The 64093-nt window shown below is 61.6% G+C and overlaps 7 protein-coding genes and 1 long non-coding RNA gene across 19 annotated transcripts in view; 3 read left to right on the top strand and 5 right to left on the bottom strand.

Annotated features, from left to right (window-relative positions):
- The first annotated feature begins 901 nt into the window (after positions 1-901).
- On the top strand, positions 902-1075 carry LOC116438819. Its single transcript, XR_004237935.1, has 2 exons — positions 902-940; positions 973-1075. It is a non-coding gene; the product is annotated as an uncharacterized LOC116438819 (long non-coding RNA).
- Positions 1076-6927: 5852 nt separating this feature from the next.
- PRR19 (proline rich 19) lies at positions 6928-9364 on the bottom strand. 2 transcript variants are annotated; one of them, XM_032097827.1, is made up of 4 exons: positions 8735-9364; positions 7641-8236; positions 7276-7562; positions 6928-7178 (listed from the first exon to the last, which is right to left on the bottom strand). In XM_032097827.1, the coding sequence occupies exons 2-4, from the start codon at positions 8209-8211 to the stop codon at positions 7020-7022; spliced, it is 1017 nt and encodes a 338-aa protein (XP_031953718.1). In that variant the 5' UTR covers positions 8212-8236; positions 8735-9364; the 3' UTR covers positions 6928-7019. The 2 variants fall into 2 exon arrangements, with proteins under 2 accessions (XP_031953718.1, XP_031953717.1); XM_032097826.1 differs by having other exon boundaries at positions 6991-7178; positions 7276-8236.
- An 84-nt stretch (positions 9365-9448) lies between these two features.
- On the bottom strand, positions 9449-12495 carry CD79A (CD79a molecule). Of its 3 annotated transcripts, none has more exons than XM_032097829.1 (6): positions 12395-12454; positions 11597-12106; positions 10465-10881; positions 10277-10395; positions 9807-9872; positions 9449-9708 (listed from the first exon to the last, which is right to left on the bottom strand). In XM_032097829.1, the coding sequence occupies exons 2-6, from the start codon at positions 11679-11681 to the stop codon at positions 9595-9597; spliced, it is 801 nt and encodes a 266-aa protein (XP_031953720.1). In that variant the 5' UTR covers positions 11682-12106; positions 12395-12454; the 3' UTR covers positions 9449-9594. The 3 variants fall into 3 exon arrangements, with proteins under 3 accessions (XP_031953720.1, XP_031953719.1, XP_031953722.1); XM_032097828.1 differs by having other exon boundaries at positions 9807-9875; positions 12395-12451; XM_032097831.1 differs by lacking the exon at positions 11597-12106 and having other exon boundaries at positions 9807-9875; positions 12395-12495.
- Positions 12350-24924, top strand: ARHGEF1 (Rho guanine nucleotide exchange factor 1). Of its 6 annotated transcripts, none has more exons than XM_032097820.1 (33): positions 12350-12434; positions 12804-12855; positions 13291-13374; positions 13452-13565; positions 13844-13942; positions 14033-14075; positions 14293-14398; positions 14474-14614; positions 15137-15166; positions 15276-15378; positions 15461-15542; positions 15653-15691; positions 15998-16171; positions 16246-16342; positions 16871-16882; positions 17119-17250; positions 17564-17748; positions 18168-18314; positions 18407-18489; positions 18744-18869; positions 19269-19383; positions 19470-19570; positions 20052-20129; positions 20464-20539; positions 20637-20804; positions 21239-21326; positions 21514-21621; positions 22046-22104; positions 22689-22835; positions 23392-23554; positions 23923-24080; positions 24340-24401; positions 24498-24924. In XM_032097820.1, exons 2-31 carry the CDS (start codon positions 12829-12831, stop codon positions 24041-24043), a joined length of 3048 nt encoding a protein of 1015 aa, XP_031953711.1. In that variant the 5' UTR covers positions 12350-12434; positions 12804-12828; the 3' UTR covers positions 24044-24080; positions 24340-24401; positions 24498-24924. The 6 variants fall into 6 exon arrangements, with proteins under 6 accessions (XP_031953711.1, XP_031953712.1, XP_031953713.1 ...); XM_032097821.1 differs by having other exon boundaries at positions 16118-16171; XM_032097822.1 differs by lacking the exon at positions 17119-17250.
- Positions 24925-25442: 518 nt separating this feature from the next.
- On the bottom strand, positions 25443-27923 carry ERFL (ETS repressor factor like). Its single transcript, XM_032097818.1, has 5 exons — positions 27901-27923; positions 27286-27543; positions 26557-26746; positions 26153-26279; positions 25443-25825 (listed from the first exon to the last, which is right to left on the bottom strand). Exons 1-5 carry the CDS (start codon positions 27921-27923, stop codon positions 25443-25445), a joined length of 981 nt encoding a protein of 326 aa, XP_031953709.1.
- A 16648-nt stretch (positions 27924-44571) lies between these two features.
- On the top strand, positions 44572-47554 carry RABAC1 (Rab acceptor 1). The gene is made up of 6 exons (XM_032097837.1): positions 44572-44619; positions 45063-45163; positions 45955-46152; positions 46570-46667; positions 47136-47237; positions 47414-47554. Exons 2-6 carry the CDS (start codon positions 45090-45092, stop codon positions 47500-47502), a joined length of 561 nt encoding a protein of 186 aa, XP_031953728.1. The 5' UTR covers positions 44572-44619; positions 45063-45089; the 3' UTR covers positions 47503-47554.
- A 1141-nt stretch (positions 47555-48695) lies between these two features.
- Positions 48696-64093, bottom strand: part of ATP1A3 (ATPase Na+/K+ transporting subunit alpha 3) — a 15927-nt gene continuing 529 nt past the window's right edge. The window contains exons 2-23 of one of the 3 annotated variants that reach the window (XM_032097833.1): positions 59832-59915; positions 58794-58853; positions 58177-58380; positions 57251-57364; positions 56770-56904; positions 56412-56529; positions 55760-56028; positions 55162-55360; positions 54866-54975; positions 54455-54589; positions 54016-54208; positions 53385-53560; positions 53086-53222; positions 52672-52822; positions 52295-52463; positions 52068-52222; positions 51502-51625; positions 51153-51298; positions 50048-50178; positions 49452-49553; positions 49067-49158; positions 48696-48734 (exon numbers count right to left, since the gene is read on the bottom strand). In XM_032097833.1, coding sequence (XP_031953724.1) covers positions 48706-48734; positions 49067-49158; positions 49452-49553; positions 50048-50178; positions 51153-51298; positions 51502-51625; positions 52068-52222; positions 52295-52463; positions 52672-52822; positions 53086-53222; positions 53385-53560; positions 54016-54208; positions 54455-54589; positions 54866-54975; positions 55162-55360; positions 55760-56028; positions 56412-56529; positions 56770-56904; positions 57251-57364; positions 58177-58380; positions 58794-58853; positions 59832-59915 — 3033 coding nt within the window. In that variant the 3' untranslated portion in view covers positions 48696-48705. Of the gene's footprint in view, positions 48735-49066; positions 49159-49451; positions 49554-50047; positions 50179-51152; positions 51299-51501; positions 51626-51937; positions 51959-52067; positions 52223-52294; positions 52464-52671; positions 52823-53085; positions 53223-53384; positions 53561-54015; positions 54209-54454; positions 54590-54865; positions 54976-55161; positions 55361-55759; positions 56029-56411; positions 56530-56769; positions 56905-57250; positions 57365-58176; positions 58381-58793; positions 58854-59831; positions 59955-64093 lie in introns of those variants that run through there. The other 2 variants (XM_032097832.1, XM_032097834.1) reach the window with 2 other exon arrangements.
- On the bottom strand, positions 61521-64017 carry LOC116438826 (vegetative cell wall protein gp1-like). 2 transcript variants are annotated; one of them, XM_032097836.1, is made up of 4 exons: positions 63093-64017; positions 62718-63000; positions 62280-62477; positions 61521-62144 (listed from the first exon to the last, which is right to left on the bottom strand). In XM_032097836.1, exons 1-4 carry the CDS (start codon positions 63264-63266, stop codon positions 61660-61662), a joined length of 1140 nt encoding a protein of 379 aa, XP_031953727.1. In that variant the 5' UTR covers positions 63267-64017; the 3' UTR covers positions 61521-61659. The 2 variants fall into 2 exon arrangements, with proteins under 2 accessions (XP_031953727.1, XP_031953726.1); XM_032097835.1 differs by having other exon boundaries at positions 61521-62477; positions 62718-64017.

Genomic DNA, 64093 nt, shown 5'->3' on the forward strand with positions numbered 1-64093 from the left:
TACACTGTATTTTTTCTTACAGAAGTGTGGATTCTATTTGTTAATTGACCAGTAAGATTAACACACCATTCTAGTTTTCTTTTTCTTAACCCATCCTGGTCTAATTCTAACAGTCGTAAGCCTCACACGAGTGTTACATCTCTATTACACAGATTTGCACATACAGTTCCTATCAGCTCTGTTTATGTGAACACTCCATCTAAAAAATGTGAACAGTGTAATTCTATCTAGATTTTGTCTAAAGTAAAGAATTCTGTGAAAAGGTAACACTGCTGCAGCAAGAGCTGTGTTTAAGATCTCTGCTACAGCTTTTTCATGTTTAAGGCACTTAGCATCTATTTCTACTAAAAGTTAAAAATCTGTATTTCTATTTCATTTTGGTGTGGCTTCATGGATGTCAGCTTGTCCAAAGGTTTTAATTCAAACCTAGTGCTTTGGCTTCCCTCTGGGCCTGAGGCCAGAGGAGCCTTCACTCTAACAAGAAGGTTAGAAACAAAGTTAGAAAAGTAAAAGTTAGAAAGTAAAAAACAAATTTAGAAAGGCACAAAGTTAGAAATGTAGAGTGTTAGAAGCAAACAAAGTTAGAAAGGTAAAAATGGGGAGAAAAACAAAGGTATAAAGTTTCAAAGTTACAAACAAAGGCAGAAAGGGACAAATCTAGAAAGTTAGAAACAAACAAAGGTAGAAAGTTAGAAAGGTAGCAACAAAAATGGTAGGAATGTAGAAAGATAGAAACAAGCAGTAGAAAGTTAGAAATGTAGAAAGTCAGAAAAGTAGAAACAAAGATAGAAAGTCAGAGATGTAGAAAGTTAGAAACTACCAAAGGTAAAAATGAACAAAGGTAAAAAGAGAGAAAACTTACAAAGGTGGTACAAAGTCATAAAAGTAGAAACGAAAAAGGCAGAAAGGCAGAAGGTCAGAATGGTAGAAATGAACAAATGTAAAAAGGTAGAAATGCAGAAATGAACAAAGGTAGAAATGTAGAAAGTTAGAAATGAAGAAAGATGGAAAGATAGAAAGTTCAAATGGTAGAAACAAACAAACGTATCAAGTCAGAAATTGAGAAAGGTAGAAAGCAACAAAGGTAGAAAAATAGAAAGGTAGAAATGAACAAAGGGAGGAAGTTGGAGAGGCAGAAAGTGCAGAGGCTGGCAGCAGCCATTCCAGCCTTAACGAGAGCCCTGAGTGGGAGAGCAACTTGTTCCATTGATCTTCACTTTGCTAAGCGCCTTCTGCTCTCTTGGGAAAGATGCAGAGCAGGCAAATGGCTACAGGTAGAAGCACCAGGTGTGACTGTTCTTCCTTCACCTCCCAGAAAGCTGGGGGGTTTCATGTCTGTGGCCTAGAAGGGGCAGAAAGTCTGCCCTGACCAGTCTGTGGGCATGGATCTGTTTTGTCTTTCCCTGTGCCCATTGCCAAAACTCTTCTTAAAACTTTCCCAAGATAGAAACACAGAAATACTGGGGCTTGTGTAATAAAGAGGGATCCTGCCTGAAGAAACAGTGGTCTCTGTTTTTTTTCCAAGCTGCTACAGAAACAAACAAAGGTAGAAAGGTAAAAATGAACAAAGGAAGGAAGGTGAAAAAGGCAGTTCAAAATCTGTTTATGGCCCCATGAAAAAGAAAGTTGCTTTGAGCTGAAAACCTAAGGAGGCTTTAGGCCCCTCCCTGCAGGCACAAATTCCCTCTCTCTGCTTCTTCTTTTTCTGGGGCTGCATTTTGGAGCAGCCCAAGCTCAGGGACCAATCAGGGAATAAAGAGGATTTTTTCCCTTCACCTCTGCTTCCCCAGTCTCCGGTGGCCAGGGACATTTAACAGCCCCCATTTAAAGAGCTCTGACCTGCAGACAGCAGGAAAAAGCTGCGTTTTCCTCTGATGATCCTCAGATGTGTTTTCAGTCCCTGCTGGGTGGCTCCCTAATTCCAGCCGTGTAACAAAAGGCCCATTTTAAACCAAATATTCCTATTTCAGGCAGACATGGGGGGATTTTTGCTGAGTTTGAAGAACCCAATGGGACCCCACGGAAACTTCTGGAGCCATACAGAGCCCAATGGGACTGCACTGAACCCCACAGCGCCCCATAGAACCTTCTGGAGCCCCATAGAACCCAATGGGATCCCATAGAACCTTCTGGATCCCGTAGAATCCAATGGAACCCCACAGAACCTTGTAGAGCCCCATAGAACCCAATGGGATCCCACAGAACTTTTCAGAACCTCACAGAGGTCCATAGAACCCCATAGAACCTTCTGGAACCCCACAGCGCCCCATAGAGCCTTATAGACTCCCATAGAACCCAATGGGACCCCATAGAACCCCATAGAGCCCCACAGAACCTTCTGGACACCCACAGAGCCCCACAGAACCCAATGGAACCCCGTAGAACCCCACAGAGCCCCACAGCGCCCCATAGAACCTTCTGGAACCCCACAGAACCCAGTGGAACCCCATAGAATCTTCCAGAGCCCCATAGAACCCAATGGGACGCCATAGAACCCCACAGAACCCCATAGAGCCCCACAGAGTCTTCTAGGACCCCGTAGAGCCCCATAGAACTCCATACAACCTCAAAGAACCTTACAGAACCCCACAGAGCCCCCCAGTCCCTTCTGGAGCCCCACAGAGCCCCATAGATCCCCATAGAATCTTCCAGAGCTCCATAGAACTCAATGGAGCCCCATAGAACCCAATGGGACCCCACAGAACCTTCTGGAGCCCCACAGAACCTTCTGGAGCCCCATAGAACCCAGTGGAACCCCACAGAACCTTCTAAAGCCCCATAGGACCCCACAGAGCACCATAGACCCCCACAGAGCCGCACAGAACCTTCTAGAGCTCCATAGAATCCCATAGAGCCCCACAGAACATTCTAGGACCCCACAGAGTCCCACAGAACCTTCTGGAGCCCCATAGAGCCCCATAGAACCCCACAGAACCTTCTTAGAGCCCCACAGAACCCAATGGGACCCCGTAGAACCTTCTAGAGCCCCACAGAACCCCACAGAACCTTCTTAGAGCCCCACAGAACCCAATGGGACCCCGTAGAACCTTCTGGGGTGGTCGCAGCCAGGGAGACTCTGGGACGCTCGGGGACAGCGGCACCTCCGCGTGCGCTGCCTTCGTATCCTTCCCTTCGCTGCCCAGCCGTAGCGAGGCTGCGGCTGCGCGTGCTAAAGAGCAAAGCCCTGCGAGAACTCCTGCAAGAACGCAGCGCCCGTACCCGCTTCGGGAGGAGAGCCTGCGAAGCGTTCGCGCCCGCCTGCTCCGAGCCCCGTGCCGGACCAGCCGCTGCCGCCAAGTCCAACCTGCCGCTAAGCGTCGGCTCTGCGCCCCGGCTGCTTGTCTTCCCTTTTGTCGCGGCCGCGAAGCCCAGGCTCGCCCGCGACCTGCCGCCGGCTCATTTCTGGCTGCCTCCCCCCGCCGAGGTGGGAGCACGCCCCAGCTAGCCACACTGCTAGCCCGGGACCAAGCCCCGTGCGGCCTTGGCTGCTCACGTGGCGTGGGAGTTGTAGGGACAGTTTGCTGTCGTTTTCAGCTTGCTGGATTCAGCTTTGCCCGCTGTGGCAGCAGACGGGGGCCGGCTCCTGGGGACACGTCCTGCCCCAGCTGCCCCCGCTCGCCCCGGCCGCTAAGCCATGCCCTTCCCCTCCGCCACCGTTCGGCAAATGTCCTGAAGCTGCCGAGTTGCTGCTGTCGCGGCTCTGCTCCCCTAGCTGCGAGAACTCCACCCGCGTAATGTCTTTTACCTCAGCCCCAGCCCTGCCAGGAAATTCCACCCCCGTGCTCCATGAGAAGCAGAATAAGAGGGGGGCGGCGAGAGGCAGGCTGTAGGACTCAGACTGTTCCCACAGAGCTGCGAGAACATCATAGAAGAAGAAGCAAACCTGACTAGCCCAGCAAACACCGTTCCTGTGGACACACCACCAGCCAAGATGAACAGGGTGCCGTCAAAAGACCAGACCACCACTGCTTGGAAATGAAGACGATGCAAAACAGCACCGATGTCCACCGTAGAAACTGACATACCATCCTGTCACCAAAACTGCAAAAAAACTTGGAAGGGATAAGTCAGGACACCTGTGGTGTCTCTCCAGATCTTACCCTGTTTTCTGTCCTATTTCTTGCTTCCAAAAAGGGGGAATCAGAATGGGATGTATCGAGTTTATTCTGATTTATATTGAATTTCGTAATTTCCTTTTGCTATGTACTTTAGTAATGTTATGTTTTTGTTTCCCTGGAGAAGCTTACCCCAAACACCAGACACCCAAGATGTCCAGCAGTCTTCTGCTCCTGTCCCTGGTGGTCTCCTGGATGCTAATACCAGCCTCGGCATGGATTGCCCCGAGACATACCGAAAAATAGTCAGTCGATCCATGCCTCCCTCCAGGAGATCAAAGAAGGACTGAGAAGAATCCAACAGGAGTCAGAATACTGGACAAAAGAGCTATTTTTGAACTTTGGGTTGTCAGGGTGGGGGGTTTCTATTGTTAAATCCATTACTTAGTTTATGTTCATTTTCTTTCTCATAAATTTTGTATTAAGTTACTTCAAAAACTTTCTTGTTGCTAACACCACCCAGTCTCTTTTAAAAACAAAAAAAGGGGGAGATGTTGCAGTGCAGGTGGCTGCAGCTACTCTTTCTCCTGAGGAGAACTCAGACAACCAGCTGTGGTGGTCAGCAACCCAAGTTTAGCATGTAACTTTCAGTCATGGTGAGAGTCCACGATTCCTTTGTTTTGCCCTTTGCATGTTTTCCCCTGATTGGTGAATATTTTGTCTTCTTGTTTTATGTATGAAGTTATGTACATTCATTTTCCTTCTTTAATCCGCATTAGTTCTAGAAAGCTCTTTGTCCTCGACGCCCCATTGGATCCTTCCCTGAGTCCCGCCTATGTGTTGTTCCCTTCCTGTCAACCCCGCCTGCTTGTGGGATCCCGTTGGCTGAGATCCCTTTCCCCACCTATTCTGTACCCAGTATAAGATCCCTGGACCCTCCCATGAATTGCCCTCTTCGTCCCTGTGTTTTCACAGGAATAAACCTGCGTGGAACACATACGGAGAGCCCCCTTTCTTTCTTCTTTGCCTTCGCCTGCGTGCCTGCTAAACAGCAACAGAAGGTACAGCCCCCTTTGGGTGAGGAGCTCTACCCCGTTTTCATTGTGTGGTGGGCACTGAGCGCCGCCTGCCAGAGGGGTTTCAGCGTTGACCCCCGGGCTTCTTTGTGTCAGTAAAACCCCCTTCCGCCAGCTCCCAGTGGCTGCAAACCCCTCCAGGTATCTATTTGGGGGCCCCCCGAGGTTTTTCCACGAGCGCAGAGGATGCATTTAGGTGTCTTAAGGCACGCAAATGCACCTCCCGTGCTCAAAGAAATGCCACGTAAATTTGTCTCTCGCTAACCCGGGTGCCCATTGTAATAACAGCCACAGCCTTAGGCTCGGGATGAAGCCGGAGGCTCGGGGACCCGGGCGCACTTAGGAGAGGCCGAGCCGCTGACTTGTTGGGATTTGGCCTGTGTGCCAGTAAACTCGCACAATGATTCTGGTTTTCTTTATCGTAGCTGACTAAGAAGCTAACCGGTGATCGCGGGGCCTTCCGAGACAGCCAAGGAAGATTCATTTCACGTCCAACACGGATTCGTGTCGCCGGTTATCCGAAAGGTAAGCTGGGGGCCGCGACCCGTGCATGGGGTGATAGCGGGGTGGAAATTCCTCAGAGAGAATTCAAAATTAGCAGGGGGGAAAGGGATGTCCTCTAAGGGGCCTCTTAGCACAGCTAAAGGGAGTGGCTCTACTTTTGATTGCAGCCGTAGGGTGTGCGGTGCAGAGCAGCTCCAGTCTGTCCTGTATCGTCTAGCGTGTTGTGTTGTCCAGCGTGGATGGATTTGGGGCTCACTGAGGGGTTTCAGGGGGTGTTTGGGGGAGCTGAAAGAAGAGCAAGACCCCAGGGTTTGATTGAACAGCGTTTATTGGGGGGTAGGGGGCGAGGGCCGCCCTTAAAAAGGGGCGGTCCCCCCATCACAGCCCCCTCCTCATCTCAAAGCCCCCCCTGCAGGGGCACCTGCAGCCCGAGTGGAGGAGGGGCGAGGGGCGGCCGTCGCTGGGCCCCCCCCAGGTTCCCCGCCCGACCCCTCCCCAGTCCGGGCGGCGGCGCTTCGGGGCCTGGTGGCAGCAGTGGGGGGGGTCTGGACGCGGCAGGTAGCGACGGAAAGCGCTGTGGCCGGGGGGCTCGCGGCGGGCAGCGTGGCCACGGAGCAGGTCGTGACGGAGTGGGTCGCGCTGGGCTATGTCACGACAGAGCCGATGGCAGCAGCATCGTGACGGTTCCGAGTTCTGGGGGGCTTCAGGGGGCTCCGGGCTCCAGGGTCGGGGGTCCCGTGGGGGTCTGGAGGATTCCCTGGGTGGTCGGGGGGGGGCTGGGCGGTGCCAGGTGGACTCTGGGCTCCAGAGTTGGGGGGTCTGGGGGAATCTGGGTGGGTCTAGGGGGGCCCAGGGGGGGTGTGGGGAATCCCAGAGGGGTCTAGGGGCATCTGGGGGTTCCCAGTGGGGTCTTGGGGAGTCCCACAGGGGTCTCGGGGCATCTAGAAGGGCCCTAGGGGGCTCCAGATTCCAGAGTTGGGGAGTCCGGGGAGGTCTGGGGTGGTCCAGGGCAGCCCGGGGCGGGTCCGGGCTCCATGGTCTGGGGTCCCACAGGGGTCTCGGTGGGTTTGGGGGCTCCCAGAGGGGTCTGGGGGGGTCCGGGGGGGCCCTGCGGGGCTCTGGGCTCCAGATTTGGGGGGCCTGGGAAGGTTTGGGTGGGATCAGGGGAGCTCGGGCGGGGTCTGGGGAATCCCAAGGGGCTCTTGGGGCATCCCACGGGGGTCTGGAGGGATCCGGGGGGACCCAGGAGGTCTCACTTCTCCAGATTTTGGGGGTCCGAGGGGGTCGGGGGGCGCGGGGGGGCCCGCTGGGGTCTCTGGATTGAGGGGGTCCCCATGGTGGGGGGTCTGGGCTGAAGGCAGGGGGGGCGATGGGGGTCCAGCCTTCATCCGGCTCCTCCTCCTCCTCCTCCCGGCAGGGATGTGGGGACCGCCAGAAGGGGGGGGGGTCCTGGCAGGAGCCCCCCGCCATTGCCCCAGGTCTGGGTGAGCCGCCCGGGGGTCTCATCCTCCTCATCCTCAGCCGAGCTCCACGAAAAAGGGGTCTGGGGGTGAGGGGGGAGGGGGGGTCAATAAATCCCCCAGGACACTCCCAAAACTTGGGTGGGATCCCCCTGCCTCAGCCCCAAATTCCAGACTCACCTCCCGCTCTCTGGGGGCTCCAAAAATGGGGCTGGGGGTGCGGGGGGCCGGTGGGGGCTGTGGGAAGAGAGGGGGCAATTTAGGGTGAATGGGCCAATTTTGGGGTACTTTGGGGACAACTTTAGGACACTTTTGTATTATTTTTGGGGCACTCACCGTATCGACAGCACAAAGTGGGCTGGGGGTCCCAGCAGGGGGGTCCCCCACCTCCCAACCCCCCAGACTGACCACTCGTCCTGGGAGTCCCGGCCTCGCCTCTTGCCGGGGGGCCCGGGGGGTCTCCTGACCTGCTGAAGACACCACACCTGAGAGGGGGAGGGGGTGTCTCCGGTGCCTCTCCCCCTTCCTTGGTGTGGGAGCAGTACCTGGGGGCTGGGCCGCGGTCCGGTGGGCCAGGAAGACCCCCAGGTCTGGGAGTCCCTGTCGGTGCCTCCTGAGCGTGGCCACGAGGCTCCGGTGCCGCTCGCTCACCAGCTCCCGCCCCAAAAACACCCCGAAGCTCCCCAGCAGCGAGGCCAGACTCGCCACCAGCTCCTTCAGCGCCTCGGCCGGGACCCCCCCGACCATGCCCTCCTCAATTTGGGGGTCTGGGGGTGGGCAATCCCCACCAGGGCAGGGGGTCAGCAGGCGCCGGACGTCGAGAGATTTGACCTCGCGGTTGAAGAGGCCACGGTGGCACAGCCGGTTCTGAGTGATCACCACGGGCTTGGGGGGGCCCAGGGGGCTCCCCAAAGCGAGACCCCCCCACGGGGGAGGCTGCAGCCAGGGCGGGGGAGCGCCGGGACCCCGCCGGGACCCCCCCAAGGGGATCTTTGGGCCGAATTTGGCGGCGTTGCGTTCCCGTTTGGTCCGGAGGCGTTTGGATTTGGAGCGGGCGGGGACGAGGTGCTGATTTCGTTGCGGGGGGGCCCCCAGGACCCCCCGGTGGTGGCTCATGACGGCGGTGGCGTCTGGGAAAGTGCTGGAAAAGGGAGGTTTTTGAGGACTTTTCCCCCTCAGGTGCCCCCCAGGATCCCCATTCACCACATGGAACCTCTTGGTACTCACAGGACCCCCTAATTCACCCCCCCGGGACTTCATAATTGCTCCCCAGAGACCCCCAATTCCACCTCAGGACCCTCTAGTTCCCCCCTCCAGGACACCCGTTTCCCTCATGACCCTCCTGGAACCCATTTCACTCCCAGAACCCCCCAGTTCCACCTCAGATTTCCCCCCCCCAGAGCCTCCCATTCACCCCCAGGACCCCCCCCAGCTCTCCCCCATTTTCTTCTCAGAACCTCCCAATATCCCCAGGCCCCCCCTCAAGGGCCCTCAGGCCCCACTCCAACCCCTATCTTCCCCTCAGATCTCCCCCCAGGGCCCCCCCCATTCCTTTCTAGCACCCACATTCCCCCTCAGGATGCCCCCAGGACTCCCGGTTCCTCCCGATTTTCCCCAGTTTCTGCCCCAGTTCCCGCACTGGGCCCGAGGCCACGCCACCCTCACGCGCCGGTGGGCGGGGCCAGTGCCCGCTCGCGCCGGCGGCCGTTGGGCGCCAGGCAGCGCTCGCGTTCTCCCGCGCGTCGCTCCGATTGGCCCGCGGGGCCCCAGGGCTCGGGCGCTGATTGGCCGAAGGCACGGGGGCGGGAAAAGGGAGGGGCGGGGCCGTCGCTAAGAGGGAGGAGGGGGCGGGCGTGAGGGAAGGATGGAGGCAAACCGGGAATAATGGGTGGAAATGAGGGAAAGTGGGGGGAAAGAGGAAAATTCAGGCAGAAAAATGGAGGCAGAAAGCGGGAAAGTGGGCTACAGCGAGGGAAATCTGGGGTAATGGGGGAGAATCGTGGGGAAATGGGGATGGTGGGGTGAAATGGGAGGAGAATAGACAAAATGGGGAAAATGGGGATAAAGAGGGAAAATAGGGATAGCGAGGGCAAATGGGTGGAAATGGGGGTAATAGGGGAAAGTTGGGGGATGGTAGAAGAAAATGGGACATAGTGGGCTAGAACTGGGAATAATGAGGGAGAAATGAGGGGAAATAGGAGAAATTGTGAAGAAAGAAGAGCTAATGAGGGATAACGGGAAAAAATGGGAGAAATGGGGGGGAAATGGGATAAAATGGGGGAAATTGGGGATAAGGGGGAAAATGGAGACCCCATTCTCATTACTTAGTCATGACTTATTAAAGAATCATTGATGATTTATTAGCGATTCATCAGCTTTACTGGGAGGGGAGGAGGCAGCACGGCCTTCAGTTACCAAAGCAAAGCCTTTGGGGGGTGGGGGGCATGCAGGGGTTTGGGGAGGGGTCCTGTGGGATCCCACCCTGTTTTAGGGGGTCTTTTAAGGCTTCTCCAGGAGGCCGTCAGTGGTGGGGGGGGTCCCCACGTCCTGGTAGGTGGGTTGGACCCCCCGGGAAATGTCCTCGTACATGGAGCACTCATCCAGGTTCAGCCCCTGTGCAGGGGGAAATCAGGGTGAGTGGTTTAAGTTTGGGGGTGATGGACCCCCCAGCCCCTTTTTTGGGGGGGCTCAGGGACTCTCCCCCCGGTCACCTCATAAAGATTTTCCTCCTCGCAGGATATTTTCTTGGGCTGGAGGAGCCGCTCGTTGGCCCAGCGCTTCTGGGAGGGGGGGAAAGAAGGGGTATGGGGGGAGTTTGGGGGACCCCCGGGGGGATTGGGGTGCTGGTGGGGGGGGGGAATTGGGGGTCTCTGGGAGGGAATTAGGGGTGGCAGGGGGGAATTGGGGGTGCCGGAGGGAGATTGGAGGTGGTATAGAGGGAACTGGGGGGTCTCCAGGGGAAAAATTAAGGGTGGCAGGGGGTATTCAGGGGTACCGGGAAGGGGATTTATGGGTACGGCAGGGGGTATTTAGGGGTACCAGAACGGGATTTATGGGTACCCCTGAATACCCAGGAGGAATTAGGGTTGTCAGGGCTGAAATAAGGGACACCAAGAACCAAAACCAGGGACACCAGGACCAGAATGAAGGGCGGGGGTCCCCCTTCTCGCCCCCTCCTCACCCTGAAGAGCAGCAGCAGCCCCGGCCCCGCGGCGCAGAGCAGCAGCAGCACCCCCTGCGCCGTCAGGATCCTGTTCTTGGTGGCCTCCCCCAGGTCCAGGAACGGCACTGGCACCGGCTCTGCCAGAGCGGGTGAGTCAGTCAGACCCCCAGAAACCCCCCAAATCCCTCCAAGAGACCCCCACTCACCACGGACCCGCACAAAAGTCCCACAGGAGCGTGCGGCCACCTTGCCGAACTCCACCCGGCAGAAGTAGAGCCCGCTGTGGTTGTGCTCCAGGTGCCGGAAGCTCAGCGTGGACAGATTGTTGTGACCAAGCACCTCGAGACCCTCGCCCGAGGCCGACACCTCCTGGGGCCAGCTGCAGCTCCAGCTGTCGCCGCGGTAGCGCCGGGGACACACCTGCAGCCAGGTGACCTTGGCGGCCGCCGGCGCCTCGAAGCGGCACTCGAGGGTCAGGGGGTCCCCGAGGGCTCCGGAGCGGGAGGGGGGCCCGGGCCACACGTGGACCTCTGGCCAGGGGCCACAGGAGGGGCCAGAGCGAGGGGTGGTGTTCACAGCCAGGGAGGAAATCGGGAAATTGGTGTCGTTGTGGCACTTGGAACCTGTGACAACGAGGGGGTCATCGAGGGGCACTGACCCTGCTGGGGGGACACTGCAGACCACGGACCCCCATGGGCGGGGGTCTCACACAGGCACCCTGCAGGTGACACCAGGGGGTCCCCACAGCCCCCCTCTGGCCCTCCCCCGCCTCCCCCCCCGAGTTTCAGTTCCCACTGGGGACAGGAAGCTCCGGGGACAGTCCTGGGGGGTCCCAGGGGACACTCTGGCACAGGTGGCTGGGGGGAAGCAGTCGATGGTTTTGGGGTCCCCCAGAGACCCCTGCCGGGTTCGGGGATCCCCATGGGCATGGGTAACGGGCACTGGGGACCCGCTGTTAGAGGCGTGAGGGGTGGGCACTGGTGGGACCCCCAAGATCCCCAGACCCAAGCCCTGGGACCCTGGAAGTGCTGAAGCACCCCAACCCAAATCCCGAGACCCCGGAAATGAGATCCTCAGGACTCCTGAGACCCCAGAAATGAGACTCTGAAACCCCCAGATCCAAACCCTGAGATCCCTGAGACCGCTAAGACCTCCTGAGCCAAGCCCTCAGACCCTGGAACTCCTGAAACCCCCAGACCCAAACACAGAGACCCTCTGAGACCCCCAGGACCCAAACCACGGCACTCCAGAACCCATAAAACCCCCCAGATCCAAACTCAAACCCTGAGACTCCTGAAACCCCCCAGACCCAACTCCCCCCCCCCCCCCCAGTGATACCTGGGAGGAGGAGGAGGAGGATGAGGAGGGGGCTCGGGACCCCCTGTTTTGGGGCAGCCCCCCAGGTTTGGGGAGCGGCCTCCATCAGCTGCGTCCGCACAGGCCTTGAAGGAGATTTGCCCCAGTGCCCCGAGGGGAGGGAAATGGGGGGCCCCGCCCCATAGGCTTCCCAAAAAATCCCCTGGGACCTCAGAGGGGGGGATTAGGGGGGCAGGCGGGGGGCTTGGGGAATTGAGGGTCTCAGTGTTGGGGTGTTGGGATTTGGGTTTGGGGTCTCAGCGGTCTGGGGGTCTGAGTAACGGGATGTCACGGTTTGGGTTTTGGGGTTCCTGCGGTCTCAGCCATGGGGTCTCAGGGTTTGGGTCGGGTGGTCTCAGGGCTCCTGGTGTCTCACGGTTTGGATCCGGGGGTCTCAGGGGTCTGGGGTGTCAAGGCTCGGGTCTGGGGGTTTCCTGGTGGTCTCAGGGGTCCCGGAACCGTGGGCATTTCCGGCATTGGAGTGGGGGGGGTCTGTTGGGGGGGTCCGTGGGTCACACCCCGTGGGGGGCTCCGTGTGTCACCCGTGGGGGTCCAGTGGGTCACACCCCGCGCGCCCCATCCCCGCGGGGGGGTCCCTGTGTCCCGGGGGGGCCGCGGCCCCACCCCACTTCCTGCAGGAAGCTCCGGCCGCTCCGGCACCGCCGGGGCCGCGCTTTGTGTCCGCCCGGGAAACGCCTTTTTCCGCCCTCCCCCGCGCCCCGAAACACCCCGAAACACCCCAAAACACCACCCTAAACCCGCCCCCCCCCCGGACCCTACCCCCACCATTTCCTGGATCGTTTCTCCAGCGCGGAAACAGGTACGTGAGGGGGGAGGGGGGGGGCCGCTGGGTCATCCCCAAACTCCCCCTCAACCCCCCTAAAGCGTCCCCAAAGTTCCCCTTCACCCCCCCCCGGGGTCGCCCCCCGAATTCCCACGTGTGTCCCGCACCCCAAAGGGGTTTCCGGGGGGGGGGGGGGGGGGTCCGCCCTGGCCCCCTCGCCCCGCCCCCTTCTGAATGGGGCCCTTTGTGCTGCACCGGAGCCGCTTTGAGCGCGGCGCCGCCTCCTCCCCACCCGCGACCCCTCCCCAAAACCGCTCGGGCGGGGGGGCGGAGAAACCCCCCTAACCCCTGAGACACCCTCACCCCCCCCGCAAACCCTGAGACCCCCCTCAAACCCCCTCACAGGACGAGCCCCCCCCCCCCGAGCAGGATGGAGCCGGAGGAGGCTTTTAATGGGGTGAGCGGTCCCCCCCACCCCCGGCGGGTCCAGAGACCTCCCCCGAGATCCCGCGGTCACGAGGGGGTCCCGGGGGTCGCTGGGCCTTGGGGACCCCGCGGTTTGGGGGGGCTCAGGGGTCTTGGGGTTTTAGAATCTCGGGGGTCCCAAGATCGCAGGAGTCTGGGGGGGGTCGGGGTCCCAAGATGTCTTTTCGGGGGGTCCCGGGGTCCTGGAGGTTTCTGGCATCCTGGAGTCTCCGTCTTGGGGTCACAGGATCTGGGGGAGTCCCGGCTTTGGGGGAGTCCTGGTGGTCTCAGGGGGTGTTGGGGTGCCTGGGACTCTGGCGGTCAAGGGGGTCTCAGGGTCGGGGCTCCTGGGTGTATCCCGGGGGGCCTGGGGGACCCCACCAGCGCGCCCCAGAGCTCCCAAATCCCCCCTTCGCCCCGCCCCAAGCCCCCCTGCGCGGGTGCCCGCGGCCCTTCGGCCGCTGCCATCATCGGCGCCGAGGACGAGGACTTTGAGAACGACATTGAGCCCGTGAGTGTGGGGAGGGGTCCCTGGGGGAATCCCCCGGGTTTGCCCCCCCAAATCCTGACCCCGTGCCCCCTCCCCAGACCCCCGAGGAGCAGAACAGCCAATTCCAGAGCCTGGAGCTGCTGCGGCAGCATCCGCTCTCCCTCATGGCCTTCCTGCAGCACGTCGTGCTCCAGTTCGACTCCTGCCCCGTGGTGAGATGGGGAAGGGGCTCCCAGACCCGCCAGAGACCCCCCCAGTATCGGGGGAGGGGGGGCGGTCCTGAGGGTGAAATTTCCCCGGGGGGGCACCCGAGGGTGGGAGGCTGAACCCTTGGAGTAACATCTTGTCTCTGTTCCCCGCTCCCCGCTGGCAGGGGCTGGAGCTGAGGTAAAATAGGGGAGGGAGGAAGGTTTGGGGGGGCTTGGGATTTCTTTGCGGGGGTTTGGGGTTTTTTTGGGGAGGTCACCCCATTTCCCCCCCCCCCCCCCAGCTTTGCTACTTGCACGTGGACATGCTGCGGAGGATGAACCCCAAGGAGGGCAGGAAGCAATTCCTGGAATTCTGCCACTTGTTCCTGGACAAGGCGGGGGTGAGAGACCCCCCCCCCCCAGACTCCCCGAGACCCCTCCCCACCCCTGGAATGGCCACGCCTGTCCTGACGACTCCCCCCCTCTGACAGCTCCTGCGGGTGCCCATCCCACACCACGTCCAGTTTGAACTGGGTGAGTGACACTGCAACTCCCAACCCCCCCCACGACCCCTTCCTCTTTTTGTGGGGTCCCAACCCCTCCAGCCCCAACCCTGCCGGAAACTCTGCCGGAAACGCGGTCGGGGCCGGAACCTCTCCGAGCTCCCAGAGCCAGGGAGGCTTTGGGGATCCCAAAAGTGGGGGGGTTACAAAGTGGGGAGGGGTCTCTACTGCCCCCACCCCCCTCCCAGAACGGACCCGCCCGGAGCTGCTGTCGGAGGAGACCCAGCGGCGATTCCTGCAGGACATCCAGAATTTCCAGGAGCCGGAAATTTCCCGGCAGCTGGAAGACTTCAGGTCTCAAGTGGGGGATTTTGGGGTTAATTTGGGGGGGGGGGTTCTGGGGTCCCAACGCCTCGTGATCCCCCCCAGATCGAAGCGGCTGATGGGGATGACGCCGGGGGAGCAGGAGCTGTCGGAGCTGGAGGGGAGCCGCGCCCGGGATCCCTCGGGATGCGAATCCAGGGAGAAGCAGCTGGCGGAGCAGCTCCTGGCACGGCTCGAGGAGATGCAGTGAGTGGGGAGGGGGCTTCACCCGCGGGGTAACCCCCCGGGATCCATGGGGTGACCCCCCCCGGACGCCGCGTGGATCCCTGAATCCTCTCCCGGGCTGCTGAGATTTCGCTGGAATCCGTGGGAGCGCCTTTCCAAAAACTCGTCAATTCTCACTTAAACGCGAGTCCGGAAATTCACGGAACGCCCCTAAGTCTGGGGGAACGCCCCTAAATCCTTGGGACCACCCCCGGTTCATGGCGCTACTCGTAAATTTGTATAATCCCGCCCCGAACCCTTGTGTTCCTCATAACATCCTTGTAGTGCCGCCCAAATCCTCGTGGAACCCCCCCCCCAAATCCATGGAACCACCCCCTAAAACTGCATAACTCCTCCCCAGATCCCTATAAACTCCCCAAATCCATGGATTTGGAGCAGCCTCAGGTGGAATTTGGGGGGTCTGATAAGATTTAGGGGGGGTCTCAGGTGGAATTTGGGGGGTCCCAGATGGAACTTGGGGCTCATCCTCTTCTCCCTCCGCAGCCTCACCATCTCTTCCGATGAGGAAAAAAGGTGAGGGGGGGGCTGGGAACACTTGAGGGGTCTCGAGTAGGTTTTAGGGGACCCCCAGGCCCCCCAATCCTCTCAGATCCTCCCCAATGCCCCCCCCCCCCGCCCCCAGCTCCCTCATCTTCGGCGCCATCGTCACCTACATGAAATTCCTGGGGGTGAGGACCAAGGCGGGCGATGCCAAAAAATCCAAATCCAACTTTTTCCGTAAAAAGGTGAGACCGCCCCCACCCCCCAATTCCCCCAAACACCCACAGACCCCTATTGACCACCCCCCCCCCCCCCTTTTTCCTGCAGATTTCTGGGAAGGAGCCCCAGGGAAAGGCCCGGAAGGGGTTCAGCCTCCCCGGGGCAGCGCTTTGGGGTCGTGATGCTCATGGTGAGTGGGGGGCGTGGGAGACCCCTCCCCACCTCCTGCAGGACCCCCCCCCGGGTCCCTTTTTGCTCTCCCTCCTCTCAGCTGCCTCCTCTCCACATTTTGTTTTGTAGGTGCCGAGTTCAGGCAAAGCAAAGGCCCCGAGAGTGAAGGTACCCCCGGAATCCCACCCCATTAATCCCCCCCACCCTGGGGGGCTCAGCTTTCCCCATTCCATTAATCCCCCACCCCATTTATCCGTTAATCCCTGGTCCTTGAGCCCTCCTACCCCACTGAGGATTCCCCCCCGTTGCCCCCCTTCATTAACCCCTCAGTGTCCCCCCACCCCATTAAGCTCCCGCCCAATCCCCCGTCTTAACACAGAGGTCCCCAATGTTCAGGGGGGGTTTCACAACTCCCCAGACATTTTGGGGGGAGCCCTGGGGGACTTCCCCTGACCTCCCCCTCCCCCCCCTCAGCCGAGAAGCCCCCCCACCCCGAACGGAGGGGCCCGAGGGGGGCCGAGCGTATTGAGGGGGGGTCTTCCCGCCCCCCCCGCGGTGGGGGGGGCACCGCCGGGACACCTGACCCCCCCACAGGCCTGGCTGTCACTGTGACCCCCCCGGGCGGGGACAGCGCCGAGGCTGAGCCAGGTGAGGGGGGGGTCTGTTTTGGGGGGTGGGAGTCTCATCCTGCCCCCACCTCACCCTAAACCCCCCTCATCCAGGGACAGACCCCCCGGGACCCTCGGAATTGGGGGACCCCCCACCGGAGCCCCACCCTGGGGAGCAGCACCCAGCAGAGGAGGGGGCTGAGAGTGAGAGGTAGGTGAGACCCGCCCCCCCTCCCCCATTTCGGGTGTGTGCCCCCCAACCCAAATTGTCCTCCCCAAATACCCCCCCAGAGGTAACCCCCTCCCCAAATTATCCCCCCACCCAAATTAACTCCTCCTAATTGACCCCCACAAATTTTTCCCCCCAATTAACTCCCTCCAAATTAACCCCCCCAAATTACCACCCACAAACTAATTCCCCCAGATTAACCCTTCTGCCAAAATTTGACCCCGTTTCTAAATTAAAGTCATCCCCAAATTATCCCCCTTCCTAAATTAACTCCCCGCTAATTAGTCCCCCCAAATTAACACCTCCCCCAAGATGGAACCCCTCATCCAAATGAACTCCCCCCCCCCAATTAACTTCCCCCTCAAATTAACCCCCCCGAGGCTGTTGGGAGCTGAGACCCCCCCCCCACCTGCTGCCCCCTCCCCCCCCCGAATTAACCCCACCCCAAACTACCCCTCCCCTGATGCTTTTGGGAGCCGGGACCCCCCCCCAAATCAATTCTCTCCCCAGACGCCGCCTCAGGTTGGTGACCCCCCCCTTGCATGACCCCGGGGGGGCTCGGCATTGCCCCCCCCCCCAAGTTAACCAGCTAAGTACTTCCCTCACCCCGCATGGACCCCCCCACCCCAAAAATCACTCACCCTCTCCTCCCCATCTCTCTCGCACGCCTCCCCCTTTTCTGTGTCCGTCCTTGTCTCGTCCATGTCCCCCCTCCCCCCCCGGTTTTTTTTGTGGCTTTTTTGGGGCCCCCCCCTCAGGATTCCCGGGAAATTGGGGCGCTCCGAGAGCCTCCGGGTGCCCGAGCGACGCCGCTCCCAAAAAATGGGGGGGGGTCGCCAGCACCCCCCCCGCTCCCGCAGCAACGCCGACCTGCAGGGACCCCCCCCCACGTAGGTTGGGATTTGAGGGGAAAAAAGCCCAGGATTGGGGTTAGAACCCCCCAGGATTGGCGTTAAAACTGCCCCAGTTTGAAATTCGGGGTGGGGCCACCCCCAGGATCGGTGTGTGAGACCCCCAGATTTTGGGGGGACTTCCACTGCAGGGGTTTTTAGTGGGGAGGGGTCACTCCAGGACAACCCAGTGGCATTTGGATTTGGTGGGAGGGTCTCCTCAGGACCCCTCCCATGGGATTTTTACCGGGAGGGGGCGCACTTAGGGCCCCCCCCCTAATTCCTCGATCCCTTCCCCTCTCTCCTGCCCCAGCCTGGAGCCGGGGGGGCCCGGCGGGGGCGACCCCCCGCCCTTTCTGCCTCGGCAGCCTGAGGAGGCTCTGCCGCGCCTGGAGCCGGAGCTGGAGCAGGAGCCGCCGGCCTGGCGGGAGCTCGCGGCCCCCGACGCCCTCCTCAGGCTGCCCCAGCGTGAGGTGCGGCGCCAGGAGGTCATCAACGGTGAGTGGGACCCCAAAAACCACCCCAAAAAACCGCTTGTCACCCCCAAAAACCCCCCAGGACCCCCCCCCAAAACCTCTTAAACCCACCAGCACCCCAAAACATCACCAAATCCCCCTCCTCGTTATCCCAGATGAGGTGCAGAGACAGGAAGGTCATCAACAGTGAGGGGAACCCCAAAACTGACCCCAAAAATCATTTCAGCACCCCCAGAAACCACCCGAGGAACCCCCAAATCCCCCCTAGAGCTGCTCCTGATAGAGCTGTGGGAGCTCTTAGAGCTTCCCCAATCTCCCCCAAAACGCCCCAAAATCCCTCTGAGACCCCCCCCAAAATCCCTCAGTAATCCTCCAAAGACCCTCTAGACCCTCCCCAAATCTCTCAGGACCCCCCAAAAACTGCCAAACCCGCTGTTCCAGAGCTGTTCCTGACGGAACACGCGCACGTGCGGATGCTGCGGGTGCTGCTGGAGCTCTTCTACCAGCCCATGCTCCGCGAGGGGTTTTTCGACGAGCAGGAGCTCTCCAACATCTTCCCGAGCCTCGAGGACCTTGTGGAGGTTCATAGTGAGTCGGGGGGGGGGTCCCGTGGCGCTCCCCAGGGGGGATTTTGGGGCTTTTTTTTGGAGGGGGTGCGACCCCCCCTTGTCCTGTCCCAGCTTTGTTCCTCGACAGCCTCAAGAAGCTGCGGGAGGAGAGTGGCTTCATCATCGCCGAGATTGGGGACGTGCTGCTGGCCAGGGTGGGGTTTTGGGGTTTTTTGGGGGGGTTTTGGGGCGTCGGGGTGGGAGTGGGGTTGCTCGGGGGAGCCTCTCTGAGTCTGGGGGTCCATGGGAGCACAGGGGGCTCGTGTTTGAGTCTGGGGTCCCACACACGTTCTCGGGGTCCCCCAGTGATTTTGGGGAGGTCTCACCCGAGCCTCGGGGGTCTCACCGATAGTTCTGGGGTGTCCCCGAGGTTCGGGGGGCCCCCTCTGCCCCCCCCCCCCCCCCCCAGTTTGAGGGCACCGAGGGCAGCTGGTTCCAGAAGATCTCGGCGCGGTTCTGCAGCCGCCAGAGCTTCGCCCTGGAGCAGCTCAAGGCCAAGCAGAGGAAGGACACCAGGTTCAACCTGTTCATCCAGGTACCCCGAAACCCCCCCGGGACGCCCCAAAAACACCCCACAGCCACCCCAAAATGTCGGGGGGGGGGGGGTTTGAGGGTCAGCGCGAGGACACGAGGTTTGATCAGTTCACCCATGTACCCCAAAAACGTCCCCCAGGACTCTGAAATATACCCCTGGGGACCCCAAAAATACACCCCGAGTGTCCCAAAAAATCTGCAGTGGGTCTGGGGTTTTTAGCGGTGATTTGGGGGGGGGAGGTCAGAGGGGGTTTGGGGTGATCAGCTCGAGGACACAAGGTTTGGTAAGTTCATCCAGATACCCCAAAAACACGCCCTGGGGCTCCCAAAAACACCCTCTGGGGGTCCCCAAAAACCCCGGGTACCCAAAACCCTCCCCAAATCTCTCTGGGCCTCCCAGGAGGCCGAGAGCCGCCCGCGGTGCCGGCGGCTGCAGCTCAAGGACATCATTCCCACGGAGATGCAGCGGCTCACCAAGTACCCCCTGCTCCTGCTCAGCATCACCAAATGCACGGGTGAGTGGTCCCAAAACCCTCCAGAACCCCAAAAAGCACCCGAACCCCAAAAAAACCCCCATTCTGAGTCCCCAAATCCCTCCTAGAAGTTGCAGCTGAGCGGGCCAAGGTGGAGCAGGCGGCCGAGTGCTGCCGCCAGATCCTCAACCACGTCAACCAGGAGGTCCGGGACATGGAGAACCTCATGGTAGGACCCCCAAAATCCGCCACAAAACCCCTGGGAACCCCCCAAAATGCCCCAAATCCGTGGCGGGATCACCCACCTGCAATGCCCCTCCTTCACCTGCTGAGGATGCCAGCGCCTCACACATCCTCAGACCCGCTCCGGGACTCCCAGAATCTTCCCTGGGACCCCCCACATTCCCTCTGAACCCCCCCTCGCTTTTCCAAGAACCCCTTGGGACCCTCCAAGGTCCCCCAGAGCCCCCACAGGACTCCCCCAGATCCTTCCTGGGACCCCTCGTTCAGCGGTGTCTGCAATGCCCCCTCTTCACCTGCAGAGGGCGCCATAACCCTCCCAAATTCCCACCGGGACCTCCCAAATTCCCACCGGGACCTCCCAAATTCCCACCGGGACTCCCCAAATTCCCACCGGGACCTCCCAAATTCCCACCGGGACTCCCCAAATTCCCCCTGGGACTCCCCAAATTCGCCCTGTACCCCTGCAGAAGCTCAAGGATTACCAGCGGCGCCTCGACCTCTCCAACCTGAAGCAGAGCACGGACCCCCTGCTGAGCGAGTTCAAGGTGAACGGGGGGTCCCAGGACCCCCAAATTCATCCCAAACCCCCCCGTTTTCCCACTCTGACAACCCCAAACCCCCCAGATCCCCATAAATCCTATCCCAAACCCCCTAACTCCCCCAAAATCCTCCTAAATCCCATTCCAATTCCCCTCCCTGATCCCTCCAGACCCTTCTGAGCTGCCCCCCAAAGCTCCCCAAGCCCCCCCCAGTTCCCCGCAGACCACCAACACCGGTCACCCCCAGACCTCCCCCAACTCCCTCAAATCACCCCCAAACAACCCGAAATCCCCTCCAAACCCCCCAAAACCTCCCCAAAAAACCCCCAAATCCCCCCAGAACACCGACATCACCAAGCGCACCCTGGTGCACGAGGGGCCCCTGACCTGGCGCGTCACCCGCGACAAGGCCGTGGGTGAGCACACTTCGAGGGGGGTGGAATCCCCAAAATTCGGGGGGAGGGGTTCCTGCGACCCCTCTACCGACCCCCCTGAATTTCGGGGGCCCTGCAGAGGTGCAGGTGCTGCTGCTGGACGATCTGCTGGTGCTGCTGCAGCGGCAGGAGGAGCGGCTGGTGCTGCGCTGCCACAGCCGCGCGCTCACCCCCGCGCCCGACGGGAAGCAGATGCTGAGCCCGGTGATCCGCCTGCGCTCGGCCATGACCCGCGAGGTGGCCACAGGTGCGGGACGGCGACTCCTGGGCGGGGCTCGCCCCGAGTTCTGGAGCGCTCGCCTCAGTTTGAGGGAGTTCGGCTCGGTTTGGGGGAGCCTGGCTCGGTTTGGGCTTGCTGGCGGCACTCTGGGCTTGTTTTGGGGCCCGCGGGGTTTTGGACTGTGTAGGGGTTCTTTTTGGGGCACCTGGAGGTTCTTTTGGGGGGCCTGGGGGTTGTTTTCGGGGTGCAGGGGTTGCTTTTGGCATTTAGGGGTTGATTTTGGGGGCACTCAGGGCTGATTTTGGGACGCTTGGGGCTCGTTTGAGGCTGATTTTAGGAGCTGTGGGCTCACTCTGAGCTGCTCAAGGCTCAGTTTTGGGGGTCCTGGGCTTTTTTTGGGGGGATCCCGGCACAGGGGTACCCCAATCCCCCATGACCTCCCAAATTTTGCTCCCCCCTAGACCACAAGGCCTTTTACGTCATCATCAGCTGGGAAAACGGCGCCCAGATTTACGAGCTGGTGGCCCAGAGCGTCTCCGAGAGGAAAAAGTGAGGGAGAGGCGGCTTTTGGGGGGGGTCATGGGGGGGCTTGGGGGGTTCTGAGGGGAGGGTTGGGGGTCCCTGGTGGGATTTTGAGGGTCTTGGAAGGGTGATTGGGGGCCTTGGGGGTCCTGCGGTTTTTTGTGGGGGTCCTGGGGGGAATTTGGGGGGTCCTGATCCCCCCGACCCCCCCCAGCTGGTGCAGCATCATCAGTGACACTGCGGGGTCCCTCAAACTGCCGGGGTCCCACCGGGCCAAGGCGGCGCGGGCCGGGGGGGGACATGGCCCCCAGGGCCACCTGGAGTGAGTAAAAACCCCAAAAACACCCCAAAACTGCACCCAGAGACCCCAAATCCCTGAAGAACTGACCCAGAAACCCCAAAACCCCCACAGGGCCACCTGGGATGAGTAACAGCCCCCAAAAACTGCAAAAATCCACAGAGACCCCAAAATCCACCCAAACATCCCCCAGGCCATCTGGAGAGAGTGAAACCCCAAAAAAAACCCCCAAAAAACACACCCAGCCACCCCCAAAACCCCACCCACACCCCCCAAAACCACCCCAAAACCCACCCAGCACCCCCCAAACCCCTGTCCTGAGCCAGCCCCAGCCCCTAACTCCCCCCAGAGCCCCCCCCAGAATCCCCCTGGATAACCAGGGGGGCCTTTTGGGGGGATTTGGGGTGGTTTTGGGTCTCTTTGCTGACCCTCCCCCCCCCCCCACCAGTTACCGGGACCCCTCTGAAAATGGTGGGGGGGCCCTGAAGGAACCACTACCCCTGGGCGGTAAGTGGGGGGTCTTTGGGGGTCTTTGGGGGCTTTTTGGAGGGTGTTGGGGTTTTAGGGGTCTTGGAGAGGGGGTTTGGGGTATCCTGGGTGGGTTTTGGGGAATCTTGAGGGTCCTGGTTTGGAGGGTCTGGGGAAAAATGGGGGTCGTGGGGGCTTTTTGGGGAAGTTTTGGGTGTTCTGGGAGAGGTTTGGGGCAGTTTGGGAGGTCCCAGGGGTGGTTTTGGGGTTCGTGGGGGGGATTTGGGTTGGACTTGGGAGTGTCCCAGGAGTAGGAGAAGGACGGGGCTGTGGAAGGCACCGAATTCGGGCAGGTTTGGGAGTCCTGGGGGTAAAAACCCCCCAAAACAGCAAAAATCTACCCAGAGACCCAAAAAGCCCAGAAAAACTGACCCAGGAATGCCCAAAACCCCCAGGGCCACCTGGAGTGAGTAAAAATCCCCCAAAACCCACCCGCAGAGGCCCCAAAAAGGGGGGGCTTTGGAGCGTCCCGGGTGGTTCTTGGGATTCCTGTGTGGTTTTTGGGTCTTCCCAGGGTTGTTTTGGGGGTGTCCCTGGGGGGTCTCAGCCCGTGTCCCCCCCAGAGCGGGAAAAGGATGGGGCCGTGGAAGGCACTGAATTCGGGGGCCCCCCCGAGAAACGTGAGGCCGAGAGAGGGGGCCTGGGGGGGCTCCCCCAACCCCCCCGTGGTCCAGAGGGGGGGGGGCTGGCGGCCGCTGCCCTGCAGAGAGGTGAGACCCCTCCCCAAAGTCATCTGCAACCCCCCGTTGACATCCCCCTGAGCCTCAAAACCCCCCTAAAACGCCCCAAAACCTCCCAAAACCCAACCGGAACTGTCCCAAATACCCCCAAAACCCACCCAAACCCCCCCAACCCCCCCATCCTCCCCCCAGACCCCCCCCGAACCACCCCAAAACCCACCCAAACCCCCCCAACCCCCCCATCCTCCCTCCAGACACCCCCCCAAACCACCCCAAAACCCACCCAAACCCCCCCAACCCCCCATCCTCCCCCCAGACCCCCCAAACCACCCCAAAACCCACCCAAACCCCCCCAACCCCCCATCCTCCCCCCAGACCCCCCCCAAACCACCCCAAAACCCACCCAAACCCCCCCAACCCCCCATCCTCCCCCCAGACCCCCCAAACCACCCCAAAACCCACCCAAACCCCCCCAATGCCCCCTCAAAACCCCACCCAGACACTCCCCAAACCCCCCCAAATTCCCTCTAGACCCCCTCCAAAACTTCCCCTAAAAGCCCCCCCCCCTTTTCCCGTGCCCCCCCAGTGGCCGCGCTGCGGCAGCTGCTGCGGGCGGGGGGGGCCCACGGGGACCCCTCCGAGCAGGATTTGGGGGGGGGGTCCCGGCGCGGCCTCCCCCGAGCAGGAGCGGAGACACGCGGGAGATGGGGCCGAGAGCGACGGCGAGCGCCCCGAGGGGGGGGCCGCAGGTGGGGGGAGGGGGCACCGAAATTTGGGGAGGGGGTCAGAGGAAAGGGGGGGGGGGGTTGCTGCGGGGGCGTCAAAAAAGGGGAAGAGGGAGACAAAAAAGGGGGTGGGGGCTCGGGGAGGGGGCAGGGAAAGGGAGGCCGCGGGAGGGGGGGGCCCAAATTTCGGGAGGGGGGGTCAAGGAAGGGGGGAGGGGTCTGCAGGCGCGGGGGGGGGTTGGAGGGGGTAAAAAATGGGGAGGGGTCAAGGGGGAGGGTCAGAGAAACGAGCGTCTGCGGGGGGGGCACTGGAACTGGGGGAGGGGGTGTCCGGGTTGTGGGGGAGGGTCCTGACTTCCATTGTGTGACCCCCCCCTTTAAATCTCTTGCAGGGGCGGCCCCCAGCGGCCCCTGGGGGACTCCGGGGGTGCTGCCCGAGGCAGGGGGTCCCGAGCAGAGCCCACCCCCCAATTTGGGGCTGTCCCCGGGCCCAGCAGCCTGGCTGGGGGCTGAACTGGGAGCACTGGAGGAGGCCCTGAGGGGGCTCAAGGTGAGGGGGGAGCACGGGGGGGCCCAGGGCGGCGTTCCGGGGAGTTTTTGGAGGGCCCGGGGGGGCTGTGACCCTCGGCAAAAGCGGGGGTGGAGACTCCCGTGCTCCCGAAAGAGGGTTTGGGGGTCTCTGCCCCACACAAAAAGGGGTGTAGGGACCCCTCTGGTGTAGCTGGGACCCCCCGTAACGGGATTGAGGGGGGGTCTTTCCCTCCCCAAGAGGGGTGTGGACCCCCCCAACAACCGTCCGTCCCCCCCAGGAAATCGAGGACCATTACTGGCAGCTCTTCCTGGCCAAGCGCAGCGTCTTCACGTGAGGGAGGTGAGGGGAGGGGGCTGCAGCTCGGAGAGGGGTCCGGAGGTCTCCCTTCGCCCCCCCCTGACCTCCCCTTCCCCCCCCCATCCAAAAACCCCCCAGGACGATTCGCGACCCCCCCTCAATTCGGGGCTGCAGTTCCTGGAGCCGCCACCGGAGGGCGACAAACGCCGAGCCTGAAGTTTTTGGGGAGGGGTCTCCAAGCACCCCCCTCCCCCTTTTTTTATTTTATTTTGGGGCGGGGGGGTCCCCCCACATCCCGCTCTGGGGGGGTCCCCCCGCTGCCCCTCCTGCGCTGTTTGTTTTGGTTTTATACATTTGCTGCGATTTTATATGAATTTATATACGGAGGGGGGGAGACCCCTTCCCAATTTTAGTGCTGGGGGTGGGCATGGTGATGTACATAAATTTGGGGGCGGGGGCGTCACAAAACACCCCCCCCCCCGCCGCTCCTCCCGCCCCACAGTGTGGGTGGAAAACCAAAGAATTCGGGAAAATGCCAAATAAAGTCAAGGTTGCTTCTGCCGCACTGAGGTTTTTTTGGTGGGGGGGAGGACAGCGGAGACCCCTCCCCAATCCAGCAGGACATCCCCCACGCCAACACCCCCTCCCCCCCCGAAATAAAACGAGGCCGAGCGAGGGGTCTTTTATTGCTTGAGCAGCCGCCGGGGCGGCGGGGGGGAAGGGGTATTTACATGGGGGGGGAGAGGGGGGGCGCAAGAATTTGGGGAGGGGTCTTTTGGGGGGGCTCGTTCCTCCATCACAACGACACAAGCGAGGGTAGGGGGGGCACAACCATATTGCACTTCCAACGGGGGGTTAAAAAGGGGGGGGCACAAAGTCACCCCCTCCCCAAAATCAGCGTGGGGGAAGGGGGAGGGGGCGGGGCGGGGGGCGGATCCCGGGATTTCGGGGGGGGAGTCAGGGCTGCATGGACCCCTCCCCCCCAATTTAGGGGGAGTCCGGGTCGAACATGGGACCCTCCACCCAATTTACGGGGGGTGGGGGCTGAATGTGGTACCCCCGCCCCCCCCCCCCGGAGGTCTCTCAGGTACGGGCGGGGCCCTTCCCGCGGGCGGGGGGCTGCGCTGGGGGGGGGCTCTGTGGCGGGGGGGGGGTCTCGGCCTCGTCCCCCGAGCTCGCCCCCCCCCCGTCCGTCACTTCCAGCTCCGAGTCCGACCCCTCCCCCACCGCCCCTGCTCCCCCCCCGGCGTGGGGGGGCGCGGGGGGCGCGGGGGGCGCCGGGGGAGGGGGCGGCAGGTAGAAGGGGGGGGGATAGAGCGCGGCCGGGGGGGGCAGCTTGGCGGGGGGGGGCAGCGGCAGCGCCCCAGGCAGGTACGACCCCCACCCCCAGGGGTACTCGGGGAGGGGGGGCCGCCCGTAGCCCCCTCCCCCCAAAAGCGCCGGAGCCTTCGAGTACCCCGAGAGACCTGCGGGGAATTTGGGGAGGGGGCGTCAGGGGGTTACGGGGTCACTCGGGGGGGGCGGGGACCCACACTGGATTTGGGGGGGGCGTTTTAGGGGTCCCTGCCCTGTTGTGAGGTCCTCGTTTTGGTGGTCCCATTCCCGCCCGTTTTGGGGGGGGGGGGTCCCTATTTTGGGGGGTCCCATTCCCATTTCGGGATCCCATCCCGCTGCCCCCCACCCCCCATTCTGGGGTCCTGTTCAGGGGTCCCATCCCGGTGTCCCCCTCCCCCTTTGGGGGTCCATTCCCGGTGTCCCCCCCACCCCATTTCGGGGGTCGCGCCTCCCCTCACCGGAGCCCAGGAAGGGCACAGCCGCCTCCAGCCGCAGCTTCTCGGGGGTCTCGGGGGGTCTCTCGAAGAGGGGGGGGCGCCCGGGGGGGTCGGCGGGGCGGGGGGCGCAGAACAGCGACTGCAGCGTCTGGGGGGGGGGGGCGGGGGGAGCTGAATTTGGGGAGGGGGCCGCGGGAGGCCCTCCCTGTGCCCCGCAGTGCTGCGGGGATGGCTCCAGGTGGAGACCCCTCCCCAGTTCCCCCCGTGTCTCACTCAGGGCCCCCCCAGTTCCCCCCAGCACCTCGGGGGAGGCTCTGACTGAAGCCCCCTCCTCAATTCCCCCCCGTATCTCACTCAGAGCCCCCCCCAGCACCTCGGGGGCGGCCCCCAGCGAAGCCCCCTCCCCTCTTCTGCCCCCGCCGTACCTCGGGGGTGATGGGGGCGCACTCGGGGCCGGGGGCGGCGGCGGGGCAGGGCCCGGGGGTCAGCAGGAGCGGAGCCCCCCCCCCCAGTTCCAGGAGGGGGTAGTTGACCAGCACCACCTTGCTGAAGTTGAACTTGTAGGTGAAGCGCTTGCCCTTGGTCTTGTGCAGGATCCGCTTGTTGTAGTAATACCTGGGGAGGGGGCGCGGCCTGGCTGGGACCCCCTGCCACCCCCCGGAACCGCCCGGGGCCGCCCCAGTTCGGCCAAGTGTCCGGAGTGCCGGTTCCCAGTATGCCCAGTATTGTCAACACCATGAGACCACCGATGCCCCCCGTACCTGTCGGGACCCCCCCAGGACCCCCGAGAGATCCCACAGAGCCCCCCCAAACCTCCCCAGTGGCCCCCAGCGGCCCCTGGGGGTTCCGGGATCGTTCCGGGGGTGCCCGGGATAAGGATTTGGGGTTCCAGGGGGTGCCGGAGTTGGGGGTTGGGGGTCCCTGGGGAGTTTTTGGGTTCCCAGGTGGGTCTAGGGGTCCCGGGATCAGCCCGGGGGTCCCCGGGATGGGGATTTGGGCCGTCCCCTGACCTGAGCTCGTCACGGTTCGTGTGGGGCTGCCCTCGTGTCCCCCCAGTGTCCCCAGTGGCCGGTGTCCCCCGGCTCCCAGCCGACTCTGGGGATCCCGGGACGGCTTTGAGGGTCCCGGGGACGGGGATCTGGGGTCCCCCTGACCTGAGGGCGCGGCTGAGCTTGTCGTAGTTCATGTGGGGCTTGCACTTGCGCACCCCCCACAGCCGGGCCACCTCGTCGGGGTCCTTGATGACGAACTCGCCGTAGTCGCCCTGCCAGGCGATGACCTCGCGGTACTGCTCCTGCCGCAGCAGCTCCAGGATGAAGTGCCAGAGCTGGATCTGCCGCGAGCCGGGGCTCGACTCCGCCTTGTACGCCCACTCGGGGAACGCGAACCCTGCGGGGACGGCGGGGACATGGCTGGGACATCGTCAGCGTGACGCCATCGCCGCTGTGACGTCATCGCTGTGACCTCCTCGCTGTGACAGCAGCGGGACATCAGCAGTGTGACATCATCGCTGGGACATCGTCAGCGTGATGTCATCGCTGTGACATCAGCAGTGTGACATCATCGCTGGGACATCGTCAGCGTGATGTCATCGCTGTGACATCAGCAGTGTGACATCATCGCTGGGACATCGTCAGCGTGATGTCATCGCTGTGACATCAGCAGTGTCCCCTCCTGTGCCCGCTCGGGAACGCGAACCCTGCGGGAACGGCGGGGACATGGCTGGGACAGCAGTGACATCATCAGTGCGACAGCAATGGCGTCATCACTGTGACAGCGGCAGTGACGTCATCAGTGTGACATAATTGCTGTGACATCATCAGTGTCCCCTCCTGTGCCCACTCAGAGAACACGAACCCTGCAGGGACAATGGGGACATCACCTGGATCCCATGTGGGGCAGGATTTGGGGGTTCCAAGCGTGTCCTGGGGTCCCCAGGTGTGTCCATGACTCCGGGGGGTCCCCAGGTGTGCCCCCGCTGCTTCCCAGGTGTGTCCCCTCCCCGCCCGGGAGTCCCGGGCCTACCTGGGGTCCAGAGCGCGGGCACCGGGGCCGTGAGGAGCAGGTCGGACACGCAGGCGCAGTCCATGACGGGGGGGGGTCACACCTGCAGGGGGGGAATTCGTGGGTTTGGGGTGAATTCGGGAGGGTTTGCGGTGAATTCGGGAGGGTTTGCGGTGAATTTGGGGGGTCGAGGTAAATTTGGGGGCCCGGGGGGGGTGGGGGCGTTTGAGGGCGTGGGAGCGGATTTAGAGCGGGTGGGAGAAGATTTTGGGGTTCAGAGGGGGATTTTGGGGTTCAGAGGGGGATTTCGAGGTGCGTTTGGGGTGACTTCAGGAGTGCAGGGGAGGATTTGAGGGGAGTGGGAGGAGATTTTGGGACACGGGGGCACAGGGCGGGGATTTAGGGGCAGATTTGGGGGCCGGGGGCAGATTTAGGGGCACGGGAGGGGATTTAGGGGGGGTTTTATGGACACAGGGGCAGCTTTAGGGGCACATTCCGTGATTTCGGGCCACGGCCGCGCTTCCCCTCCTCCACCCCCCTCTCCTCTCCCCCGCCCCTCCCCCCCCGGTGCCCCCCGGCAGCGGCGCCGCTCCCTCCTCGTTATTTGGGATTTCGGGATTCGCCGCTTTTCAAGTGGGTTTGGGGTTTTTTTCTCATCGCGTTAACGACCCGCGCTGGGAATTGGGGCCCGCGGCCACCGCCGGGCACGGACACCCCTATAGGGGCACGGACCCCTTTATAGACACACAGAGACCCTATAGAAACACAGAGACCCTATATAAACACGCGCATCCCTTATGCACACACAGACCCCCCCCGCATATGCGCAGAGAGATCCCTTAAACACACACAAATCCCCTATAGACCCGCATCCCTCATGGACAGAACCGCCCGTTGTGCACACACGGACCCCCTATAGACACAAATCCCCTATAGATCCACAGACCCTTCAGATACGCACAGATCCCCTACAGACACAGACCCCTCAAACACAGAGACCCCTCAAACCCGCATCTGTAGGCCCCCTATAGACACCCCCCTCAAACACGCAGACCCCCAAGCACCCCCTACCCACCCCCACAGACCCCTCAGACACCCACAAACCGCCCCTATGGACCCCCAAACCCTCCTAGAGACCCCTAAACCCCGGCCGCAGACCCCAAATCCCCCCCAGGCCTCCCTGTAGACCCCAAATCCCCCCTGAACTCCGCAAAACTGCCCCAAAACGCGCCTAAAGACCCTCAGTCACCCCCTTTATCCTCCCAAGCCCCCCCCACAGACCCCCAAACCCTTCCCCCCCCGTTCCCACGGCCCCTCCCCCCGCCCCCTCATGAATTATTCATGATCCCCAATTACCGCCTCGCTGTTCCATGGCCCGCGGCGATGGCAGCGAGCCCGGACCCCCCCCCAAAGACCCCCCCGATCCCCCAGACCCCCCCCCGGACCTCTCCGGACCCCCCCCCGAGCCCCCCCGAGCCCCCGGCCCCGATCGATCGCGGGATCAATGGGGCCGCTTTGATCCGCCGCGATCGGAGTGGGGGGGTGGGGAGGGGGCGAGGAGGGGTCTGGGGGTCTCCGCGTGGGGTTTGGGGGAGCCTGGGGGAGGTTCGAGGGGGTTTTAGGGGAGTTCTGGGGGCATTTGGGGGAGGATTTGGGGGATTTTGAGGGAGTTGGGGGAGATTGAGGAAGGTTTGGGGGGATTTGGGGCGTTGGGGAGGGGGCGAGGGGGGACCTTGAGGTCTCGACGTGGGGTTTGGGGGAGATTCGGGGGAGATTCAAGGGGGCTTGGGGGGAGTTTGGGGTGTTTGGGGGGGGTTTAGGGCTCCACACAGCCCCTGTAGCCCCACACAGCCCCCCCATACGTCCCTCTATAGGCACCGGAACGCACGGTGGCGACGGAGAGTGATTAATAACAATTAATTGATAATTAATTGATAATTAATGGCTCGTCAGTAACGGCGCAAACAGCGTGGAGCCTATAGAGCCCCTGTGGGGCGCTGCTGTTGGGGCGGGGGGTATGTACAGACCGTCTATAGGGTCCGGGGGTCCATCTTGTCCATCTATAGGGGCTGGGGGTCCATTCTCCCCCACCTGTAGGGCAGGGGGCCCATATAGAGCTCGTGCATGATATGGGGGGATCCATCCCGACCGTCTATAGGGGCCGGGGCTCCATCCAGACCATCCATAGGGAGCCGGGGGTCCCCTTCCCCGCCATCCATAGGGGTGGGGAGGGCCCATCCCCCCCCCATCTATAGCGTTTGAGGGGGGTGTCTCTATAGGGGGTGACCATCTATAGGGGCTGGGTGTCCATTTCCCCCCATCTGTAGGGGCCAGGAATCCATCCCGACCCTCTGTAGGGTCCGGGAGGCTCCATAGGACCCATCCATAGGAGCCGCAGGTACGCTCACGGAGCGCATCCTGGAGGGGAGGGGGCGGGGGGGATTTGGGGAGGGGTCCCGGGGGGTCCCGCGGGGTCCCGGGGCCGCCACTTCAAAGGCGCCGCCGCCCGCGGGCGGATCCGGCCCCGGCGCGAGTTTGGGGCGAATTCGGGGGGGTTTGGGGCTGTTTGAGATCCGGGGGTCCCGGGGGGACAGGGGGGATTTGGGGAGGGGTCTGGGCGGGGGGGGGCGGAAGGGGGCGGAAGGGGGAGGGGCTGTGCTAATGAGCCATTAGTGGGTGATTAATGAGGGATGGGGGTGGAGGGGGGGTCGGGAATGTGGGGTGGGTCGCACGGGGGTCGCGTGAAAGGGGGAGCGGCCACCACCGGCCCCTGTAGGGGCCGTACGTGACTGTGAGACCCCACAAAGGCTCCCCCACCACCTCACCGGGGCCGACGGTGCCTCCCCCGAAGCCCCCAAAGACCCCCAAGACCCCCAAAACCGCTCCGGGGTTCCCTGTGCCGCCCCCCAAAACCTCACCGGGGGGCGCGATGCAGCCCCCGAAGCCTCCAAAGACCCCCAAAACCCCCTCCCGGTGATCCTGTGCCACCCCCCAAAACCCATCGGGGCTCCCGCTGCCCCCTCCCCCCCCAAAGACCCCCCAAAAACCGCCCCGATGATCCCGATGTCGGCCCCCAAAGACCCCCCCAAAACATATCGGGGGTCCTTGTGCCTCCCCCAAAGCACCCCCGGGGGTTCCTGGGGGTCCCGGAGGTCGCGGTGGCGGCGCTGAAGCCCCCCCCGAGCCCCCCCCGAGCCCCCCCAACCCTCCCGGGGGTCCCGGGGGTCCCGGAGCCGCCGCGTTCCGGCCCCGGCTCCATTTTTCTTCATTTGGAGCCACTTTAGTCCTGACGCCGCTTTTGATTTGAGGCTTCGGCGGCTCCGGGCTGAGGGGGGGGACAGCAGAGGGACCCCCCCCGGGGCGGGGGGACACGCGTGGGAAGAGGCCGGGACAGAGGGGGGACACCCCCGAAATTGGGGGACAAAAGGGAGGGGGAGAAAAAGGGGGAGTTCCCCCCAAAATTCGGGAATAAAAGGGGGGGAAAGGGGGTGACGGCCCCCCCGAAATCGGGGGCATAAATGGGGGGGGACAGCGAGGAGATTCCCCTCCCCCCCCAAAAGTCCCGGGGACACTGAGGGGTTTTGGGGGTCCGGGGGGGCCCGAGGGTTCCTGGGGAGTTCGAGAGGTAGCGAAGGGTTTTGGGGGGGTGTTCACGGTACCGGGGGGTACCGGCAGCACCGGGGGGGGGTCGGGGGGGGTTCCGGGGGCGTTCCGGCGGTACCGGGGGGGTGCTGACATTGCCGGGGGGTGTTGACGGTACTGGAGGGGTTTCGGCAGTGCCGGCAGGGTGCCGGGGGGTGTTGACAGTACCGGGATGGTTGGGGGGGGTTCCGGCAGTGCCGGAGGGGTTCTGACAGTACCGGCGGCTGTTAACGGTACCAGGGGGGTTCCGGCGGTACCGGGGGGGTTCCGGCAGTACCGGGGGCGTTCCGGCAGTGTCGGAGATGCCGGGGGGTTCCGACAGTGTCGGGGGAGGTTCGGGGGGTTCCGGCGGTACCGGGGGGGTTCCGGCAGTACCGGCGGAGCCGCGCGCTCATTGCCGGCATCGACCAGGCGCGATGGGAGCCATCCATTATCGTGACAGGGCGCGACTCGCGGCCGCATCGATCCCGCGCTGGGCGGGCGCGGCTCCGGCTCGGGAACGGCACCGATCCCACGCGGGATCGGCACCGATCCCACACCGACCCCACACCGACCCCATATGAATCCCGTACAGGAATGACACGGGAACGGCCACCGATCTCACGCAGATCCGGCTCGGGGACGGCACCGACCCCACACGGATCCCACACCGATCCTACACGGATCCGAATCGGGAATGACACGGGAGTGACACGGGAGTGACACAGATCCCACACGGGAACGGCACCGACCCCACACCAACCCCACAGTGATCCAGCGTGGATGGGACGTGGAAAGGACAGGTGTGTCAGTCCCACGTACAAGGGCACGCAGGGCACACGTGCACAGGTGTGCAGATGCAGGTGAGGGTGCACAGGGCACACGCGTGCACAGGTGTGCAGGGCACACACGCCAGGCTGTGCTGGGCACGCGTGCACAGGTGTGCAGCCCACGCGTGTGCAGCGTGGCAAGGACGTGTGTACCCCGACACAGGGCACACGTGAGGGCGCACAGGGCACACGCGCGCAGGTGTGCCAGCCCCACGTGCAAGGCACAGAGCACATCGGCACAGGTGCACAGGGCACACGTGCGCAGGTGTGCCAGCCCCACGTGCAAGGCCGCATGTGCGCACCAATGCAGAGCACACGTGCACACGTGTGCCGAGCACACGTGAGGGCGCGCAGGCCATGCACACGTGCAAGGGCACACGTGCGCAGGTGTGTCAGCACACACGGGCACGAGCGCACGTGCGCAGGTGTGCAAGGACACGTGAGCGCGCACAGCGCACACGTGGGAGCAGACAGAGCGCACGTGTGCAGGTGTACAAGGCACACGTGAGCGCGCACAGACCCCACCTGCACAGGTGTGCAAGGCACACGTGAGCGTGCACAGAGCACACCTGCACAGGTGTACAAGGCACACGTGAGCGCGCACAGACCCCACCTGCACAGGTGTGCAAGGCACACGTGAGCGTGCACAGAGCACACCTGCACAGGTGTGCAAGGCACACGTGAGCGTGCACAGACCCCACCTGCACAGGTGTGCAAGGCACACGTGAGCGTGCACAGAGCACACCTGCACAGGTGTGCAAGGCACACGTGAGCGTGCACAGAGCACACCTGCACAGGTGTGCAAGGCACACGTGAGCGCGCACAGAGCACACCTGCACAGGTGTGCAAGGACACGTGAGAGAGCACAGGTGTGCACAGCACAGACCACGCCTGGTCGTGTCCCCCCCCCCCCCCCCCCAGGCACGTGCGAACCGCCCCCCCACCTCCGTGTCCCATCGCACGTGCCACCCGCACCCCAAAAATCGCCTCGGGACCCCCCCCGCCCGGCAACAGCACTGGTGGCACTGGTGGCACTGGGAGGCGTCGGCGCACACGCGTGTGCCCCGCGTGCCGCAGCCCCCCCGATCTGCACCCCGGTCACGCCTCGCGCCCGGCGCCGCAGTGAGACCCCCCCTATAGGGGATATAGGGGATGCAGGGGGAGTGTGGGGTCTATGGGGTGATGCAGGGGGGACATGGGGTCTATAGGGTGATGGGGGTGGGGGCAAAGGGGATGCGGAGGGATGGGGGGGGCCTATAGGGGTCTATAGGGCTGGGAGACTCTGTGGTTTCTGGGTCTCCACAGAGGCTGGCAGGGTGTGTTCTATAGGGTCGGGGGTCTCCATAGGCTCCACAGGATCTGGGGGTCTCCAAATGGGCTGGTGGTCTCCAGAGGGGCCAGAGTCTCTCTAGGGGCTGGGATCTCAGTAGGTTCAGGGGGCTCTGGAGGTCCGGGGGACTCTATGGACTCTGTGGTGCCAGGGCCTCTGCAGGGGCTGGGGTCTCTATGGGGTCTCTTTAGGCTATACAGGGCCTGGGTCTCTGTGGGGCTGGTGTTCTATGGGGTGTCTATAGGGTCTCTCTAGGGCAGGGGTCTCTATGGGGTCCGTGAGATCTCTGTAGGTTCTCTAGGTCCTGGGGCTATCTATAGGGTCTCTATAGGGTCTCTCCACAGCCTGGGGAGTGTCTCTAAGCTCTCTCTAGGGTGGGGGTCTCTGTGGTGCCAGGGTTTCTATAGGCCCTACGCAGCCTCTGTAGGACCCAGGGGTCCCTCTGGAGCCCATGGGGTCTCTGTAGAGTGTCTATAGGCTCCCACGGTCCTGGGGGCATCTATAGGGTGTCTACAGGGTCTCCCCAGCACCACGGGGGGTTTCTCTGAGCTCTCTCTAGGGCGGGGGTCTCGGTGGGGCCGGACTCTCTCTGAGCTCTATGGAACCCCTATAGGCTTTATAGGGCCCGGGGGTCTCTCTGGAGCCCGGGGGGTCTCTGTAGGGTCTCTATAGGGTCTCTCCGGGGTCTCTCCGGGCGCTGATGGATTCCCGCACTTGTCTCTTAATCTCCGGCGCGATCGATTCGCTATTTCCCTTTGTTGCCAGAAACTTCGATCGGGGCCGGCAGCGGCGGGAGGGGGGGGGTCGGGAAAAAGAATCGGGGAGGTGGGGGGGGACACGCGGGGACGTGGGGAGGGGTCGCGGGTGGGAGGGGGACACGCAGGACCGGCCCGAGCCGCAGCCGTCGGGGAAGTTGGGAACTCACCGCGGGGCGGCCCCGCATCGGGCCAGGGAGGCGGCGGGGACGGGTCCCGGAGAGAGGGGCCGGAGGTCCCGGAGAGAGGGTCGGGGTCGGGGTTGGGGTCGCGGACCCTCCCCTACCCCCCTTTTAGAAGGTCCGTGGCATCCGCAGAGGGAGGTGGGGAAAGGGAGGGATGTGGGGATGGGGGGAGAGGGAGGAATTTGGGGTCTGGGGGATGGAGGGAGAGGGAGGAATTGGGGGTCTGGGGGAGAGGGAGAAATTGGGGGTCGGAGGGGATGGAGGGAGAGGGGGGAATTGGGGGGTCTGGGGGAGAGCGAGGGATTGGGGGTCTGGGGGAGAGGGAAGAATCGGGATCGGAAGAAGGGGGATGGATGGACGGGGGTCGGGAGGAGAGGGAGGAATCGGGGGTCGGGGGCAGAGGGACGGAGGGAGCAGGGCCGGGGGAACCGGGATCAGAGGGACAGGGAAGAACCGGGGGTCGCGGAGAGAGGGCAGAAGAGGGGGTCGGTGGGAGAGGGACGGAGGGATCGGGAAGAACCGGGGTCGGAGAGACCGGGAATGGAGGGAGCGGGGTCGGTGGGAGAGGGATCGGAGGGAGAGGGATGGAGGGAGAGGGATCGGGGGGACAGGGAAGGACCGGGTCGGTGGGAGAGGGATGGAGAGACCGGGAAGGACCGGGGGTCTGGGGGAGAGAGGGATGGAGGGATCGGGGATGGAGGGAGCGGGAAGAAGCGGGGTCGGCGGGAAATGGATGGAAGGAGCAGGGCCGGGGGACCGGGATCGAAGGGAGAGAGGATGGAAGGAGCGGGGTCGATGGGAGCGGGGACAGAGGGACCAGGAATGCGGGGACGGAGGGACCGGGAATGCGGGGACGGAGGGACCGGGAATGCGGGGACAGAGAGAGCGGGGTCGGCGGGGAGGGAGCGCCTGAGATCGGAGGGATCGGGAAGGGAAGGAGCGGGGTCGGTGGGGATGGAAGGAGAGGGATCAGTGGGATCGGGATGGGAAGGACCGGGAATGCGGGGATGGACGGAGCGGGGTCGGAGGGAGCGGGAAGGGAAGGATCGGGAATGCGGGGATGGACGGAGCGGGGATGCAGCGATGGAGCCGGGACGACGGGGATGGAGGGATCGGGGTCGGCGGGGATGGAAGGAACGCGATCGGTGGGATCGGCGGGAGAGGGACCGGAGGGGATGGAGGGAGGGAGCCGCGAGTGCGGGCAAGGAGCGACTGGGATCGGAGCGAGCGGGACAGAGAGGACCGGGGAGGAGCGGGATCGGTGGGAGCGGGATCGGAGGGAGCCGGGACAGCGGGGATGGAGCGACCGCGGGGATGCGGGGAGAGGGGATGGAAGGTCCGGGGATGGAAAACAGGGATCGGGAGAAGGTCCGGGGATGGAAACCGGGATGCGGGGGCAGCGGGACGGCGGGGAAAGGATCGGCGGGGAGCGGGAGGGTGGAAGCGGCGGGGGGGGACGGAGGGAGCCGGGATGCGGGAACGGAGGGTCCGGGGTGGGAGAGAGGGAAGGAGGGAAGGAGGGAAGGAGGGAAGGAGGGAAGGGAGGAGGGATGGAGGAAGAGGAGGAGGAGGAGGAGGAAGAGAGGAGCGGGCAGGTGGGAGCGGGGCAGGGGAGAGGGAGGAGAGAGGGACGGGGCAGAGGAGGAGGAGGAGGAGGAAGGAGGGGAGGGAAGGAGGAAGAGGAGGAGGAGAGGAGGGATGGAGGGAGCGGAGAAAGGTCCGGAGGAAGAGGGAGAAGGGATGGAGGAGGAGGAGGAGGAGGAACAGGAGGAAGGAGATGAAGCAGGAAGAGGAGAAGGGGATGAGGAGGAAGAGGGATGGAGGAGGAAGAGAAGGGGAGGAAGGCGCGGAGGAGGGAAGAAGAAAGAGAAGAAGGGGAGGAAGAGGAGAAAGGGAGGAAGGCGGGAAGCAGAGCCGGAGGGAAGAGGAGGAAGAGGAGGAAGAGGAGGAAGAGGAGGAAGAGGAGGAGGAAGAGGAGCGGGACGAAGGCTCCGGGGCCGCGGGCCGGCGCCGGGGCCGGGCTTTAAGTAGCGGCCGAGCGGGGCCGGCGGATCGATGGATATAATTTTCCTCAAACTCGGAAAATAAAGTTCATCGCTGATCAAATTTGAAACCAGCTGCGGCGGCGCGGCCCGAAATGGGCTTCGATCGGGGGGGGCGGCGGCGGGGGGCACCCAGGGACCCCCCCTGCGTGCCGGGGGGTGGGGGGGACACCCCGAAAAGTGTCCTCGCGTGTGGGTGGGACCCCCCCCCCCCCCAAACTGCCCTCGGACAGGCGTGGGACCGCCCCCCCGGAATGACCCCCTGGCCGTCCTCCCCCCACACGCATTGCCCCCAGAAGTGTCCCCAATACACGCGTGACTCCCCCCAAAGTGTCCCCCAAACCAAGTGTGACGCCCCCCAAAATGTCCTCGAATACACTTGAGACTCCCCAAAGTGTCCTCCCCACGTGTGAGCCCCCAAAATGTCCCCAAACACGCACGTGACCACTCCCAAAGTGTCCCCCCCCCCCCCGCCAATTTATGGGTCGGGGGAGACATCCCCTCCAAAAATTGTATTTTGGGGAGGGGTGTCCCCACATTTTGGGGTCTGGGGAACATCCAGCAGTGGAACCCCTCTACTTTGGGCCGGGGGGGTTCCCTCTCCCTCCCTTAATTTTGGGAGACCCCCTCAAACCCCCCCATTTTGGGTTGGGGATTCCCCCTCTTCCCTCCAAAACTCCTGGGAGTGGTCTCCCCCCCCCCCCATTCCAGCTCTGGGGGGTCGCCCCCCCACATTTTGACTCTGGGGACCCCCCCCAATTCCTGAGCCCTCTCCCCTCATTTCCTGCTCGGGGGGGGCTTTGGGGGGTCGGGGGGTGACCAGAGGGGTCTGAGGGGGTCTGGGGGGAATTGGGGGGCACCAGAGGATTCGGGGGGGGGGGGGGTCGGGTGTGGGAACGGGAGCCACGGGGGTGTTCCGGGGGTGACCGGCTGGTCTGGGGGGGCTTTGGGGGGTCCGGGAGCAACCAGGGGAGGCTGTGAGGGAATTTGGGGGTGACCGGGTGTGGCCGCGGAGGAGCTGGGGGGGGGGTCGGGGGTGACCGCGGGTGGCTTTGGGGGGCCTTGGGGGTGACGGGGGGGGGGGAACCGTGGGTGGCCGAGGAAGAACTGGGGGGGGGGGGGGTCCAGGGGTGACCGTGGGTGTCCATGGGGGGGTCCAGGGCTGAGCGGGGGTGGTTTGGGGGGGTCTCGGGGCTGACGGGGAGGAAATGGGGGGGGGGGTCTGGGAGTGACCTGGAGAGGGAACAGGGACTGGGGGGGGGGTGTGGGGAGGACAGTGGGGGTCCGGGGTTGAGAGGAGAGGGGCTGGGAGGGTTCGGGGGTGCCCGTGGGTGGCTTTGGGTGGGTCCGAGGGTGCTGAGGACGATCTGGGGGTGCCCGTGGGGGTCCCACAAGAAGGGCGGAGGATCCGCCGAAGGCTCGGGGGGGGGGGATCAGGGGTCGGGGGGTGCCGGAGCCGGGCTGGGGGGAGGCGATGGAGAAGAACCGCGGGTCGGGGGGTGCCGAGGGGCGCTGGGGCCGGGCTGGTGGGGGGCTGAGGCGGGCGGGGGGTGCCGGGGGGGCGCAGCGCGAGCCGCGTGTGTTTTCGTATCTGTCTGGTCTCGTGGAATTATGAAAAATTCGCCCATCGACAGCGCGGCTCAGGCTCGATTAGGGCAGATGGGACATGACAGCCCCCGATCAATACGGGCCCGGCCGCCCAAGTGTCAAGTAATGAATCAATTTCGACTAAATTTTCCATTTTTCAGGGGCCGTTCAGCGAGAGAAGAATATCCTCTTTTGTAAAGATATTATTATCGATTGCGGCGGCAATTTGACATCAGGGGTAGTTAATTCCACTCAGAATAAAATTGAAAACACTTGAGAGCGGGAGAGAGGGAGAGAGAGGGAGAGACAAAGGATGGGGGGGAACGGGAGAAACGGGGGGGTTTGGGGTGGAGGCATTGGAGGAGGGGGGAAAATGGGGGGAAAGGGGGGGAAATGGGGTTGGGTGAGGGGGAAAGGGGGATAAAGGGATAAAATGGGGGTTTGGGATAAGGGGGGTGGGAGACTGGGGTGGGGGGTACAGGGATAAAGGGTGATAAAGGGATAAAAGGGGGTTTGGGATGAAGGGGTGATGGAGGGATGGGGGTGAAGGGGGAAAGGGGAATAGAGGGATAAAGGGGAATAGAGGGATAAAGGGGAATAGAGGGATAAAGGGAGATAAAGAGATAAAATGGGGTTTGGGACAAGGGGGTGATGGAGGGATTGGGGTGGGGGGATATGGGATAAGAGGGTTTTGGGATAAAGGGGGATATGGGATAAGGGGGGATGGAGGGATTGGGGTGAGCGGGATAAAGGGGGATATAAGGAAAAGGGGGATAGGGAAAAGGGGGTGACAGAAGGCAGAGGGGGTGATGGGGAGATTGAGCGGGGATGCATCCCGCATTCCTGAATCCCTCATCCCGCATTCCTGATCCTGAATCCCACATTCCTGATCCCGCATTCCTCATGCCTGAATCCCTCATCCTGAATCCCTCATCCCACATTCCTGATCTTGAATCCCGCATCCCGCATCCTGAATCCCTCAGTATCTTCCACCCCGAATCCCAAATCCCTGATCCGCATCCCTAATCCTGCAGCGTCTCCCATCCCACAGCATCCCCTCTTCCACATTCCCCATCCCAAATCCCGCCTCCTGCATCCTCCCTCATCCCCCATCCTACATCCCGCGTCCTGCAGCATCCCCCATCCCACAACATCCCAAATCCCACATCCCCCTCATCCCCTATCCTGCATCATCCCGCATCACAAATCCCCTCATCCCATATCCTACATCATCCCACATCCCTCAGCATCCCGAATCCCAAATTCCGCATCCCTCGGCATCCCTCGTGCTGCAGAGCTGGGATGCCAGGATTCTGGGATGCCAAGACTTCAGGATGCCGGGATTTTAGGGTGTTGGGATTTGGGATGTTGGGGTGCCGGGGTGCCAGGATTTGGGATTCCAGGAATACGGGATGTCAGGGTTTGAGATGTCGGGATTTCAGGATGTCAAAGTTTGGGATTCTGGGATTTGGGATGTCGAGGTTTGTGGACTCCCGGGGTTTGGGGGTTCCAGGTTTTGGGATGCCGGGATCCTGGGAAGTTCGGAACGTCAGCGTCCCACAGTTCCAGCCTGCTGGGATTTGGGATGTTGGGGGTTTGGGAGCCTGGAATGTCGGGGTTTTGGGATTTGGGGTTGCCAGTTTTTGGGATGCCAGAATCCCTGGAAGGCGGTGCTGGAAATGTCGGCATTCCACAATTCCAGTCTGCCGGGGTTTGGAATGCCGGGGCTTTGGGGTCAGTGAGCGCCAGGGTTTGGAATATCGGGGTCCCAGGGTTTTGGAATGTCGAGGTCCTGGGATTTGGAATTTCGGGGTTTGGGGGGCTTGGAATGTGGGGGTTTTGAGGTCTCCTGGGCGCCGGGGTTTTGGGGTCCGGGGGCGCACCGGGATTTGGGATCTCGGCTTTTGGGGCTGCCACTCTTTGGGATGCCAGAATCCCTGGAAGACGGCGCTGGGAATGTCAGCATTCCAAAACCGCAAACCGCCGGGATTTGGGATTCGGGAACCCGCGCGGGGGCCACCACACTTTGTGGGGGGCTCTGCCACCACTCGCCGTGTCCTTGTCGCCTCGTCCCGGTGCCGCCTGTCCCCCCTCCCTCCCTCCCTCCCTCTCCTTTCCCTTTCCCTTTCCCGATCCCGATCCCGATCCCGCCGCCGCCGCCGCCGCCTTGTTTAATGTTTCAATTTGGAGGAAGCAAAACATTCAATCAGGCGGATTAACTGGTTAATGCCGCCCATCGCTCACTGTCGCTGTCGCCGTCGCCGCCGCCGCCACCGCCGCGCGGGGGACGCGGCCGGGCCCCCGCAGGGTCCCCAAGGCTCGCGGGGGGTCCCCAAGGTGGCCAAAAGGGTCCCCACGGTGGCCAAAAGAGTCCTGAGTTATCCCAAATTAACGTCCCGAGGGTGCCACCAGCTCCCCGGAGGGTCCCACGGTGTCGCCACGATGTCCCCAAGGGGGTGCCGCAGGGTCCCCATGGTGGTCAAAACGGTTCCCACGGTGGCCAAACGGGTACCCATGGGGTCCCCCCGGGTCCCATGGGGTCCTACCGGACCTAATGTGTCCCCACGGTGTCCCCCAGGATTCCCAGGGGGCCCTATGGTGGCCAAAAGAGTCCCCACGGTGGCCAAAAGGGTCCCCACGGTGCCCCCAGGGGGTGCCTTTGTTGTCCCAGTGTGGCCCAAAGGGGACCCCCACTGTGTCCCCACGGCGGCCAGAAGGGTCCCCTCGGTGTCCCCCGGGGTCCTGCACTGTCCCCAACTCTGCCCCACGGGGTCCGAAGGTCCTCGCGTGTCACCGTGTCCCGTGGGGACCGCCTGGCACTGCGTGGGCACCGTGGGACAGGGAAGGGCTACCCAGGGACAGGACACGGGGACAGAGACAGGACACGGGACACAGGGACAGGGACAGGACACGGGACACAGGGACAGGACACGGGACACAGGGACAGGGACAGGACACGGGACACAGGGACAGGACACGGGACACAGGGACAGGGACAGGACACGGGACACAGGGACAGAGACAGGACACGGGACACAGGGACAGGGACAGGACACGGGACACAGGGACAGGACACGGGACACAGGGACAGGACACGGGACACAGGGACAGAGACAGGACACGGGACACAGGGACAGGGACAGGACACGGGACACAGAGACAGGACACGGGACACAGGGACAGGACACGGGACACAGGGACAGGGACAGGACACGGGACACAGGGACAGGACACGGGACACAGGGACAGGGACAGGACACGGGACACAGGGACAGGACACGGGACACAGGGACAGGACACGGGACACAGGGACAGGGACAGGACACGGGACACAGGGACAGGACACGGGACACAGGGACAGGACACGGGACACAGGGACAGGGACAGGACATGGGACACAGGGACAGGACACGGGACACAGAGACAGGACACAGGGACAGGGACAGGACATGGGACACAGAGACAGGACACAGGGACAGGACATGGGACACAGGGACAGGGACAGGACACAGGGACAGGGACAGGACACGGGACACAGGGACAGGACACGGGACACAGGGACAGGGACAGGACACGGGACACAGGGACAGGGACAGGACACGGGACACAGGGACAGGACACGGGACACAGGGACAGGGACAGGACATGGGACACAGGGACAGGACATGGGACACAGGGACAGGGACAGGGACAGGACATGGGACACAGGGACAGGGACAGGACATGGGACACAGGGACAGGACATGGGACACAGGGACAGGGACAGGGACAGGACACGGGACACAGGGACAGGGACAGGACACAGGACACAGGGACACAGGGACGGGACCCGGGTCCGGGACAGGACACGGGGACAGGGACAGGGGCAGAGACAGACACGGGACACAGGGGACAGGGACGGGACCCGGGTCCGGGACAGCGACACGGGGACACGGGGACAGGGACGGAACACCAGGACACTCAGGGACCTCCGTTCCGGACCGGGACCGGGACCCCGCCTCGGGACCGGCCCCCGCACCGGGATCCCCACCAGAGACACCACATCACCGCCGGTACCGGCCCCCCAGCGACACCGGGATCCCCGCCCCGACACGGGGATTCCCCCCCGGCACCGGCACCGGCACCGGCACCCGCACCCCCCCTCGGGACCGGCACCGGCACCACGCCCCCTCCTCAGCTCCCCCCCGCGGCACCGGCACCGGGACCCGGCCGGGGGGGCCCGGGTGGGATGCCGGGGATGGTCCCGGTTCCGGTTCCGGTCCCGGTTCCGCTCCCGGGGCGGATCCCGGTGCCGGTGGCAGTGGCGGTGCTGGTACCGAGAGGGGGTCCAGGTCCCGCTGCCGGTGCCGGTCCCGGGGGGGGGGGTCCCGGTGCCGGTCTCGGTGCCGGTGCCGGTGCCGAGGTGGGGTCCGGTGCCGGTGCCGGTGCTGAGGGGGTGGTCCCGGTGCCGGTGCCGAGGGGGGGTCTCTGGGGGGTGGTCCCGGTGCCGGTGCCGGTGTCGGTGCCGGGGGGGCCCGGGGGGGTCAGCGGAGCGCAGCGGCCGCCGCGCTGATCAATATTCGATTTAGGTGCTAATTCGCCGCCGCCGGAGCTGTCAGCGGGTGATGGATGGGGGGCGGCGGGGGGCGGGGGGCGCGGGGGGGACCGGGGGGGACCGGGGGGGCCCGGGGGGGACCGGGGCGGGGGGCGGCGGCGGCGCCGAACAATGAGAGACCCCCGGGATCGGGACCCCCGGGGATGGGGAAGGGGGAAAACCCCCCCCGAGGGACCCCCCCAAAACCCCCAGAGACTCCCCCAAAACACCCCGAGGGACCCCTCCCCTAAATATGGACCCCATGAAAAGGGGGTGCGGGATCCCCTAAATGGTGTACGGGACCCTCCAAATCAGGGATGGGACCCCCAAAATCAGCCCGGAGACCTCCAGATCAGGGATGGGGACCCTCGAACCTGCACGGGGACCCCCCAAACCAACCCTGGGATCCCCAAACCCAACTCGAGCCCCCCAAACCATCTCCCCCCACCCCAATATCCATTTCCCCCCCCACCACCCACGCCCCCCCAATTTCTCCCCCCCCGCCCCCCCCGAAGATGGATGGCGGCGGCGGCGCGGCGCGTTAATTAACACTTGAGTTAATTAGTTCGGGCCCATTTACGAGTAAAATGTTTTGATTTAGGGAATTTACATTCGGCGGCGCCGGGTGATGGATGGGGGGGTCCGGGAGATGGGGGAGGGGCTGGGAAAGGGGGGGGGAGGGGGGAAAAATGGGGGCGTTCAAATCGAGGGGGGGTTTAAATGGGGAGGGGTCTGAAATGGGGGGGTTAAATGGGGGAGGGGGCTCCTGAAGGGGCTGAATTTGGGGGGAAGGAGCTGGGGGGGGGTCCCGGGGCTGTTTGGGGAGGGGGGCGCGGCCCCGCTGACGTCACGAGCAGGTGCTGCCCCCTGGCGGACGAGGACCCCCTCAGAAGCCCCCAGACCCCCCAAAAACCCAGGCCCTCCCAAAAAAACCCAAAACGCCCTTGAATCCACCAAAACTCCTTTATTTTCCTCAAAATGCCCTTGAATCCTCCAAATATCCTGTATTTCCGTCAAAAAAAAGGCATTTTTTCCCTCAAAATTACCTTCCTTCCCCCCCCCCCCCCCATTTTTCCTGGAAAATTATCCTTTTCTTTACCTTCAATGTCACTTTTTCCGAACACAGCCTGGTTTCCCCCAAAGCGCCGTCTCCCTCCCCAGAACGTCCCTTCTATTTTCTCAAAACAGCCCTTTTCCCCCCCAAACATCCTTTCCTTCCCCAAAAAATGACTTTTCCCTTTCAAAAACGCCCTTTTCTCCCGCAAAACATTTTCCTTTTTCCCCCAAAACCGCACTTTTTTCCCCCCCTCCGAACGCCCTTTTCCCCCAAAAAGAATCGCCATTTTTTGCCCCAAAACAACCCTTTTCCCCCCAAAAAGCGTCCTCTTCTTCTCACCCCAAAAACATCCTTTTCCCCACGCTTTTTCCTTAAAATGTTCCCCTTTTCTCCCCCAAAACCGCACCGTTCCGCCTCCATACCATATAAGGCAATGGCCACGCCCACCATGACGTCATCGCGTAGCCCCGCCCCCGCCACGCGTTCCCGCGGATCCGGCCCCAGGTGGGGGGGGGGGGGGGGGGCGCGGTTTCCATGGAAACGAGGGCCAGGGGACCCCCCCAGAACTCCCCCGACCCCGGGAACCCCTCCGGGAACCCCAAATTCCCCCCTCGGATCCCAAAAGGGCCCCGAGACTCCGCGGCAAAACCCCCCGGGAGCCGAAATCCGCCGGAATCGCCCTAAAAATCCTCTCTGGGACTCCCCAAATCACCGGAATAGCCCCAAAAATCCCTCCCCGGGACCCCAGAATTCCCACCGGGGACCCAAAAAGCCCCCGGAATAGTCCCTAAATCCTCCCCGGGATCCCAAACTCCCCCGGGATCCGAAAATCGCCCGAACAGCCCCAAAAATCTCCCCTCGGGACCCCAAAAATCCCCGAAAACCCCTAAAAATCCCCCCCCCAGAAATCTCCAAATGCCTCCAAAACCCCCCAAATTCTCTCCCAGACCCCCCAAAAAACCCCAGATCCCCCCATGGCGGAGGCCAAGCCCCCCCCCCAGGAGCTCCCGTTGGACCCCGGGAGCGACCCCCGGGCGGCGCTGGGCAGGTCAGGGGGGGCTGGGGGAATTTGGGGGGGCTGGGGTCGTTTGGGGGTTTTGGGGAAGGGATTTGGGGTCTCTGAGAAGATCTGGGGGATTTGGGGGGTCTGGGATTTCCAGGGGGATTTGGGGCGGATTTGGGGGGTTTTTGGGATTTTGGGGGTTTTTGGGGGTCTGGGATTTCCAGGGGGATTTTGGGGGTTTTGGGGATTTTGGGGTTTTTTGGGGGTCTGGGATTTCCAGGGGGATTTGAGGGCGGCTTTTGGAGGTTTTGGGATTTTGGGGGTCTGGGATTTCCAGGGGGATTTGAGGGCGGATTTTAGGGGGTTTTGGGATTTTGGGGTTTCTGGGATTTCCAGGGGGATTTGGGGGATTTTGGGGGTTTTTGGGATTTTGGGGGTCTGGGATTTCCAGGGGGATTTGGGGGGTTTTGGGATTTTGAGGGTCTGGGATTTCCAGGGGGATTTGGGAGATATTGGAGGTTTTGGGATTTTGGGGGTCTGGGATTTCCAGGGGGATTTTGGGGCGGATTTGGGGGGTTTTTGGGATTTTGGGGGTCTGGGATTTCCAGGGGGATTTTGGGGCGGATTTGGGGGGTTTTTGGGATTTTGGGGGTCTGGGATTTCCAGGGGGATTTTGGGGGTTTTGGGATTTTGAGGGTCTGGGATTTCCAGGGGGATTTGGGAGATATTGGAGGTTTTGGGATTTTGGGGGTCTGGGATTTCCAGGGGGATTTGAGGGCGGATTTTGGGGGTTTCTGGGATTTTGCGGTGCCCTAACCGGGGGTCCCCCCGGCCAGGCTGTCGCCCCCCGGGTGGGCGCGGGCGTGGCTGGAGGCGCGGCGAGCGGGGCTCCGGCCCTGGGGGTCCTTCCTGGACCAGCGGCGTTTTGGGGTCCCCCGGGATTTGGGGGAGCTCCTGCGGCGCCTGGGGCACAACGCCGAGAGATTCCAGAGCAACTACCTGCTGCTGTTCCTGGGGCTCGTCCTCTACTGCCTGTGAGCAAATCCCGGAATTCGGGGAATTTTGGGGGGATTTGGGGCGGTTTGGTGGCGTTTTTTACGGGACTTGGGGCCAGATTTGGGGAGCGGTGCCGAGAGATTCCAGAGCGACTTCCTGCTGCTGTTCCTGGGGCTCGTCCTCTACTGCCTGTGAGCAAATCCCGGAATTTGGGGGATTTGGGGGAATTCGGGGGGATTTTGCTGGATTTTGGAGCGGGTTTGGGGCATTTTCAGGTGGTTTTGGGGTCTTTCGGGGAGGCGATTCCAGAGGGTTTTCATCCTGCATTTGTGGGAGGGCTCCCAGTCCCCCCAGTCCCTCTCCCAGTTCCTCCCAGTTCCCCCCAGTCCCATCCCAGTCCCTCCTAGCGCCCCCCAGTCCCTCCCAGTGCTCCCAGTAACCCCAGTTCCCCCCAGGGTCACGTCCCCGCTGCTCTTGGTGGCCGTCGGGGTCTTCGTGGGCGCTGCCATCGCCGTCCGGCTGCGGGCCCGGGAGGCGCCACTGGTGCTACTGGGTGAGACTGGGAGCACTGGGAGGCACTGGGAGAGGGACCAGGAGGGACTGGGGGGCACTGGGTGAGACTGGGAGCACTGGGAGAGGCACTGGGAAGGGATTTGGGGTGACTGGGAGGGACTGGGGGGAACTGGGAGGGGATTTGGGGGGAGTGGGAGGGACTGGGGGGGAACTGGGAGGGGATTTGGGGGGAGTGGGAGGGACTGGGGGGGAACTGGGAGGGGATTTGGGGTGACTGGGAGGGACTGGGGGGAACTGGGAGGGGATTTGGGGGGAGTGGGAGGGACTGGGGGGAACTGGGAGGGGATTTGGGGGGAGTGGGAGGGACTGGGGGGAACTGGGAGGGGATTTGGGGGGAGTGGGAGGGACTGGGGGGCACTGGGGGGAACTGGGAGGCATTGCTCCATACTGGTCCGTCCTGCTCCATACTGGTCCATACTGGTCCATACTGGTTTCTCTTGCCCCCCAGGCCGGGAGCTGACCCCCGCCCACCAGCTGGGCGTGGCCGGGGGGGTCTCCCTGCCCCTGTTCTGGCTGGCGGGGGCGGGGGCCGCCGTCTTCTGGGTGCTGGGTGAGACCCCCGAGACCCCCCCCCAAAAAAATCCCGACCCCAAAATCCCCCCCGGGACCCCCAAAATCGCCCCACATCCCCTTCCCCCCCTGTTCCCTCCCCGCGCTGGCGGGGCAGGTTTTGGGGTTCCCCAAATTTCGGGATCCCCCCTGACCCCCCCTTTCCCCCCCCCCCAGGAGCCGCCCTGGTGTTTTTGGGGTCGCACGCGGCTTTTCGGCAGCTGGAGCCCCCCGAGACCCCCGAGCTGCAGATGGAGCCTGTGTGACTCCCCCCCCCGAATTATTTGGGACCCCAAAATCCACCCCAAAATATCCCCGGGACCCCCAAAATTCCCCCACAAAAAATCCCGACCCCCAAAATATCCCCGGGACCCCCAAAATTCCCCCACAAAAAATCCCGACCCCAAAAATATCCCCGGGACCCCCAAAATTCCCCCACAAAAAATCCCGACCCCCAAAATATCCCCGGGACCCCCAAAATTCCCCCACAAAAAATCCCGACCCCCAAAATATCCCCGGGACCCCCAAAATTCCCCCACAAAAAATCCCGACCCCAAAAATATCCCCCAATTCCCCCCTCCCCAATCCTTCCCCCCTTATTTGGGGTCCTCCCCCCAAAATTTGGGGGTTTGGGACCCCCCCCAATACAATAAAGGTGTCACGTGATCCCAAACTCGTGTGTGGACCCCACTGAAATTATTCCCGACCCCCCCCCCAATTTTCCCAAATTATCCCAAATTTTTGGGACCCCCCCAAATATTCTCAATTCCCCCAAATTTCCCCCCCCCCCCAAAATTTTCCATCCCAATTTTTTGACGCCCCCAAATTCCTCCCCAAAATATTCCCAAGCCCCAAAATATTCCCAAACCCCCAAATTCCCACTTTTCCCCAAAATATTCCACTCGGGCTCCACTTTCTGCTTTATTTGGTAAATTCCCTTTTTTTTTTCCCAGTTTTTTTTTCCCGTTTTTTTTTCCGCGGGAGGGGGAAAATTTATCATTTTTATAATTTTTTGTATTTTTTCTTTGTTTTTTCCCGTTTCCCTGGGTTTTTTTCCCATTTTTTTCACACGACGACACAGCGGGGGGAGTGGGGGGGAGGAGGGGAGAGACCCCCCCCAAAATATCCCCAATGCGACCCCTCCCCCTCCCAAAATCCCGGGATTTTTGGGGGGTCCAGGAGCCTTTTTGGGGACCCCCCCCCATAAGGCGAGGAGCCCCCCCCACCCCGCGACCTCTCCCAAAGTTTTTGGGGGGTTTTGGGGGGGGGTGGGCGCTGGTTTGGGGGGGGGTGGGGGGGGGAAGGGAATTTTTGGGGGGAAAAAGGGATTTTTTGGGGAAAAGGGAAATGTTTTGGGAAAAGGGGATTTTTTGGGGGGAAAAGGGGACTTTTTTGGGGGAAAATGGGATTTTGGGGGGGGGTCTTGTGTTTTTTTGGGGGGGTCCCGTGGTTTTTTTTGGGGGGAGGGGTCAGTAGTAGGTTTCCTTCTCCACCCAACCTGGAAAAAAATGGGGGGGGAAAAGGTGAGAAAGGGACCAAAGTTCCCAGAATTCTGCCCAAAATCCCACCCACCCCAAAATAACTCAAGACTCCACCAAACCTCCCCAGAACCACCCAAAAAAAACCCCCCAAAAGCCCCTCAAGGACCCCCAAAATCCCCTCAAATCTCCCCAAAACCCCTCCAAATTCCCCCCCAAACCCCATCCCAGACTGCCCAGATTCCCCAAATCCCCCCAGGATTCCCCCAAACCCCCTCAAGGACCCCCAGGGCCCTCTCCCAGGATCTCCCAGACCCCCAAGACCCCCCAAAATCCCCCCAAAATCCCGAACCTCCGGGGTTGCGGCGGAGGATGAGCTTGCGGATCTCGTCGTAGACGAAGATGAGGAAGCTGTAGGGGAAGGCGCAGAACCACCAGCTGGGCCTGGGGGGCGAATTTGGGGAGGGGGTGTCAGTGAGGGAAGTCCGGGGGGGGTGTCACCCCCAAAAATGCTCGAAAACCCCAAAAAAATCCTCAACCCCCCCGCGAAAACTGCTCCAAAATGCCCCAAAAATGCTCACCCCCCCCCCCCCCCCCCCAATCTGCTCCAAAACGTCCCAAATCTCTCAAGCCCCTCCCCCCCCAAACCCCTCCAGTTCACACCCCCTTGTCCATTTTGGGTGGGGGTCTCTGCCACCGTCTCCCCACATTTGGGGGCCCCCCAGTTTTGGGCTCACTTGAGGGGGTACATGCGCAGCGCCACGTCCATGCCGGGGCAGTAGGACAGGAACGCGGCCAGCGCCGTCTCCTCGAACAGCCCGAAAATCAGGATTTTATTCCTGAAAGAACGGGGGGGAAAAACCACAGAATCCATCAAATCCATCACCGGGATCCGGCGCCCGCAAAAATCCACCCGAGAACCCCCAAATTTTAGGGAATTCCCCCCCCCCCCCCCAAAAATGCGGCTCCCACCCTGGGGTTCCTGCAGGAATTCCGGGGCCCGCTGGGGGTGTTAGACCTCCCACCAAAATGCTTTTGGGGACCCCCCTTTCTTTTTGGGGGCACTCCCAGGATTTTGGAGACCTTCTCAGGAATTCGGGGACCCCCCCCCCTCAAGATCTGGGGAGCGCCGCCAGGAATTTGGAACCCCCCCCGCCCCGAAACCCCGTCCCCCTCCTGCTCCCAGGGACGCAGGATCCTGGTCCCTTTCGGGGTTTCGGAGCCGCCCCGTTTTTTATGGGAACACTCCCAGCAATTCAGGGATTCTCCCAGGAATTCGGGGGCCCTCCCAGGAATTCGGGGGCCCCCCCGGGAACTCGGGGTCCCCCCTCACTTCATGCCCTGCTGGAAGACGGAGTTGCGGCGGGTCTTGCAGATGATCAGGTCCGCCCACTGCACCACCACGATGCTGACGAAGAAGGCGGTGTGGCACGTGAACTCCACCACCTTGCGCTGCTCGTACGTCTGGGGAGGGGGCTCGCCGTCAGCGCCCCCTCCCCAAATTATCCCACCGGGAATGTCCCGACCCCCCCCCAGTGAAATCCCTGTCCCGCTGCGGCCTCCGGGTGGGGAGAAAAGAGGGGGAGAAGGTGCCCCCCCCCCCCCCCCCCCGTAGTTCGGAATCCCCGTTTTTGAGAATCCCCGTTTTTTTGGGATTCCCGTTTTTTGGGATCCCCATTTTCAGGGATGCCCATTTTCATGGATCCCCGTTTTTTGGAATCCCCATTTTCAGGGATCCCCGTTTTTTGGGATCCCCATTTTCAGGGATCCCCGTTTTTGAGAATCCCCATTTTCATGGATCCCCGTTTTTTGGGATCCCCGTTTTTGAGAATCCCCATTTTCATGGATCCCCGTTTTTTGGAATCCCCGTTTTTTGGGATCCCCATTTTCAGGGATCCCCGTTTTTTGGGATCCCCGTTTTTGAGAATCCCCATTTTTTGGGATCCCCGTTTTTTGGGATCCCTGTTTTCAGGGATCCCCATTTTTTGGGATCCCCATTTTCATGGATCCCCGTTTTCAGGGATCCCCGTTTTTTGGGATCCCCATTTTCAGGGATCCCCATTTTCAGGGATCCCCGTTTTTTGGGATCCCCATTTTCAGGGATCCCCATTTTTTGAAATCCCCGTTTTTTGGGATCCCCATTTTCAGGGATCCCCATTTTCTGGGATCCCCGTTTTTTGGGATCCCTGTTTTTGAGAATCCCCATTTTCAGGGATCCCCATTTTTTGGAATCCCCGTTTTTTGGGATCCCCATTTTTGAGAATCTCCGTTTTCAGGGATCCCCATTTTCAGGGATCCCCATTTTTTGGAATCCCCGTTTTTTGGGATCCCCATTTTCAGGGATCCCCGTTTTTTGGGATCCCCATTTTCAGGGATCCCCATTTTCTGGGATCCCCGTTTTTTTGGGATCCCCGTTTTCGAGGCCGCCCTGGACGCACCCACTGCTGCCCGTAGGAGTCCTCCAGGTCGTTGATGGTGCGGTCGTCCCAGCGCAGCCGGATCCCGACCAGGCAGGAGGGCAGGAACCCGTTCTCCGCCAGGATCACGAAGTAGGCAAAGAACCCGCCCAGCGCCTGGATCATCCCTGCGGGAAAATCGGGGAGTCAGGGGGGACCCGGGGGGTACCGGGACCCAGCGGGATCCAACGGAACTCAACGGGACCCAACAACACCCGATGGAACCCGAGAGAACCCAGCAGCACCCAACGACTCCCACCAGGAACCCAGCAGCTCTGGGACCCTCTGGGACCCCCTGGGACGCCCCTGGCACCCCCGGGACCCCCCGCACCGATCTGGCCGTAGGCCATGCTGATGAGGCGCTCGTTGACCAACTTGTCGGAGCGGGGGTTGCGCGGCTGCCGCTTCATGATGTCGCTCTCGGCCGCCTCGTAGGCCAAGGAGATAGCGGGCACCTGGCAGGAGGGGGGGACCCCAAAATTTTTTTTGGGGGGGCTCCAGACTTTTGGGAGGTCCCCAAGGGTCAGAAGAAGGGGGAGGGGGTGGGTTTTGGGGGGAATCTCTTGGGGTTTTGGAGAAGGGGCTGACCCCCCAAATTTTGGGGTGCTGGGGGATCCCTGAAGCGCCTGGGGAGGATTTGGGGGTGTGGAAGTGCCCCTAAATTCCCAGCACGGGGATTTGGGGTGGATTTGGGGTCCCTGAGGTGGTTTTGGGGGATCCTGGGCTGGATTTTGGTGTCTCCAGATGGGTTTAGGGCTGTGCCTCACCATGTCAGTGCCCAGGGTTCTGGGATGGGTTTGGGATGTCTGGGGTGGCTTTTGGGGTTTCTGGGGTGGATTTTTGGGGTTCCTGGGATGGATTTGGGGATCTCTAGGTGGATTTGGGGTCGCCTCTCACCATGTCGGTGCCCAGGTCGATGCAGAGGATGGTGATGGTGCCCAGGGGCAGCGGGATGTTGGCCATGATGAAGAGCAGGAACGGGGTGATCTCGGGGATGTTGCTGGTCAGGGTGTAGGCGATCGACTTCTTCAGGTTGTCAAAGATCAGCCGCCCTGTGGGGGACACTGAGTGTCACTGACATCCCCAAAACCACCCGGTTTCACCCCAAAACGGCCCGGCCGGACCTTCCTCGACGCCGGTGACGATGGAGGCGAAGTTGTCGTCCAGCAGGATCATGTCGGCCGCCTGCTTGGACACGTCCGAGCCGGCGATGCCCATGGCCACCCCGATGTCCGCTTTCTTCAGGGCCGGCGAGTCGTTGACGCCGTCGCCGGTCACGGCCACGATGGCGCCCTGGGGACACGGGAACAATGGGGACCGTGGTGGGGACATGGGGACAACGGGGCGAGAGTGTCCCATCACAGGGACATGATCCCATCATGGTGGGGACACGGGTGGGGATTTTTGGGGTTCCAGGGGGAGTTTTGGGGTCCCAGGGGCAGTTTTGAGGTCCCAGGGGCAGTTTTTGGGGTCCCAAGGCCACTTTTGGGGTGCCCCCAACCTGTCTCTGGCAGCCCTCGACGATGATGAGCTTCTGCTGGGGGGAGGTGCGGGCGAAGACGATCTCGGTGTGGTTCTGTAGGATTTCATCAATCTGCTCCGAGCTCATGTCCTTCAGGTCGGTCCCGTGGATCACACAGGCCTTGGCATCCCTGGGAACCCCAAAAATCCAAAAATTGTACCCAACAAATGGCTTGGAAACCCAAAAAGTGGCTCTGAAACCCCCAAACTGGCACAGAAAACCCATAAATGGCACCGAGCCCTGAACGTAGCCCCTGGTCCATCCCATTGGGTAACTGAAGGATTGGTGTCCATGGACACCACATTTTCACCCCAAATCCCACACTTTAACCCCAAAACTGGCCCCAAATCCCTGTTTTTCACCCCAAAATTGGGTGAAACCCCAAAGTCTCACCTGGGGTTGACCTGGCTGACAGGGATGTTGAGCCGGGCTGCAATGTCCTCCACGGTCTCGTTGCCCTCGGAGATGATCCCGACCCCTTTGGCGATGGCCTTGGCCGTGATTGGGTGGTCCCCGGTCACCATGATCACCTGGGGGGAACAGTGGGGTCACCCCAGCAGTTGTGGGGTCACCCCCACTGGTTCTGGGGTCAGGACAAGGAAAATCCGGGAAAATTTGGGAAAGGTTTGGGGGATCCGGGGGGATTTTGGAGGGGATTTTGGGAGAGGTTTTGGGGGTCCCGGGGGTCACACCTTGATGCCGGCACTGCGACATTTCCCGACGGCGTCGGGGACGGCAGCACGGGGGGGGTCAATCATGGACATGAGCCCCACGAAGCAGAGGTTGTCGGTGGCGAAGTTGACGTCGTCGCAGTCGAAGGCAAAGCCTTTGGGGTACTGCTCCTCGGGCAGGTAGAAGTGGCAGAAACCTGTGGGGAGAAACCCCCAAAATCACCCCAAAATCACCCCAAAATCCTGGAGCCCCAAATCACCCCGAAATCCCCCCCTAAACCAGCCTTGAACCCCCCTTGAAACTGCCCCGTGTCCTTGGGGTGCAGCTCCTTCTGCAGGGAAAAGTGGGGGAAAACTGTGGGGGTCGTACCTGGTGCGACCCCCAAAATCCCCCCAAAACCTCCCCAAACCCCCTAAATCCCCCAAAATTCCCCCCCCCTAAACCACACCAAGGACCCTCCGATCCCCCTCCCCACACCACCGTCAGCCTCCTAGAGACCCCCTCCCCCTCCTCTCCAACCTCTCCTCATCCTCCCCATCCCAATTCCCACCTCCCCAAATGCCCCCCAAAACCCCCCAAAAAACCAAAAAAAAAACCCCCCAAAATTCCCCAAAACCCCCCAAAATCCCCCCAAATCCCCCGAAGCCTCACCCAGCACCCTCTCCCCGAGCCCGCCCAGCTCCAGGTAGGCGTTCTGGAAGGCTTCCTTCATCTCCTCGTCCAGCGGCTGCTCCTTGCCCTGCAGCAGGATGGTGGAGCAGCGGTCCAGGATGCGCTCGGGCGCTCCCTTCATCACCAGCAGGTACCGGTTGTCATTGGGGTCCTCGGTCTCGTGGATGGAGAGCTGGGCGGAAAAAACGGGAATTTCGGGATCCCGGGAATCGGGGGGGATTTGTTCCACCCAGGCAGAAGAAAAAAAAAAAAAAAGCGAATTTTGGGGGATTTTTTTTAAAGGGATTTTCCGCGCTGCTGGAGTTTGAGAAGGGGGAATGTGTCTCGCGGATGGAAAGCTGGGGGCAAAACGGGAATTTTGGGATCCTCCGGGAATTTTTGGGGTCGCCGAGGGGATTTTGGGGGGATTTGGGTGTACCTGGTACTTGTTGGTGGAGTTGAAGGGGATCTCGGCCACTTTCTTGTTCCGTTCCCGCATGACCTTGACGGATCCTGAGGAGAGCTCGATGCATTTCAGCAGCGCCGACTCCGACGCGTCCCCAGCCACGTCCCGCTGCAGGAACAGCCCCAAAATTCGGGATTCACACCCCAAAATCCTGCTGGGAATCCTCCAGAACACCCCAAATCTGCCCTGTCCCAGGAATCCTCCGGGAATGCCCCGAGAAACCCAAAATTGGTACCTGGGACCCCCTGAATTCTGTTCCTGGGGACTCCCAGGGACCCCAAAATGGGTGCTTGGTGCCCCAAATCCCCTCCTAACCCCCTAAAAACCCTTATAGGGGCCCCCAAAAATCCCCCCAAAAATCCCCAACCCCCCCAGGCCCCCCACCTTGAGGATGGGGACATTTTCCTGCCCCCCCTTGAACACGGCGCGGTTGCAGAGCCCTGCGATGTGGCTCAGGGCCACCCAGGTGGGTGAGCTCTTGTCAAAGGCGGTGCCTGGGGGGAGGAAAAGGGGTTAAAATCCACCAGTTTGGACCAGTTTGGACCAGTCTGGACCAGTCTGGACCAGTTCCCAGCCCCAAAGAGCCCCCAAATCACCCCAAAACTCCCCCAAACTCCCGTCCTCCTTCCCCTCCTTGCCTGCCCAGTGCCTCCCAGTCCCTCCCAGTACCACCCACTGACCGGACTGGTCCTCGGTGGTGTCGGCCTCGTGGATCTGGTTGTCGAACCACATGTGGGCCACGGTCATGCGGTTCTGGGTCAGCGTCCCCGTCTTGTCCGAGCAGATGGTGGACGTTGAGCCCAGCGTCTCCACGGCCTCCAGGTTCTTCACCAGGCAGTTCTTCCGCGCCATCCGCTTGGCGGTCAGGGTCAGGCACACCTGGGGAGGGGGCCCAAATGGGTCTGGGGGCTTCGGGGACTTCAGGTTGGGGAGGTGGGGACCCCGAAAAATCCAGGAAAAAAATCTCACGAAATTTCTCCCAAAATTGGAGGCAAAATTTCCTTGAGGAACCTCAATAGCGGGACCCCAAATTCTGGGGGTTTTGGGGTTTTGGGGGGTTTTAGGCGTTTTGCGGGGTTTGGGGGATCCTGGAGGGTCCTAAATGCATCTGGGGGCTTCAGGAGATTCGGTCTGGGGGGATGGAGACCCCAAAAATCCCCCCAAAATGGCACCAATTCCTCTCCCAGTCCCTCCCAGTCCATCCCAGTGCCCCATTACACCCCAGTATCTCCGTCCCAGTTGCTCCCAGTGCCTCCCAGTTTGCTCCCAGCCCCTCACCGTGACGGTGGCCAGCAGCCCCTCGGGCACGTTGGCCACGATGATGCCGATGAGGAAGATGACGGCCTCGAGCCAGGTGTAGCCGAGGATGAGGGAGAGGATGAAGAAGGAGATTCCCAGGAAGACGGCGACGCCGGTGATCAGCTGGATGAAGTGCTCGATCTCCACGGCGATCGGCGTCTTGCCCACCTCCAGCCCCGAAGCCAGCGTGGCGATCCGGCCCATCACCGTCCGGTCACCCGTGGCAATCACCACGCCCCGTGCCGTGCCTGGGGAAAAAAATAATGAGGAAAAAAAGGAGAAAAATGGGGGGGAAAAAAGGGAGAGAAGTAGTGAAAAACGAGAGAGAAATAGAGAAAATCGTGTAGGAATGGGAAAAAATGAAGTAAGGACCTAAAACTTCCTCAAAAGTGGCCCTCAAGTGTTTCTGAAGGGGTTGTAGGATGCCAGAAACGGCTCAGGGACTCCAAAAATGGGTTCGGGACCACAGAAATTGGGTTGGGAACGGGAAAAACCGGCAGGAATCAAAACCGACCCAAAACGGCCCCAAGCTTCCCCCTAAACGGCTCCAAAAGCAGCCCAGGAGTGGCTCAAGGGTGCCAGAAACGGCTCGGGGACGCCAGAAATGGATTTGGGACCCCGAAGCGCTCACCCTCGACGCAGTTGGTGGAGAAGAAGGTGATGTTCCGCGTCTCCAGGGGGTTGTCGTGGGTGCAGTCGGGGGAGCGCGTCTGCGGCTCCGACTCCCCGGTCAGCGACGAGTTGTCCACCTGGGGGGGCAAATTCCGGGCATTTGGGGCACTTCCAGGGATTTTGGGGCAGTTCCAGGGGTTTTGGGGGAGTTCCAGGGATTCTGGGGGGGAATTTCAGGGATTTAAAAGCAGTTTTCCCAGGATTTTTTGGGGGGTTTTCCCAGGAGTTTTGGGGGCTTTTTTCCGTAGGTTTTTTTTTTTTTTTAATCTTCCCAGGATTTTTTTTTGGGTGAATTCCTGGGATTTCAGTGCTCCCACCTTGCAGCCATGGGCCGAGATGATCCTGAGGTCGGCTGGCACTCGGTCGCCGCCCTTGACCTCCACCAGGTCCCCAACCACGACCTCCTCGGCGTTCACCTGCATCTTCTCCCCCTCCCGGATCACCAGGGCTTGCTGGAATTCCGGGAATTCCAGGAATTTCAGGAATTTCGGAACTGGGAGGTTCCCAAAAACCCCCCAAACCCGCCCAAAATCCGATTCCTACAGCACCAAATTTGCCCGCAGAGCTCAAAAATCGGAATTTTCTACCCTAAAACTGCAGCACCCGACCCGGAAATTTGGACCCCAAATCCCACAGAAATCCCCAAATCCGCCCTTTCCTCCCCAAAATCTGAGCCCAGACACTCCAAATCTCCCCTTTCCAGCCCAAAATCTCCCCTTCCTACCCCCAAACCCCCCCCAAATCTTCCCCAATTGCCCCAAACCTCCGCCCGATCCCCAAATCTTCCCCAAATCCCACCTGGGGCACCATATTCTTGAAGGATTCCATGATTTTGGAGCTCTTGGCCTCCTGGTAGTAGGAGAAGCAGCCGGTGATGATGACGACGGCGGCCAAGACGATGCCCAGGTACAGCTGGAGACGCCAAAAAAGCCTCTGGGGTCACTCCTGGGGTCTTTTCCACCCCAAAACCCCCCAAACCATCGCCCCGGCTGGGGCTTGCTTCATTTTTTTGGGCATTTTTCACCCATTCAGCCCCAAATTTTGGGCTCTCAACCCCCCCCCAAGTTTCCCCCTCAAAAACCCCCAGGCCCCAAAAATCTCCCCAGTTTTCCCTCAACTCCCCCCAAAACTCTCCCAAAAGCCCCCAGATTTTCCCCGAATCCCCCAAATTTCCCCCGACCCCAAAAATCTCCCCTATTCCCCCCAAAATCCCCCCCCAAAATAAAAAAAATTCACCAAACCCTCAAAATCCCCCCAAAATTTCCCCTCCAGACCCAAAATTTCACCTCAACCCCCCAAAATTCCCCTTTTCCCGCCAGTTTTAAAGAGTCCCCACCCCAAAACCCCTCCAAAACCCCCCAAAAATTAAAAAAAATCCCAACCCCCGCTAATTTTTCCCCAAATCCTCCCCAAATCCCAAAATTTCTGCTTCAGACCCCAATTTCCCTTAAAATCCCCAAGTTTCCCCTCCCTCCCCCCATTTAAAGCCCCCAGAACCCCTTGAAAAGAACCAAAAAAAATCCCCAAAAATTTCCCAAAATTTCCCCAGAATTTCCCCAAAAATTTCCCCAAAATTTCCCCAAAATTTCCCCAAAAATTCCCCAAAATTTCCCCCAAATTTCCCCCAAAAATTCCCCAAAAATTCCCCAAAATTTCCCCCAAATTTCCCCAAAAATTCCCCAAAAATTTCCCCAAAATTTCCCCATCGTTTCCCAGCCGCTCACGTTGTCGTTGGAAGGTTCGTCCTCAGTTCCCGCCTGGATCCCGTAGGCCAGGAAGCAAAGGATGGCCCCGATCCAGAGCAGGATGGAAAATCCCCCAAAAAGCTGCCGGCAGAACTTCACCCACTCGGGGGTCGTGGGAGGGGGCGTGAGGGCATTGGGGCCGTCCCGAGCCAGGATCTCCTGCGCCTTGCTGTGGGTCAGACCCTGCGGAGGGCAAAAATCGGGCATTGGGAAAACCCCGGCGTTTTCAGAAATACAGGATCCCGAATTGCTGTGAAATCACCCCAAAGAAGCCGCGCAAAAATGGTCCAAGATGATTCAGGAATGCCCTAATGCCACCCCAAAAAAGCAGTGGGAGTTCCTAAAATGCTCCCAAATGTTCCAAAAAGGAGATCAGGAGCATCCTGGAATTCCCAGAAATTGGGGGGATCCCAAAATCCGAAAAAAGGACCCCAAAACCGCTCAGAAATGGTCAAAAATGAGCGAAAAATGCTCCAAAATCACCCCAAAACGCCCCAACCTCCCCCTCAGTTTTTTAACAAAAGAGGGTGCAGGGCACCCCTGAATTCCCAAAATCTAGGGGGATCCCAAAATCCCCCGAAATTGCCCCAAAATACCTGGACGCAGTCGGTGTTGTACTTCCTGCAGACCTCCTCGATCGACATCTTGTGCTCTGTCTGCGGGGTGAAGGTCAGACCCCAAAAATTTCAGGGACCCCTCCCCAAATTCCGGGACCCCCCAAATCCCAGGGAAATCCCCCAAATCCCAACGGAGCCCCACAGATCCTGCTGGACACCCAAAATCTTTTAAAACGCCCCCAAAATCCTTCAGGAATCGCCCCCAAATCTTCCCCCGAAGCTGCTCCGAATCTCCCCCAAATTGTCTCAGATCGCCCCCCAAACCCCCAAATCCCCTAAAACCTCCCCCAGTCCCCCCAAATCAGCCTGAAACCCCCTTAAACCTCCCCAAAACCCCAAAATCAGCCCCAAATCCCCCCCAGCCTCCCCAAATCTCCCCCAAATCCCCTTAAACCTCCCCAAAACCCCAAAATCAGCCCCAAATCCCCCCCAGCCTCCCCAAATCTCCCCCAAATCCCCTTAAACCTCCCCAAAACCCCAAAATCAGCCCCAAATCCCCCCCAGCCTCCCCAAATCTCCCCCTTAAACCTCCCCAAAACCCCAAAATCAGCCCCAAACTGCCCCCAAATCCCCCCAAACCGCCCCAAATCCTCTTAAACCTCCCCAAAGCCCCAAAATCAGCCCCAAACTGCCCCCAAATCCCCCCAAACCGCCCCAAATCCCCGTAAACCTCCCCAAAGCCCCAAAATCAGCCCCAAACTGCCCCCAAATCCCCCCAAACCGCCCCAAATCCCCTTAAACCTCCCCAAAGCCCCAAAATCAGCCCCAAACTGCCCCCAAACCGCCCCAAATCCCCGTAAACCTCCTCAAAACCCCAAAATCAGCCCCAAACTGCCCCCAAAATGGCCCCAAACCGCCCCAAATCCCCTTAAACCTCCCCAAAGCCCCAAAATCAGCCCCAAACTGCCCCCAAATCCCCCCAAACCCCCCAAATCCCCTTAAACCTCCCCAAAGCCCCAAAATCCGCCACAAAATGCCCCAAATCCCCCCAAACCACCCCAAATCCCCCAGCCTCACCATGGCCACCTCCTTCTTGAGGTCATCGAGGTCCCGGGTCTTGCTCTTGCCCTTTTTGGGGGACTCCTTGTCGCCCCCCTTGTCCTGCGTGGTGGCCACGCGGTAGCTGTCGGAGCCGCCGAACTGGGGGGGGCCGTTACTGGGGGTCCCCCAGACCCCCCCACGGCGGCCCCACAGCGCCCGCGGCTCCCCCCGACCCCAAAAAGCGCAAAAAATGAAAAAACCCACAAAAAATGCAAAAAAAAAACCGCACAGAAAACGCCACAGAAATGCCCCCAAAGCAGCGGGAAAACGCGGAGAAATGGCACAGGAACACCCCAAAACCTCTGAAACCCACCAAAAACCGCCCCGAAATCATCAAAACCGCCCCGAAATCATCAAAACCGCCCCAGAACCGCCCCCAAACCGCTGCAGAACACCCCAGAAACGCCCCCGAACACCCCAGAAACGTCAACAGAAACCCCCAAACCACCCCAGGAATGCCCCAAACACCCCCAAAACTCCACAAGAACGGTGTAGGAACAGCCCCAAACCACCCCAAAATCACCCCAGGGACAGCGCGGACCCCGAAAAGCAGAAAAGCCCTAAAAAAAATTGATGCAGAATCCTAAAAAAAAGCTTCAGAAATACCCCCAAAAATATCCCAAAAATACCGTAAAAACACCCCAAGGCCCCTTAAACCTCCCCCCCAAAAAAATCCCCCCAAAATCCCCCAGGAACACCCCAAAACCCCTAAAACACCCCCCCAAAAAAAGAAGCAGGGAGATCCAGGGAGCCCCAAAATCCCCCAAATCCCACCCAGAATCCCCCCCAGGACCCCCCAAATTCCCCAAACTCCCAGCCCCGGCCCCCCCCCCCCCCCCCCCCCCCCCCCCCCCCCCCCCCGGGGGGGATTTGGGGGAGGGGGGCCGCCCCTCCCCCGCCCCACCCCCACCCCACCCCCCCCATCTGCTCCCCGTTAATCCGGGGGGGGGGGGGGAGGGGCGGGGTGGGGGAGGGGCCCCGTGGGAAAAAAGGGAAAAGGGGAGGGGGAGGGGAGAGGACCCCAAAATTTGGGGAGATCGCGGGGGGGTTTTGGGGTGCGGTTCCCTATTTTTTGGGGAGACTCCCTATTTTTTTGGGATCTCCCCAATTTTTAGGGGATCCCGATTTTTTTGGGGGGGGTTCCCATTTTAGAGGGGTCTCTCTGTTTTTAGGGGTTCCTTATTTTTCGGGAGTCTCCCTATTTTTTGTGGCGTTCTCCATTTTTGGGAGGGGATTCCCCGTTTTTGGGGTCTCCCTATTTTTTTTTTTTAAGTTCCCCTAATTTTTGGAATCCAAATTTTTCCAGGGGGATTCCCATTTTTCGGGAGTCTCCCTATATTTTGGGGGGTCCCCGTTGTGGGGAAGTCTCCCTATTTTTTTTAGGGGGTTCCTGGTTTTGGGGGGGATTCTGTATTTTTCAGGAGTCTCCCTATTTTTTTCGGGGTCCCATTTTTGGGGGGAATTCCCTGAGGTTTAGGGGTTTTTTCCCTATTTTTTGAGGAGTCTCCCCGCTATTGGGGGGTCCCTATTTTTGAGGTGTTCCCTGTTTCTGGGGGGAAATTTTTGGACTTATTTTGGAAATAAGGACCCTATTTTTGGAGGGTCCTTATTGTGGGGGAGCCTCCCTGGGTTTTAGGGTTGTTCCGTGTTTTTGAGGGGTCTCCCTGTGTTTGGGGGAAGTCTCCCGTTTTTTGGGGGTGGATCCCAACTTCAGGGGTCCCCATTTCTTGGAGGGTCCCTGTTTTTTATGGGGGGGTCTCTCTTTGTGCGGGGTTTCCCTATTTTGGGGAATTTTCCCTATTTTTTATGGGGTTTCCCTATTTTCTGGGGCGTGGGGATGTGCGCAGGGACACAGGATGGGCACAGGGACAGGGGACAGGACATGGGGACATCGGGATTGGGGACACGGGACCTCGGGGCCTGGCAGCGCCGCTGGCACGGGGACAAGGACACGGGGACATCGGGATCGGGGGACACGGGGATACCGGGATGGGGACACGGGGACGGGGACACGGGGACGGGGACATGGCGACATCGGGATTGGGGGACACAGGGATATGGGGATGGGGACACGGGGATGGGGACATGGCGACATCCGGATTGGGGGACACAGGGATATGGGGATGGGGACACGGGGACAGGGACATGGGGACAGGGACATGGGGACATCGGGATTTGCACCAGGATGGGAACACCGGGATGGGGACACGGGGACAGGGACATGGGGACACCAGGATGGGGACACCGGGATGGAGACACGGGGACTCAGGGCCCAGCCGCGCTGCTGGCGCAGGGACAAGGACACGGGGACATCGGGATTTACACCGGGATGTGCACAGGGACTCGGGGACATCGGGATTTACACCGGGATGGGGACACCGGGATGGGGACACGGGGCCTTTGTGGCCCTGCCAGGCTGCTGGCACAGGGACAGGGACACGGGGACATCGGGATTTACACGGCGATGGGGACACCGGGATGGGGACAAGGGGACAGGGGGACTCGGGGCCTGGCAGCGCCACTGGCGCAGGGACAAGGACACGGGGACATCGGGATTTGCACCGGGATGGGGACAGGGACAGGGGGAGCAGGACATCGGGATTTGCACCGGGATGGGGACAGGAGGAGCAGGACATCGGGATTTGCACAGGGAAGGGGACAGGAGGAGCAGGACATCGGGATTTGCACAGGGAGGGGGACAGGGGGAGCAGGACATCGGGATTTGCACAGGGAAGGGGACAGGAGGAGCAGGACATCGGGATTTGCACAGGGAAGGGGACAGGAGGAGCAGGACATCGGGATTTGCACAGGGAAGGGGACAGGAGGAGCAGGACATCGGGATTTGCACAGGGAAGGGGACAGGAGGAGCAGGACATCGGGATTTGCACAGGGAGGGGGACAGGAGGAGCAGGACATCGGGATTTGCACAGGGAGGGGGACAGGGGGAGCAGGACATCGGGATTTGCACAGGGAGGGGGACAGGGGGAGCAGGACATCGGGATTTGCACCGGGATGGGGACAGGAGGAGCAGGACATCGGGATTTGCACAGGGACGGGGACAGGGACAGGGGGAGCAGGACATCGGGATTTGCACCGGGATGGGGACAGGGACAGGGGGAGCAGGACATCGGGATTTGCACAGGGAGGGGGACAGGGACAGGAGGAGCAGGACATTGGGATTTGCACCGGGATGGGGACAGGAGGAGCAGGACATCGGGATTTGCACCGGGATGGGGACGGGGACAGGGGGACGAGGACATCGGGATTTGCACAGGGAGGGGGACACGGGGCCTCGGGGCCTGGCAGCGCCACTGGAGCAGGGACAAGGACATGGGGACATCGGGATTTACAGGGGGACGTGCACAGAGACTCGAGACGTCGGGATTTGGGGCCCTGGGAACAAGGGGACATCGGGATTTGCACAGAGGCCAAGGACACGGGGACATCGGGATTTGGGGACTGGGGGACACCCGGATCCAGGACCTCAAGGACTCGGGGACATCGGGATTTGGGGACACGGGGCCCCAGGGATTTGGGGCCACTGGGATTTGTGGCCGTGGGAAGCCAGGGCCTGGCGCGGGGCCAAGGCCGCGGGCACACGCGGGGGACACTCGTGACACGCCGGGGACACGCGGGGGACACTCGTGACACACTCAGGACACGCCGGGGACACGCAGGGGACAGTCGTGACGGGCGGGACACGCGTGTGCGGCCCCAGGTGACGCAGGAGCTGCGTCACGGCCCCGGAATGTCCCTCCCGTGTCCCTTCGGGGTCCCTCGGAGGTCCCTAAAGTGTCCCTTGCACACCTGGAGTGTCCCTTGCACACCCTTTACACGCCTCGAGTGTCCCTTAAATGTCCCCTGAGCGTCCCTCTGATGTCCCTCGGACACCTCCGGTGTCCCTTGCACGCCCACCCGGGCCCCTCCCGGCGCCTGGCGCTCCTTGCACACCCCTCGCACGCTCACCCAGCCCCCTCCAGGCTCATTCCAGCACCTTCCACACCCACCCGGCCCCTCGCACGCCCCTCGCACGCTCATTCCAGCACCTTCCACGCCCGTCCCGGTGCCCTGCACGCCCCTGCGGCACCGCAGCGGCTCCTCGCACACTCACCCCGGTCCCTTGCACGCTCGCCCAGCCCCTCCTGCCGCCCCCCGCTCCTTTCACACGCCCCGCGTGCCCCTCCAGCCCCTTGCACGCTGACCCCCCGACCCCTCTCACACTCCCGCACCTTGCACGC

Source organism: Corvus moneduloides, unplaced genomic scaffold (genome assembly GCF_009650955.1).
Source record: "Corvus moneduloides isolate bCorMon1 unplaced genomic scaffold, bCorMon1.pri scaffold_124_arrow_ctg1, whole genome shotgun sequence".
NCBI classification, from domain to species: Eukaryota; Metazoa; Chordata; class Aves; order Passeriformes; family Corvidae; genus Corvus; species Corvus moneduloides.

What these genes read in the sequence shown, in the direction of transcription:
- PRR19 (XM_032097826.1), bottom strand. Translation starts at nt 8,211, where the DNA reads ATGAGCCACCACCGGGGGGTCCTGGGGGCCCCCCCGCAACGAAATCAG. An exon ending in GAGCCCCCAGAGAGCGGGAG is followed by an intron (nt 7,179 to 7,275) that starts GTGAGTCTGGAA and finishes CCTCACCCCCAG; the next exon opens with ACCCCTTTTTCGTGGAGCTC.
- CD79A (XM_032097828.1), bottom strand. Translation starts at nt 11,681, where the DNA reads ATGGAGGCCGCTCCCCAAACCTGGGGGGCTGCCCCAAAACAGGGGGTC. An exon ending in CCTCCTCCTCCTCCTCCCAG is followed by an intron (nt 10,882 to 11,596) that starts GTATCACTGGGG and finishes TCGTTGTCACAG; the next exon opens with GTTCCAAGTGCCACAACGAC. An exon ending in GGCTGCTGCTGCTCTTCAGG is followed by an intron (nt 9,876 to 10,276) that starts GTGAGGAGGGGG and finishes CCCCCCTCCCAG; the next exon opens with AAGCGCTGGGCCAACGAGCG.
- ERFL (XM_032097818.1), bottom strand. Translation starts at nt 27,923, where the DNA reads ATGACGTCACTGCCGCTGTCACA. An exon ending in AAGCTCAGCCGCGCCCTCAG is followed by an intron (nt 26,747 to 27,285) that starts GTCAGGGGGACC and finishes CCCCCTCCCCAG; the next exon opens with GTATTACTACAACAAGCGGA. An exon ending in TGTGCCCTTCCTGGGCTCCG is followed by an intron (nt 25,826 to 26,152) that starts GTGAGGGGAGGC and finishes AATTCCCCGCAG; the next exon opens with GTCTCTCGGGGTACTCGAAG.
- RABAC1 (XM_032097837.1), top strand. Translation starts at nt 45,090, where the DNA reads ATGGCGGAGGCCAAGCCCCCCCCCCAGGAGCTCCCGTTGGACCCCGGG. An exon ending in CCCCGGGCGGCGCTGGGCAG is followed by an intron (nt 45,164 to 45,954) that starts GTCAGGGGGGGC and finishes CCCCCCGGCCAG; the next exon opens with GCTGTCGCCCCCCGGGTGGG. An exon ending in GGGCTCGTCCTCTACTGCCT is followed by an intron (nt 46,153 to 46,569) that starts GTGAGCAAATCC and finishes AGTTCCCCCCAG; the next exon opens with GGTCACGTCCCCGCTGCTCT.
- ARHGEF1 (XM_032097820.1), top strand. Translation starts at nt 12,829, where the DNA reads ATGGAGCCGGAGGAGGCTTTTAATGGG. An exon ending in CAGCGCCGAGGCTGAGCCAG is followed by an intron (nt 16,172 to 16,245) that starts GTGAGGGGGGGG and finishes CCCCTCATCCAG; the next exon opens with GGACAGACCCCCCGGGACCC. An exon ending in GGGACATGGAGAACCTCATG is followed by an intron (nt 19,571 to 20,051) that starts GTAGGACCCCCA and finishes GTACCCCTGCAG; the next exon opens with AAGCTCAAGGATTACCAGCG.
- LOC116438826 (XM_032097835.1), bottom strand. Translation starts at nt 63,301, where the DNA reads ATGTCCCCGTGTCCTTGGCCTCTGTGCAAATCCCGATGTCCCCTTGTT. An exon ending in ATCCCGATGTCCTGCTCCTC is followed by an intron (nt 62,478 to 62,717) that starts CTGTCCCCTTCC and finishes GTCCTGCTCCTC; the next exon opens with CTGTCCCCATCCCGGTGCAA.